The sequence below is a fragment of the Silurus aristotelis genome (assembly GCF_946808225.1).
Source record: "Silurus aristotelis genome assembly, chromosome: 15".
Classification (NCBI taxonomy): domain Eukaryota; kingdom Metazoa; phylum Chordata; class Actinopteri; order Siluriformes; family Siluridae; genus Silurus; species Silurus aristotelis.
In genome coordinates, this window is record NC_139588.1 from 12,541,429 (window position 1) to 12,613,168 (window position 71,740).

The 71,740-nt window shown below is 38.1% G+C and overlaps 5 protein-coding genes and 1 long non-coding RNA gene across 8 annotated transcripts in view; 2 read left to right on the plus strand and 4 right to left on the minus strand.

Annotated features, from left to right (window-relative positions):
- Positions 1-1,225: 1,225 nt before the first annotated feature.
- On the minus strand, positions 1,226-13,018 carry fkbp1b (FKBP prolyl isomerase 1B). The gene is made up of 4 exons (XM_083562178.1): positions 12,863-13,018; positions 8,600-8,647; positions 2,051-2,163; positions 1,226-1,935 (listed from the first exon to the last, which is right to left on the minus strand). The coding sequence occupies exons 1-4, from the start codon at positions 12,897-12,899 to the stop codon at positions 1,807-1,809; spliced, it is 327 nt and encodes a 108-aa protein (XP_083418304.1). The 5' UTR covers positions 12,900-13,018; the 3' UTR covers positions 1,226-1,806.
- Positions 3,077-8,593, minus strand: LOC310737691. The gene is made up of 2 exons (XR_014536869.1): positions 3,845-8,593; positions 3,077-3,307 (listed from the first exon to the last, which is right to left on the minus strand). It is a non-coding gene; the product is annotated as an uncharacterized lncRNA (long non-coding RNA).
- Positions 13,019-15,491: 2,473 nt separating the features above from the next.
- Positions 15,492-20,005, plus strand: wdcp (WD repeat and coiled coil containing). The gene is made up of 3 exons (XM_083562116.1): positions 15,492-17,932; positions 18,673-18,793; positions 19,740-20,005. Exons 1-3 carry the CDS (start codon positions 16,076-16,078, stop codon positions 19,910-19,912), a joined length of 2,151 nt encoding a protein of 716 aa, XP_083418242.1. The 5' UTR covers positions 15,492-16,075; the 3' UTR covers positions 19,913-20,005.
- Positions 20,006-20,844: 839 nt separating this feature from the next.
- mfsd2b (MFSD2 lysolipid transporter B, sphingolipid) lies at positions 20,845-46,743 on the minus strand. Its single transcript, XM_083562127.1, has 15 exons — positions 46,700-46,743; positions 46,259-46,366; positions 40,731-40,856; positions 40,342-40,466; positions 37,208-37,331; positions 33,268-33,346; positions 32,175-32,356; positions 27,090-27,180; positions 26,074-26,195; positions 25,704-25,787; positions 23,516-23,599; positions 23,013-23,122; positions 21,894-22,037; positions 21,572-21,748; positions 20,845-21,422 (listed from the first exon to the last, which is right to left on the minus strand). Exons 2-15 carry the CDS (start codon positions 46,346-46,348, stop codon positions 21,371-21,373), a joined length of 1,590 nt encoding a protein of 529 aa, XP_083418253.1. The 5' UTR covers positions 46,349-46,366; positions 46,700-46,743; the 3' UTR covers positions 20,845-21,370.
- Positions 46,744-48,156: 1,413 nt separating this feature from the next.
- Positions 48,157-51,867, minus strand: ubxn2a (UBX domain protein 2A). Its single transcript, XM_083562165.1, has 7 exons — positions 51,713-51,867; positions 51,014-51,076; positions 50,778-50,905; positions 50,519-50,628; positions 50,238-50,375; positions 49,259-49,420; positions 48,157-49,033 (listed from the first exon to the last, which is right to left on the minus strand). The coding sequence occupies exons 2-7, from the start codon at positions 51,021-51,023 to the stop codon at positions 48,850-48,852; spliced, it is 732 nt and encodes a 243-aa protein (XP_083418291.1). The 5' UTR covers positions 51,024-51,076; positions 51,713-51,867; the 3' UTR covers positions 48,157-48,849.
- Positions 51,868-56,402: 4,535 nt separating this feature from the next.
- atad2b (ATPase family AAA domain containing 2B) overlaps positions 56,403-71,740 on the plus strand; it is a 58,987-nt gene continuing 43,649 nt past the window's right edge. For 2 of the 3 annotated variants that reach the window (XM_083562076.1, XM_083562078.1), the window contains exons 1-19: positions 56,403-56,688; positions 58,467-58,624; positions 59,075-59,106; positions 59,364-59,511; positions 60,641-60,737; positions 60,860-60,998; positions 61,279-61,443; positions 61,537-61,612; positions 61,808-61,909; positions 61,996-62,107; positions 62,531-62,646; positions 62,749-62,923; positions 63,129-63,217; positions 63,302-63,461; positions 63,632-63,722; positions 63,915-64,226; positions 64,943-65,087; positions 66,900-67,086; positions 68,968-69,153. In XM_083562076.1, the coding sequence (XP_083418202.1) occupies positions 56,581-56,688; positions 58,467-58,624; positions 59,075-59,106; positions 59,364-59,511; positions 60,641-60,737; positions 60,860-60,998; positions 61,279-61,443; positions 61,537-61,612; positions 61,808-61,909; positions 61,996-62,107; positions 62,531-62,646; positions 62,749-62,923; positions 63,129-63,217; positions 63,302-63,461; positions 63,632-63,722; positions 63,915-64,226; positions 64,943-65,087; positions 66,900-67,086; positions 68,968-69,153 (2,598 nt within the window). In that variant the 5' untranslated portion in view covers positions 56,403-56,580. The remainder of the gene's footprint in view (positions 56,689-58,466; positions 58,625-59,074; positions 59,107-59,363; positions 59,512-60,640; positions 60,738-60,859; positions 60,999-61,278; positions 61,444-61,536; positions 61,613-61,807; positions 61,910-61,995; positions 62,108-62,530; positions 62,647-62,748; positions 62,924-63,128; positions 63,218-63,301; positions 63,462-63,631; positions 63,723-63,914; positions 64,227-64,942; positions 65,088-66,899; positions 67,087-68,967; positions 69,154-71,740) is intronic. The other variant, XM_083562077.1, reaches the window with a different exon arrangement.

Consider the following 71,740-nt stretch of genomic DNA (forward strand, 5'->3'; position numbering starts at 1 on the left):
TTTAGTAGTAATCTAAAGTTAAATTTGTGCAGTTTTATAAGGGAATTACGTTCTCTGAGCCTCCACAGTCTGCCACAGTTCTGAAGACATTCACTTTCACATTTTTTTGTTGTTTTCGTGTTGTTTTTTTGTATGCACATTCATTAGGTTTTTCATTATTTGCGTTATGTCTCATTTTTGTCTTAAATGTAGTCTCTTACAAACAGTGGGGAAAATAATTATTTGATCCCCTGCTGCTTTTGTAAATTTAAATTCTTCAAAGAAATAAACAGTCTAGAATTTTTTATGGGAGGTTTATTTTACCAGGGAGTGAATAAATATAAAAAAGTAATCCAGAACTAAAAAAATATATAAATTATATATAAATTAATTTGTATTTGATCGAGTGAAATATTTATTTGATCCTGTACCAATCAGCAAGAATTCTGACTCCCACACACCCAGATTAGTTCGAAAAGTGCTCCTAATATCAACTCATTATGTGTATAAAAGACACCAGTTACAGAATCAACCTCTTCCATTCAAACCTCTCCACCACCATGAGCAAGACCAAAGAGCTGTCAAAGGACGTCAGGGACAAGACTGTAGACCTGCACAACATATCTTTTTTCTTTTTTATTCATTCTCTCCCTTTTAAAATAAACCTTCCATAAATATTCTACACCGTTAATTTCTTTGTAAGGGGGTACATTTACAAAATCAGTAGGGGATCAAATGATTATTTCCCCCACTGTAATATGTTGCATAACTGAAATGCAAAGATATTTTTCATTCGGTTACATACATTTTCAGTTAACTGGGAAATTTACACAAACACACACACACACACACACACACACTCTCACACACACTTAACCAGATTATGATTTGGATTGTCAGCACTGTCTTTCAAAGTGAATTCTAGTTTATTTTGTTCCTTATTTTCTAATAAATTTGCTAATTTTAACCCACATGGACATGAACAAACCCACACAGTAACCCAAGCTGTGGATCAAACCTGAGACCCTGAAACTGTTAACCTGCAATGCTACTCACCACAACACCATCACACTACTGCACTTCTGCGTACTGTTTTTGAACAGAATTCGGATATATTTTGGATAATTAAGCAATTGAACATTTATTTTCACTACACAAAATTGATCATTTCTTGGCCCTTATGAACCAAAACGTGGTCTTACCTCTTAATAGGCAATTCAGCAAAACAAAAGTGTGCTACAAAGAATTCCAAATAATAATATATTTATTAAGAGATCAACTGATAAAATTTTTAAAGATGCCAAAGCACTCCATGATACAGTGTTTTTTCCAGATATAGGCAAGTTTTTGTGAACTCCTATGATATTTGCAGCAAATTGTATAAGGGATACATATAAAATATTATTACGTACAGCAACATGATTATTGTTTCATATGCATTTAGCTGGACATAGTTATATCAAAAGTGGCAATGCAGACAGTGGTTGTTAATGCCCTTAATATACAGAAGAGCAGAGCGGTCACTTCTATTGCACCATGCTTCCATTTCAAATACAGTAAGCCAGTGGTTTCCATCCACATATGTACGTTATGCTGATTTAATAATTCTATGTGATGTTCGTTGGAAGCGGAAAAGGACATCGCTTATGCGCAGATCGAGCCTGTAGTGTTTCACGTGTTTGAAATGAGCTAGGTGAAATATGCAGCACAAGTTGGCAACGAAGAAGAGGATAATCCGAGTGTGTAGTTTGAGACCCTAAATATACGGGAAGCGTTTCCATGGTGGGGCAGCGAGTTGGAGTTTCCACCTTCTTTTACGAGGAGGATTCACTCCAGCTTTAGAAGCTCCACGTCGAAGATGAGCGTGGCATTAGGTGGGATGACCCCAGGGTGACCTGTAGCTCCATATGCCATATCTGGAGTGCAGGTGATTTTCGCCCGCTGGCCTAGGCTCATCTAAGAATGAGGTCAGAGGTTAATACAAACCATTGCCCTCGATGCAGATATGATCACTTCATTAACCAGGACAGTACAGCAATGACTAAAAAATAAATAAAATCCTTTACATTACCTGTGCAACGCCTTCCTCCCAGCCCTTGATGACTTCCTGTCGGCCGATTTTGAATTTGAATGGCTTGTTTCTGTCTCGCGAGGAGTCAAACTTTTTTCCGTTCTGCAGCATTCCTACAGACATGCAACATAGTATTGTCTAAAAACAGCTTTACAGAACTAAAGAATTAAAGGGAATAATGTGTGTTTATCCCTGATGAGCAGCCTGGGGTGACTGTGAGGAAAAAAAAACTCCCTTAGATGGTATGAGGAAGAAACCTTGAGAGAAACCAGACTCATGGGTACTGCAGTGTGTGATAAGGAGTAATGTCCTTTCTACAGTCTTATACAGACAGACAACATTGTGGAACCAGGAGCTACTGAGCAACTCATAAAATAGCTCAACATCTGAGATCATCATAGAGCACTGGTACATCTTTAATATACACTATACACTATATGGATAAAGGTTTGTGGACAACTGACCATAAGATTCATATGTGCTTACCTTTAGTGTTAATTTGCTGTTCTAATAACCTCCACTCTTCAACAAGCTCCACTAGATTTTGGAGTGTGTTTGTGGAGATTTGTTTATTCAGCCACAAGGCCGTTATTGAGGTTGAGGTCGGAGCTCTATGGCAGGCCACTCAAGATATCTGTATGAATCTGGCTTTGTGCACACGGACTTTGTCATTCTGGAACAGGTTTGGACCTCCTTGTTCAAGTCAAGTCCATATAATGTATTATTTACATTTATGTAAAAAAAAAATATATATATATATATATATATATATATATATATATATATATATATATATATATATATATATATATATATATATATATGTTTATTTGTATAGTCTGTGAGAAACAGCCCAAAAACAGGTGTCGAACTGTGGATGGCAAATATTTGCTTGAATATAACGTGTGAAACGATATTATTCATCACCACATGATTAACACACAGTCTGGAAAGCCATTCTTTTTCCCAAAATGAGTTTAGTTGTTTAGTCTGTTAGGGGTGAAATAAAGACATTCCACAACAGAATATCGCCCTCCTCGGTTGCTTTTATTTCCCAAGCACTTAATGCATGTAGCAAACTGGCCTGGAATCAAAGGAATGTTCAGATAAAACCTGACTGGCTCCAAGAAACAAAACATTCTTCAGTTGCCTTCCATCTCTTCTGATCCACTTGAACAAAAGGAACGCGGAATGTGAAACACTGGCCTAATTCGGGAGATTATTCTGAGGTTTTATGCTCAGAAGTTATTACTGGATCTACAGGGACAGACCAGAGAGGAAGAAAAGCAGTCACACAGTGCTGTGTGCAGAGATATTTTCTGTTCATTAGAACCAACACTGGGCATTTCTCAGCAGGGGCAGTAGAATATTAGTCTCACATCTTCAGGGTCCATGAATTGTTTTTGGTGCAAAGGAGAAAACCAGAGAACCTGGATGAAACCTGACCTTATCAGTGAACCGGTGATCCTTGAGCAAGTCTAGAGTCGATCACTTATTAATTGCTATAATTAATTCTAATTATTGTAATGGTGCAAGATTGGTGAATTGCATGTGAATAATCAGTAACTTTAAAATATTGACCAACAACACTGGTCATATTCATGGAAGCATGGTCTGTAGTTGGATGTTTTTGTTGTTTAGTTTTTTTTAATAATTGATTTGTTAAATTGTTTTGATAGATGTGCAATAAAAGTACATTTTCATCTGCTTCAATATTTTGTGACAAGATTTAACATGCATACTATCAGTAGGAGAATGCTGAGGATGGACCTGCCAGAAAGGAGAAAAACTGACCAAGGAGGAGGTTTATGGATGTGGTGAAGGAAGACATGCAGGTAGTTGGTTTGAAAGAGGCAGATGTAGAGGACAGGGGGGTATGGAGACGGATGATCCGCTGTGGTGACCCCCTAATGGGAGAAGTCGAAAGAAGAAGAAGATTTAACATGCATACAGCTACATAGTATATGTATTTATTACAGCTATAAACAAATGATAGATCAACAACTGCATTCAAATCGTTTTTGTTCATATTCCAAGCAGCATATTCTTTGATGCGACGATTTATTATTGTTAGAGGTCTAGACTGACCAGAGGAGCACTCTTGGATGTCAATTGTGCATAAAAGTCAAGTCGAATAAACAATTGCGTATTGGTGTAATGAATTTTGAAGAAAAGATGAAAGTGAATGATATTTTAAACATCTTCAAGCAGACTTACTGTATAATTGTGTTTGTCATACTGGCTATTGTTTGATGTATATATAATTGTATAAATTTTCACATGCACATGAGTGTGGGAATATATACAATACATGAGAGAGTAGCAGAATTATAGCCGTACACAATTCACCATTACATTTTCTTTTTATTTTATAGATTTAATAAATGTTACACTGTATTTTGGCAGGCTCTAGCCTGTCAGTGCTGAAGAATGCAGTTTTAGAATTGTACAGGTCAACAGTTTTGGGAGTGCCAAAGGTCAAGATGAACTACTAGAAGACTTTCAGAAATTGCATGAAAGTATTTCTATGCATTCTGAATGTCACCAAACATTAAAACTGCAACTCAAGGACTGTCAAAGCACATCCTAGCATATTAGAACTAATGGCTATTTATTTTTTATTTTATTTTTTTGCATAGGGAATTAATAGTAGACACTTAGGAGTATAAGTCTTCTTTGGGCATAAGGCTTTGGAGTGGCTGAAAATGCTGCTGAGACATAACTGAACTTGTGATGAGCCTTGTACAGTACAAAGTCTACTCTTTCACGCTATACTTAGAAAGATCTAGTGACCCTAGGAAGACCACTTCGCCAAAAGTCCTCCATACAGTGGATGGCAGCATAAGTCAGCATATAATGTGTGTTTTTTATCGGTTTTCTTCTGTGAACAGAAATTACACTACACTGTCTTTCACTTGGGCTGAAACAACAGGATAACGCTGATCCTGAGAGACTACTTGGGAACCATATACAAGTGTAGTAACAAATATTTTCATCGCTAATGTGAATCAATGTGACCCAAAGCTACCTTTTAATCCATCCTATATCTCATTTGTCCACTTTAAAGCTCATAGACAAGGCCGTTTCTCAGTCCAAAACCGTGTGATCTGTCTTCATGCAGAAACTCCAAAACCACTTTAGTGGGTAAGACGTCAATGGGTCCGGGAGTCTGTGTGCACTGTGTGGCACTATTTTTACTCCTGTTTACAGTATCTGTCCACCAGTGCCAGCAGCTGGTCCCCCCAAACCATGTAACCAGATCAGTACATACACAAGCTGACTGTAAAGGCCTCTGAAGACATGTAAGCACCTTTCAACCATTAAATAGCTCTTGATGATTGAGGAGGGAAAAGCATAAGTGAGTGGAATTAATCTAGAACTATGCAGAGAACAATAACCTACTCACATAGATTAAATTACTTTTTTTTATTCCCTCAACTCTCCTGTGATGTATAACAGTAGAGTTAATAGCCAGTATAACCTTATATGAAATGTTTTATATTCTAAACAAATGCTTCTGATATGATTAATGTGTTACTGCTATTGTTAGTATTAAACCAAGCCGTATGAATGGAAACATGAACTTGGAGTACAGTTCGTCAAGGATCTCAAGTTCCAGGTTTTAAGTTATTAATTTGAAAGTTTGAGTGAAATATTTTTTTTTATTATTTCAATCATGAGAATATACTAAGCATGTGCTAAATTTGAGTGATAGGACAATTTAATTCAAATAAATTCATTTTTACTCATGTAGCACTTTTAACAATTGTCTCAAAGCAGCTTTACACAGATCAAGTGGTTATAAAAGAATGTTTCTAATGATGTTTGTCCCTAATAAGCGCAACTGTGGCAAGAAAAAATTACCTCAGATGGTATGAGGAAGAAACCTTGAGAGGAACCAGACTCAATAGGGAATCCATCCTCATCTGGGTGGCACTGAATGTCCATTCATTACAGTTTATCATTGTTAAGGTGTGCAGTGATAGGCAATCAAAGGCAACCTGGGGTCCTGAGCCATAGTGGTAGAATGTTGATATTAATTGCAGTCCAAATAATTGAATTGTCTTTACAGGATATATCACTACCACACACGTTCCAGTACTGCTTAATCCAATTTGAATATATTAGATTCAAATAGATTACCAGGTCTAATACACTTACACATTTTGTTTATACTAGCATATTAAATATGTAAAAACATCTGGATGCCCTGACCTTATCCACCAATCTCTTATGCCCTTCTATGTCTGAGTAAACAGAGAAAAACAGAAACAATAATGTTTGAAAAATAATTTATAAAATCTATCAATTTGTGCATGTTTAACTTAGCTAACTTTATAATTATACAGTTAAAATCAGATAACTGCGATATTTTCATTATACAAATGTTTTATTCAGGAACTAAAGATGCTAGGTAGCCCATAAGCTAGCCCAGCCCTTTTATCGCAAAGACTGCTCCAATCTAAAAGGGACTTGGGACATCAGACTTTTTATATGTGACTCTTTCCCAAACTGTTACCACAAAGAGGCACAAAATTGTTTCGGGTTGTCTTTAGATGTGGCAACATACAATTTTTCCTTCACTTGAACCAGAAAATTTAAATCGGTTCTAGGATGACAATGCACAAAAAGAATATACGGTTTACGGTGTATTTTGAGTGGCCTTCTATAGAGCTCTTACCTCAAATCTACTGAGCATCTTTGGTATGATGTGGAATGCTGACTGCACCTTAGGCCTCCTCACAATTCATCAGTACCTGACTTTACAAACCCTCATAGATTAAACTTTCTTTCGGCTTCTCCCATTAGAGGTCGCCACAGCGGATCATCCGTATTCATGATCCGCATGTTCGATTTGGCACATGTTTTTACGCTGGATGCCCTTCCTAACGCAACCCTCCCCATTTATCCGGGCTTGGGACCGGCACTAAGAGTGCACTGATAAGCAAAAACACTTTTAGGTGTCCACAAACTTTAACCCATATCAATATATTGTGAATAATATGAATGTACATGGCCTAACAAAGTGCTAACAAATTTCCCTTATAATACAACGTGACAAGAGTCATCACAGAAAGCCTGCATAGAGCCCATGCATTCTTAGTGATAGTAATGTTATTAATAGAGCTGACAGAGCCACAAGAGCAAGAGCTGCTGATTTCCTAAGCTTCCAGAATAAAACAGAGTGAGAGGGGGGTAATTGATTTGTTCTGCCTGGCCGGGTTAAAGGAAACGCAGGCGTGCACTGGGGCTGTTCAGGCCAAGGACTACTTTAGGAAGTGGCTAAAAAAACATCCTGTTTTACTTGGCACAAGAGTATCTGGGAAGAAAAGTTAAAGTGCTACCCAGCACTCTATAACTTCAGAGCTTTGATATTTCTTCATATCATATTTGTTAATCATGACATAAGCTCCTAAAATGGAAACCATGGAAATTATCATTGTAGACCATCAGGATTATTATATATGATAAATTGATATTACTAATGATATTACATATATATAATAAATGTTCTGTGCGCTCCAGATCTGTAAGCAGAGTGTGCTATCTAGTAGCTCAGGAAACATAATGGGGACACTTCCTGCAAATGAAATACTAACACTCTCCTTCTGCATTTCATTAATGCACTCAACGGTCCATGACAAGAGAAAGTCATTCAGTGAACCAACAATTATTTGGATTAGAATATGATGTGCACTCAGTTCGCATTTACAGATTCTGTGTCAGGGTTAATATAAATGCTGTGTCAGCTTGAAAGCATTCGATAATTACAGATTATTTTTAGAATTGGCAAATTATTTATAGCAACAAAAAAAAATGCCTGGACAAGATCTCTTTCATTTAAATAAATTGGGCCAAAAGATGATGGTGAGGGAGCACCAGAGAATGAGATTTCAGCCTGGGTATTAGCACTCACCCAATATTGTCATGTCATATGCCCAGGTTTGTTGCCAAATTTCCTTGCTCATCTTTTCCTTGCTAATTTTTGTGATTAAAAATGGGCAATCCTCCTGAGCTGTCAGCTTGCATGTCAATTCTAGTTGACTTTGGACAAGCACTTTAGCTCTCAACTGCTTATAAATATACTTGAACAGCCCCAAGTCCTGCAGTAACATCATACCATTTTCATTACATCAGGAACAATAAACACAATAAACACACAATCCACAGAACACAACACAATAAAATAACAGCAGTTCTGCATAAAATGCCATTCAGGAAATAGAAACTGTCTACTATACTTTATTCTTTCCTGTGGTTCATGAAATGATTAATCATTCAGGATAAATTAATTACTGACCAGAGTGTTTGCTTGGAGCAAAAAAACAATAGGGACTGAGGAAAAGCATGGTCTGGTGCGATAACAATAATTTCAGTTATCAAACAAATGCATTTAGGTACACAAGGGGGTGGGGGGTGGGGGGGGTTCAAACTGAGCCAGAAATTTGTTATCAACATCCTGTTTCCTGTCTGTGTAACCTGGGTGTCTAGAAGTTAAGATTCACAGAAACACACAAATTGCAAAAACAATAGGAAAATGCTCTTTACCTATATAATGCACTACACATGTCTGTCCCTTCTTTGGAAAGGTTCTTCCTGTAGAGAAAAAGGACAAGTAAAAGTGTGAGTAAACAGCACAGCTCATTAATGACACATTAACATTACAGTATTCTGTTTTCAGCAGAAACAAAGGCTGTATCATCAGCATTGAACAGTACAGTACTGATGTGGGAAAGTAAATCTCAGTATGCATGCATGCACATGGGTGTAAAATCAAATGTACAGCGACCTGGTTACCCTGTGGGACTGAGAAGAATTCATACCGCATGACTGCAGGCTTCAAGGAAGAGGAAGGGGTTGGTTTTGTGAGATAAGATTTCAGTTCAAGGCTTGCTGAAGCAGTCGGCTTGAATGTAAATAAGATATTACAAGAGTTTAAACGTGTATATTGTACACTAGTGGCATGTGCGTTTTTAATCTGTTCCCACATTTGTTTTTTATCACAGTGCTACTATCTGCTAATACACTTGATCCCCATTCATCCCCAATGTTGTACTTAGTGGGCCAAGAATAAAAACAAATCTATTGAGACCATAATATATTAGGAACATTATTCACATATGGCCATACCTTAATCATTATAAGAATAACATGTGTGAATACCACTAACAAGGAAAGTCACTGAGATTGAGGGATTTGTAAATATAAGACTAAATTTGTATCATGTAAATAATTCATCAGTAATTAGACTATAAAGAGAAAAAAACATATGGTTATGCTGTATACCAGTTTAGACAAGTAAACTTAAAAACAACCACATGAATAACACAATCATAGAGAAAGAACAAATAACCAGAATTACTTTATTGCATAAATGTTAGATAATGCTATGTAAATAATATGGCCAAAGGAGAGTAGACTTCAGCATCACGTTAATATGTGGCTATTCCCCAGACTGTTGTCACAAAGTTGGAAGCATACAACTGTACACAAAAGCAGTAGAATTACAATTTCCCTTCACTCAAACTGAACAGTTAACAGTGCATGTCGGGGAAAAACGTGCCAAAATGAATTTACTTGTAGACCTTCATAATGGGACTGTGTCAAAGCACAGATCTGAGGAAATGTCTGCAGCTTGATGGTCTAAAAAACCACAATGGCTTTCATATTTTCTAAATAGAAGATGCTTAGAAAATTCTTAAAACTGAGCAGAGGAAAGAGGCTTTATTCAGGTAGGTGTCTAAAATCCTGAAGGTGACTCAGGTAGAGATGAGAGAATCTTCCAGAAGGAAAACCATCTCTGCAGAGTGTAGACTGACGTAAGCCACTCCTCAGGAAAATGCACATGATGGAGAACTTCTACTTTGCCAAATATTCAAAGACCATAAGCAACGAGATTAGTTCATATTTACATTTCAGCTCAGTGACTGTTTCAATCCAAGCTGAGAGTTTGAGAGGTTCTGTAGCGAAGAATGGGAGGAGATTCCCATATTCAGGGTAATATTTACATAATAATACCCAGTTTTTAATTGTCCTGTATACAAGGATTTGATAAAAAAAAAAAAAAAAACAGTGTCTACTAGGGGTTTAATGGCACACGTATTCGTACTGAAATGTTTCGGTACGGGGCTTTTGGTACGGTACACACGTGTACCGAACGCACTCATTTTTACTTGCGGCTTTTTGTTTCGTTTTAAACTTCTAAACATACACAACAATGGCATGGGTATAAAAAGAAATTTGAGTTAGCACAGTGTCATTGTGGCTACTCACTCCGTACTGGAAAAAAGAAGTGTGTTGCGCATGTGTTGCGAGAATTTCTCTCAAAATAAGAAAATCCTGACAATCCCATATATTTCGAGAGAGTGAATGAATGAAGGATTGAAGGAATAAAGACATTTGTTTTGGTATGCTAAAATAAGTCGAACAGTTAAGTAGCTCATATCTTTATTATTACCCAAATAGGGTCTTACATTATTATGAATCAATTTAAATTGTGACAATTTTATCGATTACTCAATTGAATCAATGTAATAAAAAAGTGTATCGTGTTTTATTTAGTCAATTTTATTTTTAATAAAAAATATAATTTGATATATTATTAACAAAGTAGGCATTTTATATAAAAACATTTTTTAAATAATAATAATACACTGGTTCGTTAAAAAAAAACGACCAGCAATTTTATGTTTTGCATATTAAAATTGAACCAAACCGTGACTTAAAAAAACGGGATACGTAAATTTTGTGTACCGTTACACCCCTATTATATACATTAGGAGTTTTGTTGCTTCAGTGTGTTTTGCTATTGAGATTACCACACTTGATGATGGGGTAGAGAGCATTCAGTAGCAATGCTGGTTTAACAACTTATAAGTGATAGACTGGGTTGAGATCTGGTGAGGATAAAAGTCATAGCATACTATTTCAAATGTTTAAGCTCATCACACTCTTCGCTTGGCCTTTGTGCCCTGTCGATTGTCATTGTTAAAGAGGCAACTCTCATTAAGATTAGAATAGAAATACGGTCAATTAAAACTAATCAGCCAGGAGAATTTGACTCGATGTAAAGCTTCTTCGCCAATGTCTCTTAACAGCATAACAGATTCATAGGGGGGTTTTTCCGCTTTGCTTTGTCACCAGTTTGCATGTTAAAAACAAAAAACTGCTATAGTTACTTAAGAATCCATTTTGCAAGCATAAGAGGATACAGCTAATGCCTGGTAATGACAAATTAATGACTTACTCTGAGCAATCCTTTTTTTACAAAAAGAGCAGAAATGTAAAGGTTAGGTTCTACATGTGCATTGTTTCAGCAACATCACATGCGATATTCCCGACATAAACCCAATGATCAAACTTGTGAGCGAGTGGGCAATGTTGGCGCCAGGAGCGGGCCCTGGGGGGCATGTTGAGCCAGTTGAGTCACTGTGCCCCCTTACTTCTCAAAATAATAACGAACTAAATCATTTTTTAAAAATGTTTTACAAATTGATTTTATTATACCATGAATACTGGGTAAAGAATGAAGAGTATAAGTAAATCCAATCAAATAAATGACTAACCTATAATGCAGTGCTAACATAGTCAGCCAATTACATACACGCTGCCACTACGTCAGTAACGTAAATCAGAAGCTAAATGGTCAGTGAAATCGTTATTCTAAAATTTGTCTAAAACATTTACCAAAACACTGGTTTAGTTAAAAAATCTTTAACAATGGATATAAGAAAATGGTTTGTCTTGTTCTTCAAAAATGTAATTCCTCCTCCTCTCGTCGTCTGCAGCTTTTCTAAAGAGAAGATGCCCTTTTGCTTTAGTAGCTACATTTGGTTATATGCTGGTGGTTAATTTGCGTGTGTTTTCGTGAGTCTTGCACTTTAAAGTTATGATAAATTATGCTTTACACGTTTAATATTTTATTGACGTATAATAATTATAATAATAGTAATAGTATATAAACGAGATAGGACCCCCCCGCCCCAGGGAAACATGAGGCCCCCTCGTTCTATATTCTCTAGCGCCGACACTGTGAGTGGGTCAAACTGGTAGACCTTCTTAGTCTGGTTCTGTCATAGTTGTAGAAGTTGGTAGCCAGTTAGACCATGCTGGAGTTTCAGCAGGGATAATACCTCATTTGTACAGCTTCCTGGTTTCTGCTTGCTTCCAAACCACCCTGACTCTCAAATGAACTAAAATACAGGGAATACAGAGGGTCCTCAAGGTTCCACGACCATGCTGTTGAACATGTGCCTCAGTGTCAAGTATCAGCTCAGTATATCCCTGGTGTGTGTGTTCACCAGAGCATGTGGTCCATTTGTACAGGGTGCAGTGTGTGGAGCAATCCAGGCAGTGTGAAAACCATCTGTGCCATTCGGACTCTAAGGATTAGAAGGCAAAAGCTCCTGTCTGGACCAGACCAGCCTGAGCTGGCCTTCTGCATCATGATGTTCCTGCTTGAAATATACACATATCCATCCTATTCCTTACAAACAGCCGAATTCAGCGAGGAACCGAGAAACGGAAGTAGTGAATAGGAGCTCATGTTGATTCTGGTCGTGCTTGAATTCTCCGGAGTATTTAGACCGAGCAAAGGAAATCTCCTGCCCCTATCCCCAGTCCGCCTGGTGCTACAACCCCATTAGCCCCATTTACCCCATTTACCACTCATCCATGGGCTACAGCAGAGACTGCATATAGAGATGCAGTCTGCTCTAGTCAAAGAATGCGGGAAAGCCAATGCTGTTTTCTCGGTGTTAAAACCGTATTTTGCATTATTATATTATTTATTATTATTATGGCGAGACTTACCGTCACCTGGAGATATCGTCTCAACCTCAACACCCATGTCTGTATAATGTGGTTATTTTAGTGGAAAAGAGAAGCAGATATGCTGAGTAGTAGAGACGGTGCTCAGAGCAAGCTGTGTGTGTGTGTGTGTGTGTGTGTGTGTGTTAGAGCTGCACACACTCCGCCCACTGGGGGACAGGGAAAAATACAGTACTCGTAGCACAGCAGGACATACAGGACCCTGAACACGACATAGCACACTGTTTAAACCACGTTTAAACTCATCACATCGATGGACCTTTGTGTTCTGTGGATTGTCATCCCCGAAATTCCACCAATCAGCAATGGAAGAGACTCCCATTAGAATAGTCATACAATGACTTACACAACCATTACAGAGATACACATAGAGGTACAGCATCATACATAGCCATACAGAACCATACAGAGACATATGGATCTAGATAAGACTTATAGAGCAATACAGAGCCATACAGAGCCATGTGGAGCCATATAGATCCATACAGAGCTATACAGTGACTTATGGAACCAGACAGAGGCATACAGAGCAATATAGAGCATAAGAGAGTCATACAGAGACATGTGGAGCCATATAGAGCCATACAGAGCTATACAGTGACTTATGGAACTACACAGAGCAATACAGAGACATGTGGAGCCATATAGAGCCATACAGAGCTATACAGTGACTTATGGAACCAAACAGAGGCATACAGAGCAATATAGAGCATAAGAGAGTAATACAGAGACATGTGGAGCCATATAGAGCAATACAAAGCTATACAGTGACTTATGGAACCACACAGAGCCATACAGAGACATGTGGAGCCATATAGAGCCATACAGAGCTATACAGTGACTTATGGAACTACACAGAGCCATACAGAGACATGTGGAGCCATATAGAGCCATACAGAGCTATACAGTGACTTATGGAACCAGACAGAGGCATACAGAGCAATATAGAGCATAAGAGAGTCATACAGAGACATGTGGAGCCATATAGAGCCATACAGAGCTATACAGTGACTTATGGAACTACACAGAGCAATACAGAGACATGTGGAGCCATATAGAGCCATACAGAGCTATACAGTGACTTATGGAACCAAACAGAGGCATACAGAGCAATATAGAGCATAAGAGAGTAATACAGAGACATGTGGAGCCATATAGAGCAATACAAAGCTATACAGTGACTTATGGAACCACACAGAGCCATACAGAGACATGTGGAGCCATATAGAGCCATACAGAGCTATACAGTGACTTATGGAACTACACAGAGCCATACAGAGACATGTGGAGCCATATAGAGCCATACAGAGCTATACAGTGACTTATGGAACCAGAAAGAGGCATACAGAGCAATGCAGAGCATAAGAGAGTCATACAGAGACATTTGGAGCCATATAGAGCAATACAAAGCTATACAGTGATTAATGGAACCACACAGAGCCATGCAGAGACACGTGGAGCCATATAGAGCCATACAGAGCTATACAATGACTTATAGAACCAGCCAGCGGCATACAGAGCAATATAGAGCATAAGAGAGTCATACAGAGACATGTGGAGCCTTATAGAGCAATACAATGCAATAAAGAGCAATACTGAGACTTATGGAACAGGACAGAAACATACAGAGCAATACAGAGACTTATGGAACCAGACAGAGACATATAGAGCAATACAGAGCCATGCAGAGACACGTGGAGCCATATAGAGCCATACAGAGCTATACAATGACTTATAGAACCAGACAGAGGCAAACAGAGCAATATAAAGCAAAAGAGAGCCATACAGAGACATGTGAAACCATATAGAGCAATAAAATGCAATAAAGAGCAATACTGAGACTTATGGACTCATGCAGAGTAATATATAGCAATGCATAATCATCCAGAGCAAGACAGAGACTTCGCTATAAAAAGAAATATGAAGCAAGACAGAGCCATCCAGAGCAAAACAGAGATATATGGAGCCATGCAGGGATACACAGAGCCATACAAAGAAATATGGAGTCAAACAGAGTCATACAGAATAATACAGGGCAATACAGAAATATTGATATTCTTGGACATTTATTTAGTATTTTCCAGGCTTTGTCTTCAAATCAATAGAAAATCTGAAACATGGTTTGATTGCATTTGGGATTCTGTGTCATATGTACCTGTATATTCAGGTTAAAAACTATTTGTAGGTTACAGTAATGGCCATGTGTGACCTTTATGTGATTTATAACACATTTTTAAATATATTTTGACAGTCTCTATTTGTGGACACTATGCATTAAATGTTAAGTACAAATAAATACATACATTTGTAAATAAACACATTATTTAATTAATACATTAATATCCAACATTAGATCATAGGTAAATCTTCTTCATCATCATCATCATCATCATCAGAAGAAGAAGAAGAAGAAGTGAAAGCTAATTTATTTTATAAACTACAAAACTAAGGGATCGACTGGGGATCATGACATGACATGACATGTTAAACTAGTAACAGAAAAAGAGAAAACGTTTAAATATCATTTCGTGGCCTCTTATTCCGCAAAACATAACAGCGCCAGTGGTTGAAAAAAAACACAAATTCCCATAATACATTGCTCTCACTCGTTTTTTGCTTGTACAGTACCTTAAATATGTCCGAGTGGAAACATAACCCGAACTAAATACTGATGGTATTGGAGTTTGCTTGTGTTTAAACATGTTTTGGTTTGGTTTGGTTTGGTTTAATTAGATTATACAAACAGTGTATTATAAGTTTTGACATAAGTAATATCGGAATTTAAATCGCACAATGTATTTTGCATTTCTATTTGCATAGTTGTTTGCCCACATGGTCGTTAGCAACAGCACCGGAGTCAGTGTGAGTGTGTAATAGATTTTTTTTTTTTTGTATTTTCACGTGTAAACTAATGGCGTTTAAAAAGTAATCCGGTTTACCAAAATAAAAACCAGAAAATGATACACTTAAAACGAGCTAATATTGTTTGAAAGTCGTTTTGTTTGGGGGTTGGGTCAGGACAGATTACCCAGGTCATCTTTGAGTAGGATTAGGGATTTCAGGAGACTGGAGGAAGAGGCTTTGTGGTTTCTGAGTGTGCATCACACACATCCTTGCTGACTTCTCTTCCAGTACTATCTTTATTCTTCTGGTTCAAACTATCAAAATCCAATTAGACTGATAGACCCAAAAGGGATGGAACTAGGAAAAGCCAAACTTCTGAGGACTGGACTCAATACTTTACAGCGAGCCATTCATCCCATTCATGGAATAGCCTGGACAGATGGAAGACAAGTTTGCTTGACATCATTCCACCATGTCTCAGGCGAACCAGAATATGGGGACACTAATGTAATTGGACAGTTTGAACACGTCTTGGGACTTTCCTGGGGTCCTCTGTGTTGTTCAGAGTCTCCCGCTCTGCTCGCCGTGCAGCACAAGAAGCATGTGACGGTGTGGCAGCTTCAGCTGAGTGCCCTTGAGCAGAACAAGCTGCTGTGCACCCAGACGTGTGAAATGAGCGAGCCTTTCCCGCTGCTGCCTCACGGCTGTGTGTGGCACCCCAAACAAGACATCCTGGCAGTTCTGACTAAGCAGGATGCCTCGGTGCTGTTCTCCGTGCGTGTGGATAATCGGCGAGTGAAGGCAGATACCCGCGGCAGTGGTCTGATCCACTGTGCATGCTGGACTAAAGACGGGACCAGACTGGTGGTTGCTGTTGGCAGCGCTCTTCACTCCTATATATGGAATGACATCCAGAAAAGTTTAATGGTCTGCTCATTTTGCCCTGTTTTTGATGTTGGTGGCTACATCTGTGCCATCGAGTCTACAGATGAGGCTCAGGTGGCTGTTACAACAGAACTGCCTCTAGATAAAATCTGTGGGCTTAATGCAGGTTGCACATTTGACTGGCCAAATGAATCAAAACCGTCGTCCTCTCAGCAGTCTTCGGCTGTAATTTTGGAGGAAGACGTTTGCTTGGAATCGAGGAGGAAGTCCTATGACTCGAAACGTTCACTACCTTCAGGGTTCTTTTCATCCTCTGGTTCTACTGACCTTACACACATTCTGGCGAAACATCGAAAGTCAGACCCTAGCCCTTTGATTCACTTTAGGCAACGGGATCATTTGACAGGATCAGGTCAAGACTCGTCACATTTGATTTTAGTCAGGTATGAACGTAAGGTCACGACTACCAGGAAAGTAAACATCCCTGGTATTCTGATTCCTGACATCGTAGCCTTTGACCCACAAGGCAATACAGTCGCAGTGGCATCCAATACCTGTAACATGGTGTTGGTTTACTCCATCATGGCCTCCTCCATGCCCAATGTTCAGCAGATCCACCTGCAGAAGAATGAAAGACCTAAAGGTGTTTGCTTCCTTAGCAGCAAGCGGATCCTAGTTATGCTCGGCCGACAGAGGTCCACCGACCCAGCCTTCCTTCCATCCTCCCACATGGACAAATACGTCCTCAGGCTCATAGCTCAGGAGCTTGTGTTTGACAAGGGCACAACTTCTCCAGTTGTCCAGAAGCCGGAGTCTCCAATTGAGCTTAGGAGTCATTTATTGGCCTCCGTTAAAGATTCTGCAGTAAAGGACCTTGTTCTTCCAGGGGGGTCTGTAATCCTGTCATCAAATATCAGGAATAAGCTAATTGAGGAGGTGTGTACCTCAGAGTCAAGCTCGGCCGACTTCTCCGACAGAGCCACTTCCAGCACCTCCTCCATCACTCTGGAAAACTATGATATGGACCATGTTAATCGCATGACCAGCTTAGCCATAGCCAGCCATGAATCCCCTCGAGCATCTTCTCCTCGATACACTGCATCAGAAAAGCTGCTGTCTGATTCTCCTTTGCCGAAGAACAACTGTCTTGCCAAAGAGAACAACATCGAACAGCTCTCATGCAACATGGAGAGGATGTTTACTCGCTCTGGAGAGGTGCAGCAGTGCCTCTCAGAAATCAAAGACTTTACACAGAATGGGAAAAAGCTCATTAACAGATATCCACCTGCCTCTGAACCAAAATATGTCTATGTTACATGTCAGGTATGATAAATATGCATTTTTTTTTTCTTTCTTTTTTTCTTTTTCTTTTTTTAATGCTTGATATTCGAGATGGATTCTATATACATATATGTGTATGTATGTGTATATATATAGTATATATGTGTGTATGTGTATGTGTATATATGTATGTATATATATATATATATGTATTCCAAATCTCTATCTATCTATCTATCTATCTATCTATCTATCTATCTATCTATCTATCTATCTATCTATCTATCTATCTATCTATCTATCTATCTATCTATCTATCTATCTATTTATCTATCTATCTGTGTGTGTGTGTGTGTGTGTGTGTGTGTGTGTGTGTGTGTGTGTGTGTGTCTGTATGTATATGTGTGTATATATGTATTCCAAATCTTTACTCTTATTTTTTTTTATTTTACATAAAATGAAAAATATTATTGTAGTTATAAGCTTTGTAGTTTGTTTGTGATAATGTCAAAATATTGTCAAAATTTTTATTTTATTTAACATGTTGAACTTTAAGTGAACTTTTCTGAAGTAAACTTTGAGTTACTTTCCATGCGTTCCTAAAAAAAATATCTAATAACAAGTCAATAGAGATAGATAGATAGATAGATAGATAGATAGATAGATAGATAGATAGATAGATAGATAGATAGATAGATAGATAGATAGATAGAGCCTTTTTAGACTCACTTTCTCTGCCCTTGTGAATGTAAATTCTAAGCATTTATTCATCTGTTACTTAGACAAAGTTATCAGACAATGTGTACACGGATGAAAGAAGACTTGTGCTGTTGTGTGAAGGAAGACTCTCTCTCCTAGTCCTGCAGGAACTCTTCAGCCTGACTGTTATTGAGATGATGCATGGTATGTTCATTTAATATCAGCTATCAATACATTTTTCTGTAGCCCTTTAAAATGGACTATTATTATGGAAAGATTAAGATTTGTATAGACTCCCTTCTGGACCATCCAATGCACCCTGGAAAACAAACTAAAAAAATGTCTGACAGTTTTTTATTTACATACACTTTAATAATTAAATAATTAATGTGGAGTTCATTTTGAAGTGCAAGAAACACAGTACTCAGTGCTGTGGGTCGCATTGCTGTCTTACATCTCTGGGGTCGTGGGTCTCCCTGTGAAAGCATGGGTTTTCTCTGGGTGGTGGATTGGTCGCTCTTAAGTGACCCTAGTTATGAGTGTGTGAACGGTGCTCTGAGATGGACTGGTGTCCCATCCAGGTTAAATTCTCCATCTTTAGACCCAGTGTTACCAGGACAGGTTTTACTTTTGTAGAGTAGTAAGTAGTCAGTGTGAGTGAGTTTTTTTCAGGTAGTTAATTGGCTAGGATGAAAATAGATAATGGATTATAGGTATTGATCCGATTTAAGGGTTAAGTCAAATTATACCCTCTCCTGTGAAGTGTAACACACTGGCTGTACATATCACCTGCACGTGTGTACATTTAGCAGACCAATCCAGCATTTGTGCTGATATTTCAGGTTATAATGTAGAATGAATAAATTATTGGGTTATACTGCAGAATGTTTACTTTATATTGCTGCATTTATAGATTATAGTGCAGAATGTTTACTTTATATTGCTGCATTAATAGATTATAGTGCAGAATGTTTACTTTATATTGCTGCATTTATAGATTATAGTGCAGAATGAATACATTCTTGATTATAGTGCTGTTTGTGCATTTTGTGAGGGATTGTGTCCTCTTCTTCACAAACTTGATCCAGATATATACTGTAAATAGATGTTTTTATCGCATATATGACTTGCTGTGACTGTATCTTTCCAGGGCCAATGTGGATTATCCTAGTGGCCGATGTAGACGGATTTGTACCTCTCACCTTCCAGCACCAGGAGGCGCTCACGATACGAAATGCAAAAAGGAAATTTCCCTTTAAGCCTGTCAGCGAGAGTAATGACCCACCTCTTGAAAATCAGCAATTATCAAATACAGAGCAGTGACTTTGCATGGTGCAGGCTTCCCAGTTTAAACTCTCCCTACACTATATGTCATACTCTGTATGAATGGCGTGTGACAAATAAAATGTAAATTCGTGCATCATGTTGAAAAGCCTCATAACGTTTCCAGGTCACTTGCGGCTTTGGTGTACATACTGTTGATGAAAAGCAATCCTTTTTATTCATGATAAAGAAGATACATGAGTGCCTGCTTTAATGAAGCAATATTTATTGTCATGCATCTGCGGACAAAATGGATTGCAAACAAGAAATAAAAAAAATATTGTCATAGCACATCTGTGATGCAATAATTATTTCAATTGTAATGAGTAAGAATTAAGTAGTAACTTTGACTCATCTTTTGAAAGGAGATTATTTTTGCAGACGAGACCGTGTTGTGAAAACAGGTATCTCCCCATGTGACTTCTGAAGTATTTGATTACAGTTGTTTATACTGTAAATGTTTCCTTTTAGTATTGCAGATGGCAATTATATACTTGGAACTATGAGCTCCTTCCAAACAAAGAACTGTGAATTACACATACACTGATCAGGCATAACATTATGCCAGGTGAAGTGAATAACACTGATTATCTCTTCATCATGGTACCTGTTAGTGGGTTTGATGTTTTAGGCAGCAAGTGAACAATTTGTCCTCAAAGTTGATGTGTTAGAAGCAGGAAAAATAGGAAAGCGTAAGGAGTTTGGGGAGGGCCAAATTGTGATGGCTGTGTCAGAGCATCTTCAAAACTGCAGTTCTTGTGGGATGTTCCTGGTCTGTAGTGGTCAGTATCTATCAAAAGTGCTTCAAGGAAATAACAGTGGTGAACCAGGGACAGGGTCATGGGCGGCCGAGGCTCACTGATGAAACAGAAGAGCTTCTGTAGCTCAAATAGCTGAAGACGTTTATGTTGTTAATGCTTGACGGGTCAGGACTGTTTTGGGGGGAAAAAGGGACCACCAATATATTGGGCAGGTGGTCATAATGTTCTGCCTGACAGGTGTAAGGTCAGTTCATTAAATCAGGATATTTATAATTTTCTCTCTCTGAACTTGAGGTATAATGTACAACAAAAGTTAACTATAGTGTTTTTATAAAGTGTTTTATGGTGATGGTGACATTTAAAATCCATAGTAAAAGCCCCAATTATATTGCTTTAAATTAAAATTAATTAAAAAGATTAACAAATTAACACATCCAAATAATTAAATATCAATTTGACATTTTTAACACAATTTTCACACTACACAATTTGAGCTTCCTTAAAAAAAATATATACATTCATTCATATAAATTATGTACTGTACTGTATATATTCAATGCAGATTATTATATCATTTAAAAAAATACCAAAAAGAAAATAGAAGGTTCATGTTAATATATTTAACACAGTGTAATGTACACTAACACATCTCATCCCAGGGCCGAGCTAGAATTTCAATCAGTGATGTGTAAAGGGCCTATGCACTTATCAAGTCGTCTCTGAGGCAGCTGCAATTTATAGTCTGGTTCCTGAAGAAGACAGTGAGTGAAGTTAGGTGTAAAAGGATATCTGAGAGAGATATTCGATGACATCACAGGAAAAGGCTAATATGTCTGTTATATAAAATACAATAAAAAGCACAAATCTCTAAATCTTGTAAGCATGTGTGTGAACTCACCTGAGATCCTCCAGGGCCAGTTTGTTTCGCTGTCTCACGTCTTCACTGATGGGGTACAGAAGAAGGATGACAAGGCCTGTGATGATAAACGCCACAGGGGCCATGCCAATCAGTAGTTTCAGAGTGTAAACTACTGCATTTGGCTGCCTACATGCTCCTGTGTCATAGCCTGCAAATCTACAGCATAGACAAGACAAAATGTAGCAATGAAATAAATAAGAGAAAGACATTAGAACTAAAACCTTTCCCTAGTGGATATTTATAATAAACCTATTGCTGATGATACAAAAATAAATTATATATGTGCCTTGACAAAACTCACTCTAAACAGAGAGTGGACACTCCCAGAGAGATCCCTGCTGCAAACTTGATGAAGAAAACGTAGAAGGAATAAAAGATCGCCTCGTGACCCTTCGAGTTGCGGTTCGCCAGTCTGAAGTCATCCACTACGTCTGGCAACATTGACCTGGATACAAATCCTGGGCCATTATATCACATATAAGACATGCTAGTCATTAATAAAGATCATTCCGTTTTATGAGGGATCTTTTTCACTTACGTTAAACATGTATTGGTGGAAGGAGGCAAAAGAAGAAAGCATAAACCCAAAATAAATATGTTCCAAATATAAGACCAGTGATTAAGGTTATTGCAAAGTAATTAGATATAGATGCTGGAATAGTGGTAACAAGAATGGATTTGGTCGATCAGAAATATGAGTACTTTCTCTTTGATGCGTCTCATTTTACAGCTGTAAGTATTTCCCATCCATCGACATGATATAATATGGCCATGGAAGGTCAAGTGAACAAAGTATGAGCAATCCTTACAGCAACTGGATTAAACATATTTCACATACTGCTAACTCGCACTATAACGTTAAGGTACAGTATAATACTGAAAACCAATTCTCCTGTTCCTCCTAGCAGAACAGTACATCACTAAGATAAACTACAGCTAAACAACTGTCAAACAAAAATCTGTCTATCTTCACTATATGACCATAAGATTCATATGTGTATTTTGGACATCCTATTCACATTTAGTCCCCATTGTGATGTAGTTCATCCAAAAGATGTTCACTGGCGATGAGGTCAGAGCTCTATAGCAGGCCACTCAAACAATGTAAATTATATCCTAATTGAGCTGGCTTTGTGCACTTTGTGTGTCATGTTGGAACAGATTTGGGTCTCCTTGTTCAAGTCAGACAAATCCAAAGAAGTGCTATACAATTGTTTGCTTCCAACTATGTGGTAACAGTTGGGGGAAGAACCACATATGGCTGGAAAGGTCATGTGTACCAATATTTTGGTCCATCTAGTGCATCCACCTACCAACATACCTACTAGACCAACAGGAAATAAACAGAGCAAATGTCTGACACAATGTTAGTTTTGTCCCACTAACCAGACAGCAGGTGTGAGAGGGTAAAAAAACTCACCAGGGTAAAAGTAGTGAGGCAGCTACACTTAGTCCAGAAGATACAGCCACCACATAAGCCACCATCAGGTTTGGAATGAATGCCAGCATCACAGTGAAGGGTATTATCCACTGCACACAGTCACATTAAAACTCCCTCACAATACAATATACACAGGGGTAGAAATACCTGGTCAATAGTTCTTTGTAACTATTATTTTATTTATTATTATATTTGAATTAGTTGTATATAAGTTATCGATTCATACAGGATAAATAATATGGTTCTGTTTAAAAATCAGTTTCTTTTAAAAAATTACTCTCTCTCTCTCTCTCTCTCTCTCTCTCTCTCTCTCTCTCTCTCTCTCTCTCTCTCTCTCTCTATATATATATATATATATATATATATATATATATATATATATATATATATATATATATATATATATATATATAGTGTACTTGTGAAAATCAAAAGACTTGAATGGTATATAGAAGGTGAATAGTGTATAAGAGTAAAAGTACCGTAATTCCACAGAACGCTGCTGTCTTTTTGCCAAACCTTTGAAGGAACCACTGCCAGAATGGGATACTCAAAGCTGCAGACACCTGCATAGTGGTTTAAAGGCATTTATTAAACAAACAAACAAACAAAAAAAACTCTCTCTCTCTCTCTCTCTCTCTCTCTCTCTCTCTCTATATATATATATATATATATATATATATATATATATATATATATATATATATATATATATACAGTGAGGAAAATAAGTATTTGAACACCCTGCTATTTTGCAAGTTCTCCCACTTAGAAATCATGGAGGAGTCTGAAATTTTCATCGTAGGTGCATGTCCACTGTGAGAGACATAATCTAAAAAAAAAAATCCAGAAATCACAATATATGATTTTTAAACTATTTATTTGTATGATACAGCTGCAAATAAGTATTTGAACACCTGTCTATCAGCTAGAATTCTGACCCTCAAAGACCTGTTAGTCTGCCTTTAAAATGTCCACCTCCACTACATTTATTATCCTAAATTAGATGCACCTGTTTGAGGTCCTTAGCTGCATAAAGACACCTGTCCACCCCATACAATCAGTAAGAATCCAACTACTAACATGGCCAAGACCAAAGAGCTGTCCAAAGACACTAGAGACAAAATTGTACACCTCCACAAGGCTGGAAAGGGCTACGGGGAAATTGCCAAGCAGCTTGGTGAAAAAAGGTCCACTGTTGAAGCAATCATTAAAAAATGGAAGAAGCTAAACATGACTGTCAATCTCCCTCGGACTGGGGCTTCATGCAAGATCTCACCTCGTGGGGTCTCAATGATCCTAAGGAAGATGAGAAATCAGCCCAGAACTACACAGGAGGAGCTGGTCAACGGCCTGAAAAGAGCTGGGACCACCGTTTCCAAGGTTACTGTTGGTAATACACTAAGACGTCATGGTTTGAAATCATGCATGGCACGGAAGGTTCCCCTGCTTAAACCAGCACATGTACAGGCACGTCTTAAGTTTGCCAATGACCATTTGGATGATCCAGAGGAGTCATGGGAGAAAGTCATGTGGTCAGATGAGACCAAAATAGAACTTTTGGGTCATAATTCCACTAAACATGTTTGAAGGAAGAAAAATGATGAGTACCATCCCAAGAACACCATCCCTACTGTGAAGCATGGGGGTGGTAGCATTATGCTTTGGGGGTGTATTTCTGCACATGGGACAGGGCGAATGCACTGTATTATGGAAAGAAGGACAGGGGCCATGTATTGCGAGATTTTGGGGAACAACCTCCTTTCCTCAGTTAGAGCATTGAAGATGGGTCGAGGCTGGGTCTTCCAACATGACAATGACCTGAAGCACACAGCCAGGATAACCAAGGAGTGGCTCTGTAAGAAGCATATCAAGGTTCTGGCGTGGCCTAGCCAGTCTCCAGACCTAAACCCAATAGAGAATCTTTGGAGGGAGCTTAAAGTCCGTGTTTCCCAGTGTCAGGCCAGAAACCTGACTGATCTAGAGTATATCTGTGTGGAGGAGTGGGCCAAAATCCCTCCTGCAGTGTGTGCAAACCTGGTAAAAAACTACAGGAAATGTTTGACCTCTGTAATTGCAAACAAAGGCTACTGTACCAAATATTAACATTGACTTTCTCAGGTGTTCAAATACTTATTCGCAGCTGTATCATACAAATAAATAGTTAAAAAATCATATATTGTGATTTCTGGATTTTTTTTTTAGATTATGTCTCTCACAGTGGACATGCACCTACGATGACAATTTTAGACCCCTCCATGATTTCTAAGTGGGAGAACTTGCAAAATAGTAGGGTGTTCAAATACTTATTTTCCTCACTGTATATATATATATATATATATATATATATATATATATATATATATATATATATATATATATATATATATATATATATATATATATTAGTTAATTTTAACAGCACAAATTTTATTTAATGTGCGATTAATTTATATACAATTATTATTTATTTTTTATATACAAAAATCTAAATAAATAATTATAATAGAGGCAAAATTAAAACCTGCAATGCAGCACACATTGATTCAAGCCCACGTTAATAAAATTAGTGCCGTTTAAATGAATGTGCGTTAATGCGTTTATAACGCGTTTATTTTGACAGCCCTAATATATACACTGTACGTGACTCTGCGTGCAATGTACACTCACCAGAATCGTTAGCACTATATTTTGAAAGTGATCCCGAAGATCTACTGCATATGTGCAGAACAGCACAAAGTTGCTCTGGATCAGCTACAAAATGATAGTCAACAACAAAAATAAAGAGTTATGGGGTTTTGTTGTCCCCAAATTATTGGAAACATGCTGTAGTAGTTGCTGTGTGATTAAGCTAATCTGCTGGAACATTTAACATGAGAAGAATGCGTGGAAAAATTTATGTTATTGGCTCTTATTTATGTTTCATAGAAAATATCTCTTTCTCTCTCTCTCTCTCTCTCTCTCTCTCTCTCTCTCTCTCTCTCTCTCTCTCTCTCTCTTTCTCCATTGATCAAATAAATATTGAATGCAAGCTCTTTACCTGGATGGCCACAGATATGAAGAGGAAAGCTGCTGTGAGGGAGAGATATGGCCCGTGTCTCATCACCAACACAAAGCCTTTATGGAAAGGAATTGGTTTCTCTGACTTCAGTGCATACGGATCTAAAACAATATTTAATAAAGTAAATATTTTTTTATTAAAGGCATACAAATGTGACCATCAATCATACACTGTATGAAAAACAAAATGTTTGAACACCCAAATGTCACATTCATATGTGCTTCTTACAAATCATAATCCAGATTTAGTCTACTTTGCTCCATTCTTCTGAGAAAGCTTTCCATTACGTTTTGGAGCATAATCCATGTCTTTATGGAGCTGACTTTGTGCACAAGGTCATTGCTATTTTGGCACAGGATTGGGCCTGTTTGTCTCAGTGAAGGGAAATTGTAATGCTATACCGTTGTGTGTTTTCAACTTTGTGGAAAAAACACATATGGATATAATCAGGTGTCCACATTTAGCCATATAGTGTGTAAATTCCATCCAAATGTACATATTACAGTAATAGTGAATTGGAATTTCTTTTTTTCAAGTGTTTATTCATTTTTATATCATTCGTTTTTTCTAACTCCCATTTACAGGGACTTATAATTGCATATGCTCCAAATAAACTAATGTTAATAATAAACTTCAAAATAAGGTTAAAATGTTGCTTCGACTTGAAAAAAAAATTTCATACCTGCACCAACATAAATAATAAGGCACTAACTTGCTTTGCAGATGATTTATAAAACTAAATCTAACTTTACATGGTTAAAACATACAGCATGGCATTCTTCTGATTAGCTGGAGGAATGAGACTCTATAATTAAATAATGTGTGGGATGCAATCAGTTCACCCTGCATTGATTAATTTCCAATAACAGCATACCACATAGTTATTTATTCCTCAAAGACTTCTTACACTCGACTCTTATACACTCTGACTCTTATACCTCATAAAATGTTGAGGTGAGTAAATGAATGTAATGCTACAGTTATGCCACACTCACCATCTCCTTCTTTGACTCCCAGAAACATCACAACTGTACAGATAAGAAAGAGTGCCCCGATCACACCTGCAGCAATCATGTACACTTCTTTCTGCATAAACAAAGAAATACAAGCACTTCAGTGTTTTTTTTATCACCTTCACTAATCACTTACAGTTACAGTGGATCAGGAGCCATTAAGAACAAGCAAAACTCTAGACCTAGTTGACATTATTGTGCAATACAATAATGTGACACTGTGGCACATTGTTAAATTAGAAATAAAAATTTGGAACATTAGAATTAGAAATTAGAACAATAGAAATTTTCCCACTGTGCGACACATAAAGGTATATCTTATCTTAGACATAAGGACATTATAGCAACAAAATTTGTTTAAATATCTTTAAATATTGAAGGTTTTTCCAAAATGATTCAAATGTGTAGTGTAAAGATTGTAAAATCTTCTTCTTCTTTTTCTTTCGGCTGCTCCCATTAGGGGTCGCCACAGCGGATCATCCGTCTCCATACCACCCTGTCCTCTATATCTGCCTCTTTTACACCAACTACCTGCATGTCTTCCCTCACCACATCCATGAACCTCCTCCTTGGCCTTCCTCTTTTCCTCCTACCTGGTGGCTCCATCTTCAGCATTTTTATACCAATATAATTCATGTCCCTTCTCTGCACATGTCCAAACCATCTCAATCTCGCCTCCCTCACCTTGTCACCACAACATCCTACATGTGCTGTCCCTCTAATAAACTCATTTCTAATCTTGTCCATCCTCGTCACTCCCAACGAAAACCTCAACATCTTCAGCTCTGCTACCTCCAGCTCCACCTCCTGTCTTTTACTCAATGCCACTGTCTCTAATCCATACAACATTGCAGGTCTCACCACAGTCCTATAAACTTTCCCTTTCATTCTTGCAGATACTCTTCTATCACAAATCACTCCTGTCACTCTTCTCCACCCACTCCACCCTGCCTGCACTCTTTTCTTTACTTCCCTAACACACTCTCCATTACTTTGCACTGTTGACCCCAGGAACCTGAACTCCTCCACCTTCTTCACCTCTTCACCCTGCAACCGCATCACTCCACTGCCCTCCCTCTCATTCACACACATGTACTCTGTCTTACTCCTACTGACTTTCATTCCCCTTCTCTCCAGCGCATATCTCCACCTCTCCAGGCTCTTCTCAACCTGCTCTCTACTCTCACCACAAATCACAATATCATCTGCAAACATCATAGTCCAGGGAGACTCCTGTCTGACCTCGTCCGTCAACCTGTCCATCACCACTGCAAACAGGAAAGGGCTCAGGGCCGATCCTTGATGTAGTCCAACCTTCACCCTGAACCAGTCTGTCGTACCTACTGCACACTTTACTGCCGTCACACTGTCCTCATACATGTCCTGCACCACCCTCAAATACTTCTCTGACACACCTGACTTCCTCATACAATACCACAACTCCTCTCTCGGCACCCTGTCGTACGCTTTCTCTAAATCCACAAATACACAATGCAGCTCCTTCTGTCCTTCTCTATACTTCTCCATCAACATCCTCAAAGCAAATAAGGCATCTGTGGTGCTCTTCCTCGGCATGAAACCATACTGTTGCTCACAGATGGTCACCTCTTCTCTCAGCCTGGCTTCCACTACTCTTTCCCATAACTTCATGGTGTGACTGATCAACTTAATTCCCCTGTAGTTACTGCAGGTTTGCACATCTCCCTTATGCTTAAAGATCGGTACCAGCACACTCCTTCTCCATTCCTCAGGCATCCTCTCCCCTTCCAGAATCCTGTTAAACAATCTGGTTAAAAACTCCACTGCCATCTCTCCTAAACATCTCCACGCTTCTACCGGTATGTCATCTGGTCCAACCGACTTTCCATTCTTCATCCTCTTAATCGCTGCTCTCACTTCCTCCTTACTAATCCTATCTACATCCTGCTTCACCAACTCCACATCCTCCAACCTTCTCTCTCTCTGATTTTCCTCATTCATCAGCTGCTCAAAATACTCCCTCCATCTTCTCAACACACTCTCCTCACTAGTCAACACATTTCCCTCTCCATCCTTTATTGCTCTAACTTGCAGTACATCCTTCCCAGCTCGGTCCCTCTGCTTGGCCAATCGGTATAAATCCTTTTCTCCTTCCTTAGTGTCCAACCTCTTATACAGTTCCTCATATGCCTTTTCCTTGGCTTTCGCCACATCCCTTTTAACCTGCTGCCGCATCTCCTTGTACTCCTGCCTACTTTTCTCATCACTCTGTCGATCCCACTTCTGTTTTGCCAATCTCTTTCCCCTAATGCTCTCCTGCACTTCCTCATTCCACCACCACGTCTCCTTGTCTTGCTTTCTATTTCCAGATGTCACACCAAGTACTTTTCTAGCTGCCTCCCTCATCACTCCTGCAGTAGTTGCCCAATCATCCGGCACCTCTTCACCACCACCAAGCCCCTGTCTGACCTCTTCCCTGAACCTCACACTACACTCTTCCTCCTTCAGTTTCCACCATCTTATTCTTCTTTCAAACCTTACTTTCCTCCTCTTCTTCTTCGCCTCCAAAACCATCCTACAGACCACCATTCGATGCTGTCTAGCTACACTGTCCCCCGCCAACACCTTACAGTCTCCAATCTCCTTCAGGTTGCATCTCCTACACAGAAGATAATCCACCTGTGTGCACCTTCCTCCACTCTTATATGTCACCCTATGATCCTCCTTCTTCTTAAAATACGTGTTCACCACTGCCATTTCCATCCTTTTAGCAAAATCTACCACCATCTGCCCTTCTACATTCCTCTCCTTAAAACCATACCTACCCATCACCTCCTCATCACCTCTGTTCCCTTCACCTACATGCCCATTAAAGTCTGCCCCAATCACCAATCGTTCTTTCCTAGGTACACCATCTACCACTTCATCTAATTCACTCCAGAATCTTTCCTTCTCCTCCATCTCACAGCCAACTTGTGGAGCATAGGCACTGATGACATTTATCATCATCCCTTCAACTTCCACCTTCACGATCATCACCCTATCAGAAACTCTCTTCACCTCCACTACACTCTTACTGTACTCTTCCTTCAGAATCACCCCTACACCATTTCTCTTCCCATCCACACCATGATAAAACAGTTTAAACCCACCTCCAATGTTCCTGGCCTTACTCCCTTTCCACTTGGTCTCCTGAACACACAACACATCTACCTTTCTCCTCTCCATCATATCAGCTATCTCTCTCCCTTTACCCGTTATAGTACCAACATTTAAAGTACCAACCCGAACCTCTACTCTCCTACACTGCTCCTTTTCCTGCCGTCTCTGTAGACGCCTTCCTCCTCTCCTTCTCCTCCTTCGGCCAACAGTAGCCCAATTTCCACCGGTACCCTGTCGGCTAACGATACCTGTGGCGGTCGTTGTTAACCCGGGCCTCGACCGATCCGGTATGAAATTCTCATTTGTGATCCGCATATTTGATTTGGCACATGTTTTACGCTGGATGCCCTTCCTAACGCAACCCTCCCCATTTACCCGGGCTTGGGACCGGCACTAAGAGTACACTGGCTTGTGCCCCCCTAATGGCTGGGTTGTGTAAAGATTGTAAAATATTATTTAAAAATCTTATAAAGGTGGCACATTTATGTAATTATTCTTAAAAAAAATAATTGCCAGAGCAATATCATCAGTTTTACTGCTCTCACACGCATTCTTCAGGAGAACATTACACAAGACACTACAAATGTCTTGAAATTTAAAATAGGTACAAAGAGGAAGAAAATGATGTTAAATGCAGCAGTTGTTGAAAGTCTGGCATGTGTTTTGCTTGTATTAAGCTCAAAAATGTCTAATGCTAACTCACTTTTCATCCCAAAAAACACATTAAAGTCAACCTAATCCTTTTTTCAAGAGTAATCATTGTTTAGAGATAAGCGACAAGTGCTTTTTATCAGGTTAAAAATTCTGCGTATGGAGACTATATATACTAACATGGCAGCAGCCTGTATGGCCTGGTGAAAAATGCAACAACACCCAAAAAGAAATCTTCTTCACCTTTAAACAGGAACTGTTTTGCCCTAAACAAATCTTTGACTTGCTTCCTCTTTTTCCAGGCAAAGTGCTTCATTACAATCCAGATCAAACAGTGGCCAGATTTGGAGGGGTTTGGCGGACGCACCCAAACAGCACACCACCCTCAGCCTGAGGAATGTGCAGAAACATTGTGCTACATTGGCATTGTGGAAGCAGCGCTAACCACTATGGAAGCATTTTCCCAAAAGCCACTTCACCCAGACCTGCTCTGAATAGCTGTGGTGGTAGCTGAATAGCATGATAGCATGATGATGCATGGTGGGTTTTCTATCCCTGAAACCATGAGCGGTTTTTTGGCCTACTCTTCCTTTCAGTGTGACTGATTCTAGAAGTGGGTGACATTCAGCTCTAAGTAGACATCAGCCACTATATTCTTTATGTGTGTTTGCACTTGGGTCTCTGGTGAGCCTGTGGCAAGCCTCTAGTAATGTGTGGGTACATGATTAGACAGTCAGCAGAAGACTGAACAACTTGCATATTAATAAACATCATCTTCAATTTTTGTGATGAAATTGTAAATTTACATGTTTTGATCACAATCAACATGTTCTATTTTCTATTTTCTTGTTAACAGCAGTGCTGTTTGACTGACAGCTGATTGTGGTGAGCGTGGGATTTAGCATTTGATTTTGCACTACCAAAAGAGTCCGTACAGTAGGCCTTTAATTCATGACTGTTCAACATTTTAGAAGAATGTAACACACAGTATGAGTTGCAGAATCACTAAACTGATTACAATTATTTCAAATTCAGCATTTAATGTGTTTTAAAGAGTACTGTTTATTTTAGTGGTTAAAAAAAACATAAATTATTTCAAAAATCTATCATAGGGTTCCATCTATTCTTCAATGCATCTATCTTTCCATCCATCCTACATCTATCCAAAATCTACATAAATAAAGGCAAAATATTCTGTTAAAAAAATACAATATAATGCCCAAATGTGTATTTAATGTTGATGTATCTGTGATACATACTGATACTGATACATACTGAATGTGACAGGAAGTCCTGTGACAGTGCCAAGCTTTGAATGATCTCCGTTCCACTACCATTTCCCAGGTGACCGGCTGACGTGTTGTTATGAGGGCAGTGTTTAAGATTATGAGCACTTGCTACAATCTGGCCCTGAATAGCTGCACCAACTAGTGTCCCAAACACCTCCAAGGTCATACCTACAGCAGGAACACATAGGGGATTATTCAGTTCTTTTTCAGTAGTCTTTTCTTAGTCTAGTAGTATATTGACATTTAAACAATTTTAAAAAGAGTGATAGGTATTTTTAAAAGGGTGTAATTATTTTCATCTATTGAGGCTACTTTCATATTTTTTCTAGCATTTTTCTTTGGCTAGCTGTATACAATGTAAACACAATATACAATAATATCATGATATGAAACAAACAAAAGAAAAGAATCATGCACATACTGTAATTACACCAGTTGTTAGTGGTTTTTTCTTTTTTCTTGTGTTTGCATTTATGAATTTATTTACAGGATGAGAAAGGTTTTGAAAAAAGGCTACAATATAGCAAACAACATAAAGTAATATCTTCAGTATAATAAATAAATCAACAAATGCATGTACAACTTGGGGTTAAATAAAAATGTGACAGTTTTGACAGCTATGTGTGTACATTCATGAGCAACACAAGAATTATGAGGATGGATTTGGACTGAAATGAACCTAAACAGTCTGCTACATTGACTTAGAACTACTCTCAGCAAGAACAGCTCTGCATTTAAGCAACTACTAGTGAACAGTTCACTTAACAGCACACCTCAACGATTCTAAAACTATAATTCGGTGTAACCCAGATGAGGATGGGTTCCCTTTTAAATCTGGTTCCTCTAGGTTTCTGCCAAATACCATCTGAGGGAGATTTTCTTTGCCACTGTCACCTCTGGCTTATCATTAAGGGTAGACATTTATGCATTAAATTTATAGGCACTAACATATGTACATTTAAATTTAGTAACATATTTATCTCTGTAAAGCTCCTTTGGGACAATGTCCATTGTTAAAAGCACTATACAAATAAAACTGAACTGAACTGAATTCATGTTTTGCTGAAAAGTAAACTTACGGTATGCTGTAGCTGAGTCTCGTTCCTGCTGGTCTGTGCTCAGAAACATGGTCAGTGCTGAGTAAGGCACATGGAAACACTACAAAGGCAAAGAAATTAACAGAGAGGAATCATCAGTGCTGAGCCAGAGTTGTACAGAACAGGCAGTGACTTATGTGAGCATGGAGTCACTATGGAGATACACTAAGGAAAGATATATGCTGAACTCGATGTAGTTAGATATAGATATTAGTAGGGAAACATAAATATATAAATGAGTAAATGAGCATAAAGTTTACTAGTGCAAAGAGCACAATTTTCTCTAGTAATTCATCAAGTTAATAACCTCAGCCATCATTAAATCTGTCCTGTGTACATCTATAACTGTCTGGTTTGGTTCAGCTACCAAATCAGACATCAAGAGGCCACAGCGGACAGTCAGGACTGCTGAAAGGATTATTGGTGCCCCACTGCCCAATCTCCAAGATCTTTACTCATCCTGAGTGGAGAAAAGGGCTACGAAAATCACTTTGGACCCCACACACCCAGCCCACTCTCTTTTTAAAAGGCGCTACAGAGCACCGTCCACCAGAACAGCCACGCACAAAAACAGTTTTTTCCCCACAGGCTATACTCAGCAATAACTATTAAAATATTCATAACTACACATTCTCCATCATAACCATCTCATTTATACATAGAATCCAAATGTCTATTTGTAAACTAAACACTTGTAAATAACATCTGTACATTTATTTAACAACACTCTGTATATATTGCATTATTTAACTGTCTGGTTTACTACTACTGTTACATTCTGTCTGTACTTCTGCACTGGAAGCTCCTGACGTCAAGTCAAATTCCTTGTGTGTGTAAGCATCATTGGTAATAAAGCTATTTCTGATTCTGATTCTGATAATAGCCATATCTACAGATGTGTGTGGATTCTTAAAACCTAGCTCATGCAATACATTTTTTTCTTTTGTATGTGCCATACCGCCAACACGCTTAGTTGGAACTATTTCCCAAAATAAATGAATTGTCCATGATTATTCCACCATGACCATGATTATGGACTTGCACGTCATGTTTGTATTTTTGCAAGATCTCTTTTCAAATAAAAAACCTGACCTATTCATATATATTACCTATTCATAACAACAATTATATTGATAAGAACACATAAATTGTTGAATACAGAATATTCTTTATATTTGGTTGCAGCGTTAGTGAAAAAGTGATGCATATGGATATTATGTCTAATAATGCACTAAAACAAATGAAAGTGTAGCAACTGAATATTATATAAAAATCTAAATGAATAAATAAATATAAAAGAGCCGACATTAAAACCTTTTATGCAGGACATTCAAATGTCCTTTCTTTACTCTGATATAAAAAAAATGTATAAACTCCACCAAAAAAATTAAATTTTCATCTACAATATACATTTGTTTTACTAATGCACCAAGTCTCAAATGCATCCGGCAATTAAAACCATCCGTGTGGAAACATTGCAAAAGTTTAGTTAAATAACTTGTTGCCAGCTGAAACACAATTTTCCGTGCAGTATATATATAAACTACACTGCCTTTCCAAAAACCTAAATTTAACTAAGCAAATAGGTAAGAGCCTCCCATTGGATAATTACTGCATTGATGATTATGTATCTGTTTCAGAAGGGGTAAAATTATTGGCATGCCTCTAGCAAAGAAAACATCTGAGGAGGTTGTTGAACATACTGAAATTGGGTTAAGAACTGTCCAACGCATTAGTAACAACTGGAAGGATGGTGAGTAACCATCATTTTCGAGGAAGAAATGTGGCTGGAAACAAATCTTGAATGATCGTGATCGGCGATCACTTAAACCTTTGGGGAAATCAAATCATAGAAAACAACAGTAGAACGCACGGCTATGTTTAATAGTGAAAGCACAATGCGAAGGGAACTCAAGGGAATGGGACTAAAGAGCTGTGAAGCCTTAAGAAAACCACTTATCAGTGAGGCTTATCGGAAAAAAAAGGCTTCAATTTCCTAGGGAGCATAAAGATTAGACTCTGCAGCAATTGAAGAAGGTCATGTGGTCTGATGAGTCCAGATTTACCCTGTTCCAGAGTGATGGGCGCATCAGGGTAAGAAGTGAGACGGATGAACCCATCATGCCTAGTGCCTACTGTACAAGCCTGGGGGCAGTGCTATGATCTGGGGTTGGTGCAGTTGGCCAGGTCTCGGTTCAGCAATGTTATGTGCCCAAAGAACGAGATCAGCTGACTACCTGAATATACTGAATGACCAGGTTATTCCATTAATGGATTTTTTCTTTCCTGATGGCACGGGTATATTCCAAGATGACAATGCCAGGATTCATCAGGCTCAAATTGTGAAATAGTGGTTCAGGGAGCATGAAACATAATTTTTTAGATATGGATTGGGCACCACAGAGTCCAGACCTTAACCCCATTGAGAATCTTTGTGATGTTCTGGAGAAAACTTTGCGGAGCGGTCCGACTCTCCCATCATCAATACAAGATCTTGGTGAAAAACGGGAATAAATGTTGTGACATTGCAGAAGCTTATCGAAACAATGCCACAGTGAATAAATATATATATATATATATACACACACAAATAAAGTAGCTAGTAAAGTTTATTACTAGATATAATAGATATATAGCTTCGAAATCCTTTACTTTGTAATTTACATTTAAGAAATCATTTATTGCTGTGGTGTACCAGTGGACCAAGCATGCGCTAAAATAAACCTCTCTGGAGAGCTTGCCCAGCCCAGTTTTTGTTCTATTACAGTAACTAGTGCCATTTGGCTAGGAAACCATGAAAGGTTTTACATCTAGAATGTTACTTTTGACAATTTTGCAGATATTGTTTGATTTAAAAGCTAATAGTCTGAATAAAAATAATGGATTAATTAAATGTGGGTGTTACACTGACTGGGTTCACTGCATGTGATAGTGAATGCAGCTGCTGGTTCTCAGCCTTGCACTTAAAGACAATGGAAAGCACTAAAAGAGGAAACCAACGTTTACCCTCTCTGGTGGTTTCTAGTTGCCCCTAACATGTACTTATAAAGGAGTTCAAATGACATGTCATTTCAGTGCGGGTTTGTATGCACGGAGCGCCAACCTTATTCCACTACATGCTGGTGTATTCGACTGAATTTTTTAAAAATAAACAAATAAATCATAGAAATAAAAACTACAGATATAAAAAAGGTTGACTTACAGAGTAGAGCACCAACGTTATAAAACTTCTAGTTTCATTAAGGGCAGATCTGTGATTTCCTGTTCTAGTTTTATTTCACAATTTTAAAAGAAAATGTCACACAATTACCCCCATATCATCAATGCACTTGGACACACCAAGATAAAAATTGCGTCTAAAGTTGATTTTATTTAATTTTTTCCACAAGATCTAACCGCGGAACAGTATTTAAATCGTGAAATTATATTATTATTGTTATTGCTTGAATGTTCACCAAATGATCTTACGATTTCCTAAAATAAGTGGCTGAGAGTGATCAAAGCCAGGTCAATACTGTTCTTTGCATCTATAATTGTTTACAAGATCAGTACAAGGCCTTCTCATTCATAATCATACGACCCTGGTTTTGCACTAAAAAACTCTGAGGTAAATATTACAAACTTCCCCTTAATAACTGTAATGTCCAGCATGACAGACAATATACAACTCATCTATAATTTTGTGCTTTACATTTTAAAGACTCATTGTTCAAATCAATAAGATAATTTCTGTCTGAAATGTTCTGCTATTCTGAATTGCTAACAATGTACAAGCCAGGAAAGAGGAGGCAAATAGGAGACAAACAAAATATTACAATTGTGTTTAACATTAATAACTGTGACAATATTCATTGTACACTTCTTTGAGCTAAAGGACTAACTACAATGTAATTCTTAATAATAACAGGTGAGCATAACTTACTGTGATGAGAGTTTGGTAGAGACAGTAGAAACCCAGATACCAGATGTACCTTTGATTGGTGAAAGGAGGAACAAACCACAAGTAGAAGTAGGACACTACAGTAAATGGTGTGCAGCCCACCATCCTGAGGAAAAAAATAATGAAAACAATAAAAGTTATTTTTGACTTAAAAAAAACAATAAGAAATTATGAAAAAAAATTCATTTTGGAGTTCTTTGAAACAAAGCACTGTAATCCTCAAAAGCCACACTTTACCCTTGTGGCTGGCACTTTGTTATTGTGGATGTCTTGTACAGCAGTGGCATTTCAACAAGCAAAGTGTTTATTGTAAATGCTGATCTGTTTATGTGTTTAAAGAGATTTTAGTTTTTTTGTGGTTTTTTTTAGGATGCTTCTGTACACTAAAGTAAGCCACAGCATCTTTGCCACATTTTCTGCATTTGCTCAGAACAGTCATCGTTTGAGTCCAAATAAATGATTCTGCATTTCTGTTCTTACATATTTTACTGTTTAGAATGTAAAAGCACCGTATTGTCCAGAATATAAGATGAATATAAGACTTTCAGTGTTCCTTTTAGAAAGATGTTTTTTGAAGACCAATGTCATTTATAAAGAAAATGCTTTAATTTGAAAATGCCTTCCATATGGCATACCATATATAGCCTGCAGTCCATCTGAATTGAATAACAATTATCCTAGGCTGTCCATCTCATTGTAAAAAAGCATGCCCATACCCATGTGTGGAGTATCCAATCACAGAGCAGACTTAACGCGGGCTACGTACTGACACAATTGCTGGTCAATTTCATTTTAGGACCACTGCAAGCTTTTCTTTGACTACCAGTATTAATATTTCTAAGACTGTCTTTTTGTACTCGCCATCTCCTGACATTACATTCTGGCATGCCGTATTTCTCGGCTGCATTTATCACTATGATTAAAAAATTTGCATTATAAGCTTGCTTCAGATGCTGGTTGACTTTGCCGACTTTTAAACTGGAGAGTCACTCGTGCACCATCACCAGTCACCATCATGCAGTCCTGGTATTGTAAATGACTTTCAGGTTGCTCCAGGGGAACTCATTTACCTGTATTTGGCGCCACTTATTTTTGCGGGTGTACAGTATTATTAACATGTAATAGTCTAGAACGCGAATATAAGATGACATTGTTCAATGAGATGCATTCCCATTAGAAAATATCGTCTTATATTCGTGACAATACGGTAATGTAAGTAAGTATATTGTAAAGGTTTAAAAGTTAGCAACTTAAGATTGTTTGTGTTTTTTATATATACACATCACATGGAAAGCCTTTCACATAAATTGATTGAAATAATCCCTAGTAATAAAACATTCAACATTTCGTAGAGCTCTATGCACAATGTTTAGAGATACAGGAACAAAAGAAATTTTGCAAATGTGCACAAAGAATGGCCAATTCTAGCACAGTCCAGACCCCTGATTTGCAGAATGAGCTAGCACTCTTGCTCACCCTGTGATTGTTTTTTCCCACAAAAGACCAACAGAATAGAATTAGAGAGAGTGTGTGGATGAATGGATGGTTCTAAATGTAGCACAAGAGGTTAACTTGATGGTTTAACCTAGAAATGTCCACTGTAAATAAAATGGCATAACTACAGGATCATTCAACGTCAAACATGAGCACACACACACCCCGTACTCCAGCATCTACACATAGGTAAATTGAAACACAGCTAGAATGGGTTTCTAGAAATCAGTGTGCCTGCTACACTGTCTGATCACACTGGGTTTCTTTCTTAATGGGATGTGTGTTTGCACATGTTCTCATCTTTAATGAAAGACCTGCTTCGTAATTAAAAACCTTAGCGGACATGGTTGTAAAAAAAATGTAAGAACGTCATGAAATATGAGATGAAATGACAGACATGTAATAAAAGAGCTGTCTAGACATTTTAAGATTTATCTGCTTTCATGATGGATTGATCAAGATTGTGAGATTTGAATGAAAGGGTGTCAGTATCATTTTATTTTGATGTTTGATGAGATTAAGGATATTCATTTAAATTTTCCTGAGACTACAGCTATCAGTCAATTCTAATTGATCCCTCGTGATCCTGCAATAATTTCTATTTTACTCACACACAGGCCAAAAGTTACTACATTTTCCCAAAAATAATAAATAATGTTCTAAACCACCAGGACCCATTAGTTAAAACAGACACTGAAGACAAAGACTGAATAGACACTCCTATGTTAATCACCATGGGCTTTTTCTTTGTCCCATGAGCTTCATATGTCTATCCATTCCCATCCTCTTAGACTAAATACAGTCTACTTTAAAAAAAATTTGTTAGCTCCCTTGGGATTCCAGTCCCAGTGCAGACCACCTGGGACTTACATGTGCACTTTTTTGATTATTCTGTGCCTTACAGCAGAGTCCTTACAGAATCTCGAGTGTTATCTAAATACTGGATTATAACATCCAGGGTGTTATCTTCCAAGGGGCTCTGCACATTTGGGCAAGGCTGTCACATTCCAGCATGATGCAATGACTTCCTTTCAGACATTTTGATGCCATATCTTAAAGATATGGCATTGATATGAGGACTTTCTTCCAGGAATAGCAATTAGGATTAAGGGAAAAGTGTCAAATAATCAGCTAGCCAGGGTAGTAGCTAGGGGTCGTAGAATTCCACTAGATTTTGTTAAGTACTTATTAAACATTTGTTGTGCCCCATCTTTGCTGTTCTATCAACCTTTACAAGACTTTCCATTAGGAATAGGGCTATGGAGATTTGTGATCATTAAGCCAAAGAGAATTAGTGAGACTAGTCATGATGGCGTTCCACCCCATCCCAAAAGCGTTTAGTGGGTTCAGTGTGCAAGCCACTGGAGTTGTACCATTCCAACCCTGGCAAACCATGTATTTATGGTTCTTTATTTTGTGCACAGGGATAAAGTCATACAGGAATATCTTTGGGCCCTTTAATGCCAGTAACTGGAAATCTTAACTGTACAACAAACAATGACATTCTAGACAATTGTGTGCTTCCAAATTTGTTGCAACACTTTAGGCCAAATAGGGCATACAAACACACTCTGCTGCAATGATGATCCTATCTGAATGAAGAAAACTAATCTTCTACTTACCATGGCATGAGTCGGCCGATTTTTGTCCATCTGCTTTTAGTGATGAAAAATCCCACGACAGGATCAGTAATAGCACCCCAAGCTTTCCCAATGAATAACACCAGGGAGGCCTGATAAGGGTTTATCTGTGGAAAGCAGTGACACTGCTATTACCATTGCACACATAAATGCCACTTATTTCTAAGTCATGAGGCAACTGCAACATTAGAAGGGTCTGAACTTATCAAAGTACTGCTTTACGCCAAAAATAGTTGCAGTAGCTGAGGCTGGATATTTTTAGATGTTACATAATAGAAGCTTTAATCAAATCTGCTGCATTAGTGATAAGATCATTTGTCAGAGTCACTTCTTTGGGTGGAATTACATCAATGTATTCATGGACACGCTACCTGTGCAACGTCCAGCAGAAATATTTGCAAAAAAAAGGCAGTTGCACTTCCTGCAACTTGATTAGGTGCCCCTCCGATAGCGAAGCACAGTTTACTACACACAGAGAGCTTCTGCTCCAGATGAGTCTGTAAACAAAAAACAGCACAAGCCTTTAAATTGCTCATTCGTAATAATGCAAAGTGGATTAATGGATTAATGAATTTTATTGGTTGGTCAGAATTATACAGGATCATTTTAACGAACCTAGCCACAATCTAAAGCGTCATTGCACAGATATTTAATGAAGTATCTACATTGGTGGGAAAAAAGCTGAACATTCAGAATTAAAAGATGGTCCTGTAGCGCTAGAATGTCTCTCAATTGTTTGTAATGTCTTTCCACACCTCATAATATTATCCATATGTGGGAATAAAAGAACAAAACCCCAAATGTTTTATATTCTCTAGTTTGAAATCCGAGTTGGCAGAGTGAGATTATTAAAGTGTTTTTTTGAATTAGGATTTACAGTGACTGAATATCTGGTGGAAGGTCAGAGACCTCACCAAAATCTCTGAAGCTCATTACCAAAGCTTTTGGGTGATACGTATAACATGTGGTTCTCTAATGTGGTCACTGCACACTCAATCCCACTGCTCTCGTTTTTTCAGCTCGGGTGGAGTACGGTAGTAACCTTTTCATCAGCCAAAATCCTTCAGGATAACAAGTGTTGTAAATATCTGTCAATCAAAGAGTGTTATTTCCCTCAGTTCAAGTGCCTGGGCTTTGACTGTGTGTGTTTCTGTGTGTGACAGCGGGTGTAAACGATTTTCACTGGCACCCACTCACTCACATCGTGTCGTTGAACGTTTTCAGATGGAAGAAAAGGTGTTTTTATAAGTGTACGTGTGCGCATGTGACTATTGGATTTGATCCCTTGTAACACATTATAGTGCAATCGGTTTGTGTTAACCACAACTGGTATAACCGAACATTTATTACTGTCTCCTTCTGATCCTGGAGACAGTCAGACAAGCATGGGAGAGCTGAAAATATTCCAGCAACCAAGGACATCCTGAACCCTCTATTTCTACGTTTCACGCAGCTACATCTGCACAAAATCGGAGCCGTTTTTTTGGCTGTCGCCATGCGCCCTTTTCTCTCCCCAGGGCTGTGCCTATAACAGGCAACAACAAAACAACCACAGAGGTCTAAGCCTATAGGCCTTCAAAAGATACTATAATTAACTGGCTGATTTTTTCACTTTTCCGCTCTGGTTTTCTCCATCTTGAAAAAAGCGCATGATTTCAAGAAGCACAATTACCAGGAAGTTGCTATGTAATTATTCAAAAGTAAGGCAAGTCTGACATGGAGCATAAAAATGTAAGAAAAAGTGACTTGATTTATTTCACTCTCTTATACATCATTTAATAAATATTTGACTAACACTTTGCTAAGCAAACTAATTTCTAGAAACAAAAATTCAGTTTCATTAATAAAGTGATGTCTTCTAAAGCATGGGGCTTTCATAAATACATCTTAGTCCCAGACATAAACAGGAATTCATTCCGTGTCTTGGTACAAAATATCTGATTTCCTCCTAGATTGTACACATGACAATCATGAGTACAGGAACAGAGGGTCGGCAAGATGCCAAAGCCTTTTCTCAAACACCATTGGTCAGAAGATGTTCATTAATTTCCTAGCATGGCTCTGACAACAGTGCTGACTGCAATCAAATTACACAATTCTCTTCATGTGTTTATTGTAGTATATTAGTATATGCTGGTTGTTATATCTCGAGGGAAAAAAATCATATAACTGTTGATATTGTGTATCGTTCTATAAGGAGATGTATTTTGAACTTTTATAGACAAAGTGTCAAAGCTTTTTAACAGTCAGTAAGTTAAGTGTATAAGGAGATTTTAGTTTTTTTTGTGGTATTTTTTTAAGATGCTTCTGTACACTAAAGTAAGCCACAGCATCATCGCCACATTTTCTGCATTTGCTCAGAACATTCATCACTTGAGCCAAAATAAATTATATTGCATTTCTTTTCTTATATATTTGACTGTTTAAAATGGAAAAGCACCGTATTGTCCAGAATATAAGATGAATATAAGACTTTCAGTGTTCATTTTGGAAAGTACGTTTTCATCAAGTCTTCAGGACAGAGGATTCTGGATTCTCTGTAAAATAATCAGCTTTTGGTTTTACTTCCAGTTTCTCTAAAAGAAAGAAAAAAGACTGCTGAATTTGTATAATATTGTTTTAGCCTGACATAACATAAGTGATTACAGTAACTAAAATACACTATATTGCCAAAAGTATTCGGTCGTCTGCCTTCACATGCAAATGAACTTGAGTAACATCCGATTCTAAATCCATAGAGTTTAATATGATGTTTGCCCACCCTTTACGGCTAGTACAGCTTCAACTTGTCTGGGAAGGCTTTCCACAAGGGTAGAAGTGCTCTAATTCATCCCAACGGTGTTCTGTCGGGGTTGAGGTCAGGACTCTGTGCAGGCCAGTCAAGTTTATCCACACCAAACTCATTCATCTATGTCTTTATGGTCCTTGCTTTGTGCACTGGTGCGAAGTCATGTTGGAACAGGAACGGGTCGTCCCCAAACTGTTCCCACAAAGTTGGGAGCATGAAATTCTCCAAAATGTCTTGAAGCATTAAGAGTTCCTTTCACTAGAACTAAGGGGCCGAGTCCAACTCCTGAAAAACAACCCCACATCATAATCCCAAACCAAACTTTACAGTCAGGCAAGTACCGTTCTCCTGGCAACCGCCAAACCCAGACTCGTCCATCTGATTGCCAGACAGTGAAGCGTGATTCGTCACTCCAGAGAACACGTCTCCACTGCTCCAGAGTCCAGTGGCGGCGTGCTTTACACCACTGCATCCGATGCTTTGATTGTACTTGGTGATGTAAGGCTTGGATGCAGCTGCTCAACCATGAAAACCCATTCCATGATGCTCTCTGTTCTTCAGCTAATCTGAAGGCCACGTGAAGTTCGGAGATCCGTAGCTTTTGACTCTGCAGAAAGTTGGGGACCTCTGTGCACTATGTGTCTCAACACTATGCAGCTGTGATTTTACACCGCCGAACACTTCGTGGCTGAGTTGCTCTTGTTCCCAATCGTTTCCACTTTGTTATAATTCCACAAACAGTTGACTGTGGAATATTTTGTAGCGAGGAAATTTCACGACTTATTTCACAGGTGGCATCCTGTCACGGGACCATGCTGGAATTCACTGAGCCCCTGAAAGAGACCCATTCTTTCACAAATGTTTGTAGAAGCGGTCTGCATGCCCAGGTGCTTCATTTTATACACCTGTTACCATGGAAGTGATTGTAACACTTCCATGGTAGTTCAATGATTTGGATGAGTGAGTGAATACTTTTGGCAATATAGTGTATATTCCACAACATTAAATGTAACTATAAAAAGTAAAAAATCTGACATCTCAATCTTAAATAAACAAAAACAAAAAAGTAATCATTGTCAAATCGCAGTGTTATTTAAGGAATAATTTGTGATGTACTTTCGGGCGGTGGATGATTATTTCTCGTCATAATATAGCACAACTATTGCAGGTTCCTTATGTAATTCCTCTATCATCAAGATGAACTATTAATAGTACTACTGATTTTTCTGGCTTGCCAGTTGCTCAATATTAGTAGCTGCTAGTCACGTAACTGGTTGCACCACAGGCTTCATGGCTTCATGGAAACAACATCTGTTGTATTCATAGGGCTGCTGTCATAACAATTCAGACCTCCTATTATAATCAAGCAGCGTAACACTGTATGTGCTTTATTGTGGATTTAATCTGGAAACTAAAAACCAGCTCTACGAAAGCAATTCAATTTCACAAAATCCATTTTTTTACCCTTTGCTCTGCATTGTCCTATTGAGTTCTAAGCAGATTTGTGTTCTGACACATGAACTGGGATGATATAATACAAGAGTGAAGGATTTATAACTACTGGGGTTTTTCATCAGTGCAAAAGCAGAATGAATTTACAATGAATTATCTCTACACACACCTCATGGCACACTAAATCTGTGCACAAAATTGTTTTTGTTTTTATTTTTAATAGGTGTGTATGGATATTTAATGCTAATAGACGACTATAGTGCTCATGCAAAAAAGCAAAACTACACAGATTCATTCAGAAGCACTGTTATGACAGATTAAACATTTAAAATGCAAAAACACTGCTATATTTATTTAAGCGTTTAAAAAGAATTTATGCACGTTTTAATCAAATATTGAGTCTTGATACTTCAAAACACCTAAAGACCATGAAAGTCTGATTTAATTTTTGCAGACTTCAATAATGCAATTTGGTAATGCACCATTTACAACCCTGTTCACCTGTTCAAACATGGCCTTTTACACCATTCCCAGAGATTTACACTCTCAGCATTATTCAATTTCTCACTTGTATCCTCTATCATGGCTGCATGATTTCATGGTCTATATTTTACCATGTGGGGTCTATGTGTCTCACGAGACAAAGGGCTGTGAGAACATTTGCATTAGTGCTTTTCCCCCATATATTAATCTTGTTCTCCCTTTCTTACACACACACACACACACACACACACACACACACACACACACACACACACACACACACACACACACACACACACACACATATATATGTGCACAGAGTTTTGCTGTGCCTGCCCAGTAAATTGGTCACCCAAAGCGACAGTAGCATGTTTGCCTGCTATTTCACTTGGCAGCTCATGCAGCATCATACGGTTTAGCGGTTCAACTCCACATCTGTCGCTGGGAGATCCTGCTGGCGCAATTTAGTTGTGCATTGCTATTACTTTTAAAATAACATAACCGGTTTGTTTGGATGTAAATTACTATGTTGTATTTTTGGATATCACTGCATTTACTTGCCATTTGAGCAGTTTCCAAGATAGAAACATTTTTGTCCTGGCTAAGAGAATAGTTTATAATCTGATAAACTTTACAGTCTGCAGATTTCTGATTTGGTCAAATAGATTTCTGAATACAATTAGAATTTGCTAGATATTATGGGCCTTGCAATCTCAAAACTTGTACCACAATTAAAGAGAGAATAAAGAAGGGATAATGTGACTCTGTATTACAGTATGTGAACGAGATAACTCATTTTTGACCAGACAGAATACATATTGCGCATTCATTCTGTGTGATGTTTTTAACTTCCATGCAGTAAATCAGTACATGACTGGAATCATTGTGGCGATTAACATGTCAAACATGCACTTTGCACATGGCTGAGATTGCTGCCTTAAATGGTACCTTGTATTGTATTTAGAGGTGTTGTTTTAGGTGAAATAGAACATACTTAATCATTTATTTTTTATTTTCCTATGTATCAACAAAAGATCTCTAGACAGCCTGGGGACATCCTTTGCTGAAAATGCACCAATAAGCTCTGCTTTCCATTCATTGAAATATATCAGTAATTAAAGTAACAAAAAAGTAACAGCTTATCTGTAAAGCATTTTAGCAAGAGCAATATCTTACCTGAGCAGAGACCTTGATGAAAACAGGCTTGGGATTTTTCATCATTGCCTTGTCACCTGAGCTGGCTGGTGTCTTCCTCCCTTTAGTCATGGCTATGAGATTGACAGGCTAAGAGACAACAATGTGCTGTTGGCTGTATTCACATCCCTGGGGCCAGAGATCCCATAAATGTACTTAGTCTTACCGGGCATTAATGCATATACAGTAACAGCTCTCACAAAACCTCAGATTTTTACATTTTCTTAACTAACTCAGCATGACTCTTTCACACATTCACAGAGATCTACAAATCCAAGCCTCACAAACTGTCTGTTAAGTGTGATTAAATGTTAAGTTCAATCCACAAAACCAAGATGATTATAATTAAATTATCATTCGTTCTATAATCAACTATCTAACTCAGTTTATGATGAATAGAAGATTTGCCCATTAAAGTCTCACCTGACTGATGGAGTGACTTCATTCCACAGAGAGATGAGGAGACTGAATGAGAGTTTCAGGAAGCTAGAACAACTGATGAAAGCGCTGAGAGAAAAGCACGCCTCCCAGTGGACACCCACTTATATACACACTTACTGTGTACTATGCGTTCATCTCTATTCAGTTTGATCATTTCCAGCTTTGTTACTTTAAGACTCAAACTAATTTTCTCAGTGTTTTCATTTGAAACAAGGTCACTATGCTTCATGTTATCACATAGAGTGTGATTTATCTTTTTATCTTTTTCTCCTCTGGTAAGATTTGTGAATCAACTCACTATTGTACGTCTGGATAAGGGTGTCCCCTCTATAACCTACCATTTCCCTCTCCCAAATCTTTACAATATAAACTTACAGCAGGTTCATAGATACACCATATTGTTTGTACACATTGTCTGCTGGCTACAGACGTGTTTTTTTGTTTTGTTTTTTATTTCACCTGCAAAACTTGTTTCAAAACATGCTAGAGTTCGGTTTAAAACACAACTTTGTCAACCCTGATCTTTGCTTACTGACGTTCTCATATGGACAGGAAGCTCTGCTTTGGCTGGGTCTAAGATTACCACACATCCTCTTAGATACACATTTACCTCAAAGATGTCAAATGTGTAAATGTATTGTTTTGCATAACAAATCCATTAAAATATTGAATAAACGAATACAAATTCTGAAGTCATTTATATTTATGTAGACCAATACTACCTGGTAAAGCATAAAGCAAGAAAGCTAGTTCACTGTTAAAACTGGGGGATCATTGCTGAAAAGCACTGATTGCTTACACATGGAGTATACACTAGCTGGATGGATTGCACAAAGTGCTGCTGATATTTTCATTCCTGACTAGTAGAGTGTATGAATTATTTATTGCATTGTCTGCCTGCACATGGTCCAGCAAAAGGTGGAAGTTTTTCATGCTAAATTTCAGGTCACTGTTTTTTTCTCATGTTGTTTGCACTAAAACTAACAGTGTCCAAGTTAGTTTTGTGTTTTTTGCATTATCTTGTGGTAATATGTGTTGATATTTGTAGCACCTTGGTCCTGGAGGAACATTGTTTCATTTCACTGTGTACTGTACATTATATAGCTGAAATAACAGCCTTCCAGACTTGTTTTTTTTTCAAATATTTACACTAACCTGATGGTTGAAAGGCTGATAAATATACTTGAAACAACAGGCTAAAATTAAGCAGTTTCTTGACCTGAAAATTAGTATGTTAACCTCTTAAAGGAAAATGTGCTGCATCAATGGTGTAAGTTATTATTATTGCTATATTAACCATCTTCAAGTGCTCAGTCATAGAGAATCTTTAAATAGTTAAGAGCAATTGGTCAATATATCATGAGAAAAACATTCAAAACCCATTTGTGCTCAACAGAAATTGACTTAACACATCACACAACAGGAAACAGGTACGCCTCAATTGTTTAATGGATTTATTGCAAGCAAAGCTCCAGTACAAAAGACTTTTTCACTCAGTTTAAAGTGCATGTACATACAGTATCCACTTGCAAATCAATTCTGCCTTGAATTTCATAACAGCGAACCAGCAAAATGTTTTAACACACAAAAATAGTATTCTTATCATAAGCCTCAGTCAAGTCTGTGCTAAACACAGAGAAGTGCATTTAGAACTCGCTTTGTAAAGCAATCACAGCACAGTCTCAGATATTTATTGAACATCGATATTGAGGACGTGGCATGTGTGTACTGCATTGCATCAGATTTGATCAAGGCATCCGACAAGGGAAGAACAAAGAATGACGGTCAGTTATTTGACCCGTACCTATATAAACTCCATAAAATGTATTGTGTTTATAGGATGTGCAGCATTCACATGTGACTATTAGACTACCAGTTCATGGTTATTGCATTCTGATTGAAGATCACAAAGTGACGGAGATGAAATTTCGTCCACAGAGGGTTTCCATTCTTTTATTCCTCGTAGAGGAGTTCAAAATAAAGTTGGATTAATGCAACGAGGTCTGCAGTTGTAAAGACTTTGAAGCAGCTTTTTTTTTTCTCGTAAGGATTAGGTACTGCAAGCTTTTGTGTTTTAAAAAGGTTCATAAAACTTTTCTCTATACTTCAAAGTGACCAGTTAAGGTATTTAATCAGAAGTGACCAAACGGTGCTTGTGTACAAAGAGGCCGCTGGACAATAACAGCATTCGTCAGGTCGGCCTCCTCCAGGCTCAGATTTCCCTGTGTGAGCTCCCGAAAAGGCAGCGATGTGGTCAGGATGAACGGTGAGCTTGTAGTCTGGGCTTTCTCTACAAAGCCTTGGACATCGCTGACTCTGCAAAAATATCGATACATTATTTATTGATGCCCAACATTATAACAAAGGATAAGATCAATCATTGATTAAATTCTTCAGAGATATAATGTATGTAAAGGTGATGCTTACATTACATAAATATTTTTATGTAATAAAATAATATAATGTAAAAGCTTTTTAGTGTAGAATTTCTACACATTTGAATCTGAAATACACTGTCCAGGCTGCGCATGCTTCACTTACCGATGGGAAAGGTTGAACCTCTGCACCAGTCGCCGGCCATCTGCTAGCCATATCTGGAGGCAAGTGATGGGCAGTTCTTCATCCAGCTCCACTGGAGGGACTGGAGGGCCAGAGCAATCTTCGTGGATTGACCGAGACCTGACCACAACTCTAGGTGCCACGCTAGCCAAAGGGGAAATGTATAGCATTAACTACTACAAATATTGAGTTGTCTATATATTGTTTAGTATATTGGGCATACAGCATAAGGGAAGACAACTGAAAGCTTCCATTTTAAGGCAAGAGTAGCAGAGTAGTATGAGAAAGCCACCTAGTGGATTTCAAGTGTACCAACAATGATTTGAGTATCAAATTTATATGTAATTTAGTTAAACTCCTAAAATTTAATTTGAATAATTTTATATACTTTAATCAAGCTCAGAACAAATAATAGCTCTGCAATACACAGAGTGAGAAAACAGAAGTTATGGTAACAAAACATTTGTCAAGCTTAATATTAATGCATTTGTATACCAATGTGCCATTTGTTATTTACATATAATGACTCTATAAACCTGTTAGTTACATATAAGGATACTATAAATATCTATAAACGACAATCCACTAATAGGAAGCTTGATGTTTCGAATCACAGAACTGTGGAAAGCGGTAGCTCAACAGTTAAGGGACTGGGTAACTGATCAGAAGGTCAGGGGTTCAAGCCCAAACACCAAAACAATGTCACTGCTGGGCCCTTGAGTGTGGCATTTAACCCTCTTTGTTCCAGGGGCACAGTATCATATCTGACCCCAGCTTCCTAATATGCTGGGATATACGAGAAAAGAATTTGATTGTGCTGTAAAGTACAAGTGACAGATAAATGCATCTATTGTGTCAAAAATTTTATTTTTTTCTGCAAGATGTTTGTATGGACATACAGTATTGTCAAGTTTAAATAATAGATAGATAGGATAAAAATATTTGAAAAGCTTTCTATTACCTGCCTAGCCTGTATCCTTTACCACTGAAAGGCAGGAAGGTCTTCTTCCTTGGGACATATATTTCATCCTTCATGTCCTCCACACTGACCTCCAGCTCCTCCTCATCTGCGCTTCCCTCCAGTTCCAAAGGTAACTCCCTGCAAACAGATGCTCTTACTGAGAACACAGAGAATGAGGCTTTAACAAGTCTGTGCCGTCTTTGGAACGTGCTGGAATGTGCTTGGAGGCATCTGTGTGCATGTCATTATAATAAAATCAAGCTCTGATAACAATGCCTTACCCTCGTTTAAGAGCTTCGAGGAACTCCTGATTCTCCTCTGAGGAGTAGCTGCGCAAATCCTCATCATTCACAGTAAAACCATCTTTCCACAGTCTAACAACAATCTCTACCTGCATTAACAAAAGCAGCCGAGCAAAGCAATCTTAAAATGCAGACAGGCCAGGTCTGCACAAGGCGGTCACTGGATTCACCGCAACAAACGCGTTCATACAGAATGCGACATTGTTATAAAATGTTGAGAAATTAGAAATCACTGAACCTTGTCACATGTCGGAGCACTGCTGATCTTCTCCACCTCATCTAGAAGGTCCTCCACAGAGAAACTCGACCTTATGGGGGTCTCTTCTTCATCTCCGTGATCATGTTGCGCACCATCAAACCTGAGAGCTCATTACATAATAACGGTAATGAGGGTACAACGATAAAGAACATCTTAGACAAAAAATGTAAACACGTGCAATTTCAAAATATGGAAGTCATACTTATGAGGCTCACCATGGGCCATCTCTTATGCCTTCTCACAAATCAGTGTCTTTCATAACGTCTTCTCTGTTCCATCTTAGAAGATACAGGAAGATCAAATAAACAAATGGAGCTGGGTCCAACACACAGTTTGTAAATGTTTCATGTCCTATCAAGTTGCACTTTAAGTCATAGTGAGTGACGCAGGCTGCAGATAGGCCTGGTTTTGGGCCTTGTTTTGACAACAAAATATCTCTGCTTGTATCAGGTTACTGAGCAGAGGTTCATCTTACAAGCCAGTATACAGGACTCCAGGACTCCAGCACTCCATCCCCATATATTAGCCATATACTCTCTTTTCGAAAGGCATAACAATCAAGGCGTAGTGACGTCAAAATTCATCAGGATCAAATCATAACCATTCATTGCAAGACTTAAAAGTACACAATTAATCAGTAAAAGATGAGCGTGCACGCGCTTTAAAAAAAAGACAAAACAGGCGTAAATGTTCCAATGCCCTTCAACACAGCTGAAAATACACGCAAATAAATCTAAATAGGCCACAATTACTTAAAAGACATTGAGACAAAATTACGTAGAAATCTCGAGCGCGCGCAGAGAGAGAGCTCGTAAAACACGCGCGTGCTGCAGTAATCCAGACACTAACGTCTATACACGACGAGAACCCTGTCAAATCCTAAACTTGCCTACAAAGCATTGGTGTATTGTTACCCGTTTGCTGTTCCATCAGATACACAGAGAAATCCTGATCTTGCCAGCTTCCACTCAGCTACACACGCACACGGACAGATGCAGCAGCCATTCCTCTGACGTCACACCGCGCTTCTGTTTGACGTAACTAAAAAAAATAATCTACGTCTCACTCTTTCTTAACACAGCATGTTATACTAATATATTGTATGCAGAAGTAAGTGTAGTGAATTTTTTCAGTAAAGGAATATATATATATATATATATATATATATATATATATATATATATATATATATATATATATATATATATATATATATATATATATATATATAATTAGAAGGGAATATTTCAGGATATTGCCCTGGAATGCCATCAGTGGTGTATTCCCACCTCACACCATGTCATCCACCTCAACACTGACCAAGATAAAGCACTTACCGTTGACGAATGAATGAATTAGTCACAAAGTATTTGTCTCTTAAGTTATTTTATATATCTATATCTATTCATCTGTAAATCATTTTTTTACATTCATTGTGTTACTCATTGATTGTTATGTGGGAGATGCCACCTGAAAGAGATTGGAGACTTTTAAGTGTTGGCAGGAGACAGTGTAGCTAGACAGCATCGGATGGTGGTCAGTAGGATGGCTTTGGAGGTGAAGAAGGAGGAGAGTGAGAACTGAAAAAAGAACAAGATGGTGAAAACTAAATGGGGGAAACTTGTGTGTGAGATTCAGGAAAGAGGTCAGACAGGGGCTCGGCTTTGGTGAAGAGGTGCTGGATGATTGGGCAACTACTGCAGAAGTGATAAGGGAGACTGCTAGGAAGGTACTTGGTGAGACATCTGGAAAAATAAAGGAAGACCAAAGAGATAAAGAAAAGTAGGCAGGAGTACAAGGAGATGTGGCAGCAGGTGAAGAGGGGTGTGGCGAAGGCCAGGGATAAGGCATATGAGGAGCTGTATAAGAGGTTGGACACTAAGGAAGGAGAAAAGGATTTGTACCGATTGGCCAGGCAGAGGGACCGAGCTGTAAAGGATGTGCTGCAAGTTAGAGCAATAAAGGATGGAGATGGAAATGTGTTGACTAGTGAGGAGAGTGTGTTGAGAAGGTGGAGGGAGTATTTTGAGCAGCTGATAATTGAGGAAAATGAGAGAGAGAAGGTTGGATGGTGTGGAGATGGTGAAGCAGGAAGTGGATAGGATTAGTAAGGAGGAAGTGAGAAGGATTAAGAGGATGAAGAGTGGAAATTGGATAGAAGCATAGAGATGTTTAGGAGAGATGTCAGTGGAGTTTTTATTTGTGCAACAAGATTTTGGAAGGTGAGAGGATGCCTGAGGAATGGAGAAGGAGTGTGCTGGTACAGATCTTTAAGAATAAGGGAGATGTGCAGACCTGCAGTAACTTCAGGGGAATAAAGTTGATCATGAAGTTATGGAAAAGAGTAGTGGAGAGATAAAGGTATGTGCTTGAGAGAAGGGAAATGAAAGTCAGTAAGAAAAATACAGAGTACATGTGTGTGAATGAGAGGGAGGGCAGTGGAGTGGTGCAGTTGCAGGGAGAAGAGGTGAAGAAGGTAGAGGAGTTTAGGTACCTGGGGTCAACAGTGCAAAGTAATAGAGAGTGTGTGCAGGCAAGGGTGGAGTGGGTGGAGAAGAGTGATAACAGAAGTGATTTGTGATACAGGGGTATGTGCAAGAGTGAAAGGGAAAGTTTAGAGAATGGTGGTGAGACCTGCTATGTTGTATGGCATTGAGTAAAAGAACCAAGTTTATTAGAGGGACAGCGCATGTAGGACGTTTTGGGGAAAAAGTGAGGGAGGCGAGATTGAGATTGTTTGGACATGTGCAGAGGAGGTACATGGGTTTTATCGGTAGGAGAATACTGAGGATGAAGCTGCCAGGAAGAAGAAAAAGAGAAAGGCCAAGAAGAAGGTTTATGGATGTGGTGAAGGAAGACATGCAGGTAGTTGGTTTGAAAGAGGCAGATGTAGAGGACAGGGGAGAATGGAGACGGATGATCCGCTGTGGCGACCCCTAAAAGAAGAAGTAGAAATAGCTAAATGTACAACATGTGGACACCTGAACATTACACACAATGTTATGTTTTCCCAAGATCATAGTACAAAAAAACGAAAGCACACGGTTATAAAAAAAAAAAAAAAAAAAAAAAAAAGGCTTTGTATGTTGTGGCTTAAAGATGTCCCTTTACTAGAGCCTAACCCAAACCTTTTCTAGCATGAGAAATGGTCCATGAATACAACTTTAGGGTGAATTTTAATACAGATTGCACTCTGGGTCTACTTACCCAACATCAGTGCCATCCCTCACAGTGGAAAGCCTATCCAGAGGAGTGGAGGTTTTTATAACCACAGCACAGTTATATGGTTATATGGTTACTATATTTAGCTGTCCACATACTTCTCTCAATTTACTATACTTGCAAGAACATCATTAATTTGCTTCATTTGGATATTAGTTGGATTAAGTAAAACATACTTTACTCATTTGATTAAATTTCAGTAAAAGTTGATCTTTTCCCAGGAACATGAATGTGAAGCAGGAACAACCCATGGATGGCACACCAGTCCAGCACCATGGACACTAATTAAGGCAATTATGTGTAATCAGTCCACCTACTGGAATGTGCTTTGGGAAGTCAAAGAAAAAATGAAGAACCCAAAATCACATAAACAGAAGAAGAACATCTTATAGTCTCTCACTCAGAAACCCAAGCTAAGGATCAGCTGTGGTCCCTGAAGCTGTGTTATTTATTTATTTATTTTTCTAATTACTCAGATTATAGTGTCATAACTATTTGCAAGTTTTATGATAATGTTGATGATGATGATGATTAATATTTTATTATTTTTTATTGTAGTTTCAACACCAGAAAAAGAAAAAAGTTAAATTAGTTCATAAATCTAGGCTAAGAAATAAAAAAAATAAATAAATAAAAAATCCCAAGGTCACAATGTAAACTGGATATCAATTCTGCACTTTTGCACTAAAAAGTAATAAATCTTATTTAGCAAAATTGGTTCAACTGCCAGACGGGAACTGCCAAAGCCAGCGGCTCGGGAGTGGCATAATTTTCTTGATGATTGCAGATCAAGCAACTTCCGTTATTTACAGAGCCGCCCAATTGGGCAACTTCTGTAATCTGACCTACCTCAGTTTTTTGGCAGATCCAGTGAGGTACATTGCTAGAACTAGTACACATTTTCTGTAAGTTGTTTTACATTATATACAGATACAAATTAGTTTGAACTGTTAAATATGTACTTGACACCAAAAATAAACATTATAAAACTTCCCACATCTATTGTTTTCAGGCCATTTAATCAAAGGTTGAAACCTGGTTCCTTGAATCATCACTGTATGATGTATAGTGTATGAACACAAGTGTCGATGCAGAAGGGTATCCGGGGACTAGGGTTTCGTCACCTCCTACTATAAATGCAGAAGCTCTAAGAGCCCCTTTATTATGGCTTACCCCTCTTTTCTCTCTTGTGGAAGGTACTAGAAGATCCATGTCACCACCAACATCATATCTCCAAACAACCACCTATACTTATCAAAACCTTTTCCAACATTCATTCAAGGATAACGCTACTGTTTGTATATGCAGTTAGAGACATTTTCTACTCCAGATCATTTTTTCTGCTGCTGGAGACTTTTCCCCATCGTACTGAGTCGGGGAGGGTTTTCCTATTATACAGTTATATTGCAGAGTGATGAATTGCAGGACTGGAAGAGATGAAAAGGAGAAATTGCATTTGTGAAGTTTAATGTGAAATTCATAACATTCTCTGAAATAACATTTAACATTTAATGAAATGGTGTGTACAGTTGCCACTCTCACAAACTACATGTGCTTGCTTGGACCCTAAGTTTGGGTTACTGATTGTAGGGAGTTCAAAACCAGATCTGTATGGATTTCCTCCAGTGTTCTCTCACCTCCCAAAATACCACAGAATATGTGGACATCTGCACATGATTTGCACAATATTACAGCCTTGTCTTCATTGTCCTCCTGGATTCCCAGTGACCTCTGAAAATCCTTGAGTGGCTTTTATTTTTAAAGTCTTAATGCAACACAAACTTCAGCACAGTTATCAGAAACCTGTGTGCATAGCTGAGGCTGTCAGTGTAGCATCAGGTTTAGGTATCATCTTAATTAAAGCCTGACCTCTGTTACAAAAGATAAAGATAAAAGGATGGATGGATGGATGGATGGATGGATGGATGGATGGATGGATGGATAGATAGATAGATAGATAGATAGATAGATAGATAGATAGATAGATAGATAGATAGATAGATAGATAGAAACAGACATTAAACAATTAACATTGTCCCGAAGCAGCTTTACAGAAAAATAGGTTATAAAATATGAATTTACTTGTTAGTGCTTATACGCTTATCTTTTATAATTTAATCCCTAATGGTGGCCAGTGGTGATTGTGGTGAGGAAAAACTGGATGTGTTGGTAAGAGGAAGAAACCTTGAGATAAACCAGATTTATAAGTTAGCATTGCTCATCTGGGTTCACTAATTATGTTTATCTATTTATCTATATATCTATATATTTGTATATTCAGTTTGTAAAAAATTATGCAATTAGGTGATGCAGATCGGATCTATTGTATAATTAAAATATTAAATAAGTATTAAATGGTAGCTGTGAGCCCTAGTTCAGCTGGAGGACGTGGCCGAGGCGGAAGTGGCGTGCCGGCTGCTTTATCGGTGCCGCCAGCAGAGGGAGCGAATGAGCGGGAGAAATGGCGCCTCGGCTCTTTAGCTGAGAGACGGTCAATAACAGAGGGAACTGACAGCGCCGAGAGGAAACAATACGGCAAAAGAAGGAAAAGAAAGAAAACATGGTGAACACGAGAAAAGGCGCGCAGCTCCAGCCATGCAGTCCTGTCATCTCTGGGCGGACGAGGTCGGCTCTTAGGAACAACCCAAACTTGGAGGAACACAACCATGTAAGAGCCGGCTCGCTTTTCCCCTCACTGCCCGGTGCTTCAGCAGGCTATGCTAAGCTAAGCTATAGTATGCTAAGCTAAGCTACCCAGTTTGGCCTGAAGATTGATGTCCCTCATTGATAGCCAGCTAGCTCACCTCTTTTGTTCACGGCTGACATCCTTTTGTTAAAAAAAATAAACGTTTAATTTACGCAACCGACATGCATTATTCTTGCTGGACATTTTGATTATAAGGAAAAAAATAAACATGAATATACCCGCTCGCTAGCTGACTAGTTTTATTGGCCCCTAAGTTTTCCCTTTGTGTTGCTGAGAGGAACTATCGCAGGCTAAGCCGCGTTAGCAAGTTGAGCTTTTGTCACGAACCGAGGCACCTGACAGCACTCACACACTCGCGCACACCGAAAACACACGACTTCACCGTGCAGTGTGTGTTCGGTGCAGTTCCGAGCTTCTTATAACAACACGCATACAATTTCACAGAACAAATGGTGGAAGGAGAGAAGCAGAGTGGAGGCAGAGCCCTGCTGCCTCAGTGAACTCCAGCAAGTTGAGCGCTGTGACTGGGAATAGTGCTGTTGTGTGTTTGTGTTTGTGAGGGTTGTGAACTTTGAGAGTGTAGCCTCCTGGTGTGTTTCTCCCTCGAGTGTAGGTGTGTTCCACAATATAGAAGATTACACCAGTGTGTGTGTGTGTGTGTGTGTGTGTGTGTGTGTGTGTGAATGCTTGATTGTTGTATATGAACTCTGGTTATAGCTTAAATCACTAGTCTTTCTGTGTGTTTGTGTGTGCACCAATTTCTCCATTTGCCCCTCTCTGTCTTTGTCCTTTTTGTCTTAGAGTCGAGTCTCTCTCTCTGCCTTTCACCATCTGTCTACCTTGGTCTGTGTTTCTGTCTGTCGCTCTCTCGCTATGTCTGTCCGTCTCTGTCAGCTTTCTCTGTCTATTATCACACTGTCACCCACATATCCTCTCTCTTACTGTCTCCTATTTCCTCACCCCTGTCGCTCTTTTTTGCGATATTAGAGATTATTTTGGCGTCTTGGGATGATCGGTGATGTGACCAAGTCTAGTCAAGTAGACATTCAAACCATGTACAGTGTAAAACACAGTGAAATGAAATGATGTTCACACAGGACCAAGGTGCTACATAAGACAACAGACAGCCATTTCATACAATACATGCTATTTGTGTTTGTGAAAACAGTAGTGCTCCTCCAGCCAAAACTGTGCAAAGAAAACATTAGTTTATTAAAAAAAGAACATCTAATCAGCTATTGGATAAGCAGCAGCAGCAGCTTTGGGGATTGCCTTGCACTTTTCGCCAGGACCTGACAATTGGCCCTTGTGAAATGTTGTCCAGTGTTACTGTGGTAAAACGAGTCCTTCCCATGCAGTAAAAATCCAGTGTGTCCTCCTTCATTTCTAATCTCTCAAGCCATCATGGTTCACCTAGTTGAGGCTGGAAAATCTACTTCTTTCTGATTTATTTTTTTCTTTGTATTTTGGCTGAATTTTTTAAATTCAGATTGTTCAGTGATATTTCAGTATGAAAATGTATTGTGATGTGACTGAAGTTATGACAATATGGATATGAAACTACTTCACAGATTACAGGAAAGTTCACATAATTGATTACGTCTGGTTGATTTCATAAGTCTGCTGATGCCACTGCCTTGCACAAAAGATCCTTCAGCCAGATTCAGCCATTGGTTGAAATTGTTTGTACAATTGTCTTTATAAAGATATGATAATTTGTCTTTTTTTTTGCCTTTTAGAAGGACTCCAATAGTAATCTCAGCTCTGGCAGCCCACGCTTGTCCCCGCCATCTAAGCGAAAACGCAGGCACACGACTCCTAGCTCCAGTGACACTTCCCCAAGTCCCCAGAGCAAAGCTCAGAGAGTTACATGGAGCACATCCAAACACTGCACCAGGTGAGCTCACCTCAGCCTATAGGTCATTGGTATATTAATAAACTGGAATGATTAGTTTTACAAGCATGAGACTAATAGATCAAAAATCTGACGTTTTATAACCATTTATTTTTAACTTGCTTCAGGGGCCTGTCTTTTTTTATTATATAGGCTTTGGTTTTAATAGCTGCAGCTTTATGGTAGATCACCAATACTCTTTGATCTAATCATGCAGTGTGCTTTATTCACCTGTTTTGTTTTGTAAACGAATAAGTCAGTGTGGTATACAAGTGTTTTAATTATTATAAACACGTCATGTTTTTGCAGTTATGCTCACAGTAATTGTGGTAGCCCAACAACTTAAACACAAATCTGTAAATTAAGTCAAAGTAAAAGCAGCTGATTTATCAAATTATTGTATTATTTCAATATTTAATTTGCTTGAATATGTTTTGTTTAATATGGTTTCAGGTTATCCACTGGTGCTTTGCAAAATGGACATGGTAAGACAATTTACTTTTCGTAAGATCCCTGAAACAGATATGTTTTGTATTTGTCATGTTTTCAAAAGAACCCTGTACAGAGCTGCATTTTATATTGTGAAGCTTTTGCTTTATCTTTGAGCGCTGCTTGTGTTAATGAAGCGAACAAATCCACACACACACACACAGGATTCAGTTACTCGGTGCCATGTATTGTTTCTCGTTACCGTTTTCCTTGTGCGGCGCTTAATCTATGCAGTTTTGTTAAATGTTTGTAGGCCGAAGATCCCTGCGGGTAGATGACAGCACAGATGGGGATGACGCTCGCTTGAATGGCCACGTTGAGCTGAAGAGGAGCTGTCGCTCTAGGAAGAGCCGCTTTCAGCACCTCAACCAGAGCCTGCTGTTTGACCAACTGGTCAACAGGTAATGTTAGTCGAGAGACTAGTTAACTATTGTCGAGAGACTAGTTAACTATGTAGAGCAGGTCGTAATACATATTTTCATTTAGTGTTTTTTCGATAGAGATTTCAATTAATTGTATTTTATGTGATATTAAATATTTAATCATCGAAATCATTATTTATAATAAGCACAAAGCTGGTTCCAAATTATGAAGGGAATAGCAACATGATTATATGTTGGAGGTGACCGTAAGTGATGAGTAAATCTTCATGATAGTGTTTAAAGTGATACAGTTGTTTTCTCATTCAATTAATGCAATGACTAATATATAATTAAATTTTTAATCAGTTTGGACATGTAACCACATTATGTACTATGAAACTAAATGTGGCTATGTATTTATGGTTGAGTTAACATACTGCTTGTTTGGAAAGACAGATGGCTAGACTCTATTGGAGACCTTCTAGAGTTGGAAATGATGCATGAGGTTTTTATACTGTAATCGGAAAACCTAGTTTATTGGTACCGAATAGTGTATTACTTTGAGTAGGACTTAATTATGAAATCTATTCAGCACAATGAATTGCACTATACACCGGTCAGGCATAATATTTATAACAATATGACTGGTGAGTGATTAACCCTTATCATCTCTTCATCATGGTACCTGTTTGTGGGTGGGATATATTAGGCAGCAAGTGAACATTTTGTCCTCAAATTTAATGTGTTAAAAGCAGGAAAAATGGGAAAGCATAAGGATTTGAGTGAGTTTAACAAGGGCCAAATTGTGATGCTATTGTGGGATGTTGCTAGTCTGCAGTTGTCAGTACCTTTCTAAAGTGCTCTAAGGAAGGAACAGTGGTGACCTGGCGACAGGGTCATTGTTGCACGTGGGGAGTGAAAGCTGGTCCTTGTGGTCCAATCCAACAGACAAGCTTCTGTAGCTCAAATTTCTGAAGTTAATGCTCAACAGGTCAGGACTGTTTTAGCAGCAAAAGGGGACAACACAATATTAGGCAGGTGGTCATAATGTTTTGCCTGATCTGTGTATGCTTTTTGCCTGTTGATCTACTTGAATGAAATAAATTTAGCATTCTGTTTGAGTGTTTTTGATTGACCATCAATACTGCTGAATTTTCCCTGATGATAGCACGGCAGAGGCGGTGCTTCAGGAGATGGACAACATCAGCAATATACGACAGAGTCGGGAAGTGGAGCGACTCCGAATGTGGACAGACACAGAACTGGTGAGTTTCCCTATAGTGGTTTGTTAATTTATAGTCGTATAGGAAAAATTACTGTATTATTTTGTAATATTTCAGTCAATTTCAGTCAGTCCTGAGTTTATTATTTCTACCTTGATTTCTAGGAAAACATGGACATGTATTCACGTGTGAAAAGGCGGAAAACTATGAGAAGGAACACATTTGCAATGCAGACACACCACAAAGTCATCAGTAAATCTGAAGCTCCGAAAGAAGTGGGAAGGGAGGAAGAAGAATCCAGTGGTATGCTAGTGTTTCACTTTGTTTTTTAACTTAACATTTATTGCCTTTTATTTTTATTTTATTGTTTATAATTAACCAATGAAACATCAATGTATCACTTATTAAGTAGGAAGTCTCATTTGATAGATGCATTTTGTCAATAGCATCAGTGATTATTTCTTGATACAATACTGTGTGCGCTCATTCATTAGAACACTTACACTCTTGATTCATGTATGAAGACTGCGGTGAATCGGTTTAAATATCAGTATTGTCTTTCATAAGCATCTGATTTTTGTAGAATCTCACGAGGAGGGAGATGATGATGATGACGACGACGACGAAGAAGGGGAAGACGATGAAGATGATGAAGGAGATGAAGCAGAGGAAGCAGGAGAAGAGAACGACAGACCTTACAACCTCAGGCAGCGTAAAACTGTGCAGCGTTACGAGGCACCACCCATTGGTATTCATCATTATTTCCTCCTGAAATGTACTTTGGAGAATCACATTATATTGTAATACAATTTTTTTTTTCTAATCACATGATCATTTGCAGTGCCAGTGAACAGAAAACAAAGCAAGAACACGGTGTTTGACACGCACAGATCCCCTGCAAGAAGAAGCCATATTAGGTGTGTGATCTCAGTTGTCAACTTTCAGTGAGGTTACCTTCACTCTGTTCCACCTACTGTAGCAACTGGTGGGATTCAGTGTGTAAATGGCTTCAGTGTGAATGAGAAGTAGATAATCTTATCCGACTCTTTTTATCTTTTCCATATGGCCATTTTTAATCAGGGTTCTCTATTTTGTTTTCTGTTCTTCTTTAGAATAAAGAAGCATGCCATTCACAGTAGTGACACCACATCATCGTCGGACGAGGAGCGCTTTGAGCGGAGAAAAAGTAAAAGCATGACACGTGCTCGGAACAGGTGACCTTAAATCTTTTAATGACTTATTTTTTTTTATCCCTCCCCCCATTATAGTCTCTAACAGAATGATTTTTATTTTGTGGCAGATGTTTGCCTATGAATTTGCGAGCTGATGACCTGGCCAACGGTGTGCTTCGTGATCGGGTGAAAGTTGGTGCTAGTTTAGCTGATGTGGATCCCATGAATTTGGATACCTCTGTAAGTATTTGACATGCATTTTAATTAGGGGTTAAATATTACGCTGGTAATAATTTTTGTTACCTTTTATGTTGTGTTTATGTTTGTTTTATATTTCTAACGTTGTTTGAAGGAGAAAAAAATACGTAGAAAAACATGTATTTTTATTGCTTCAAGTTTAAAACAGATGCCCAGGGTCAGTAATGTTAAGTTTTATTACAAAGCAAAACATAGCCATAAAAAAAAAGTTACAATTTAGTTTTATCCAGGATTTTATTGTTACCTAATAATTTGCTAAAACTATTAGGTTTTAATAATAAAAACTTAAGATTTGTACATTTGTCAGACATTAGACTGTGTGTATAAACATTAGGAAATGGATGATTTAATGCTACTCTCTACTGTAGTCTGGTATTAATTGTGTTTTTGGTCATCCCAATATAGGTAAAGTTTGACAGTGTAGGAGGACTTGCTTCTCACATTAAGTCTCTCAAGGAGATGGTGGTTTTTCCTCTTCTCTACCCTGAAGTGTTTGAGAAGTTTAAGATCCAGCCTCCAAGGTAAGAGGCAGAGATTGCACCTTTTGCGTATAGCATTAAAACAGACTAATGTTTTGACTCTGCACTACGCATTCACAAACACGCTTTTCTGTGCTGCTTTAGGGGTTGCTTATTCTACGGGCCTCCAGGAACAGGAAAGACTTTAGTGGCTCGGGCGTTGGCTAACGAGTGCAGTCAGGGAGACAAGAAGGTTTCCTTCTTTATGCGAAAGGGAGCTGACTGCCTCAGCAAATGGGTTGGAGAGTCAGAACGACAGCTCCGCCTTCTCTTTGACCAGGTTAACCTGTTTAGCAAGTCTTAATTAAATTGAATGTTTGTGCTATATATATATATATATATATATATATATATATATATATATATAATATATGTGTGTGTGTGTGTGTGTGTGTAATATACACACAGCAAAATAGTGGGTTTTTCTATATTGGGTTGTTGTGTTGCTTATATTGGTTTAATAATATTCTATGTACCACTTGTAGGCATACCTCATGAGACCATCAATCATCTTTTTTGATGAGATTGATGGACTTGCACCTGTTCGTTCTAGCAGACAGGATCAGATTCACAGGTAATCATTTTTTTTTTTTATGTCATAAAGCTTGTCAGGCTTGGTTTGTGGATTTAATATTTAGTTTCTGTGCAATTATTGTAGCTCCATAGTTTCTACATTGCTGGCTTTAATGGATGGTTTGGACAGTCGAGGGGAGATAGTGGTCATTGGTGCTACAAACAGACTTGACTCTATCGACCCTGCACTCAGGAGGCCTGGTCGCTTCGACCGGGAATTTCTGTTCAACCTGCCAGATAAACAGGTGAGTAAATTCTTTGTCTGACTGCTGATATACAGCCTGATCTCAGAGACTGTGTCTTGTCTAACAAAATAGGTGGCAAACCTTTTGTTCTAAAGACTTGATAAAATGACTGGTTATAATGTTTTGGAATGATTTTTGCTTCTACACTAACTGTGTAATTTTATCTGTAGGCTCGAAAGCACATTTTAGAAATTCACACCAGGGATTGGAATCCAAAGCTGTCAGATTCCTTTATGGAAGAGTTGGCAGAAAAATGTGTCGGTAAAGTACACACCAGTTTGCAATAAACTTTACAGTAGCTACAGCATGTGTGTTTATTTTTCTGGCACCAACTTGATCACTTTTTTAAATATATATGTGTACAAAAGGGGCTATTAGTATTGATAACCCTAATTTATATAAGCATATTAAATGCTGTTGAGTGAATTAGAGTGTGATTGCTCATCTCACCAGGTTACTGTGGTGCCGACATCAAAGCACTTTGCACGGAGGCTTCACTGGCTGCATTGCGGCGGCGCTATCCTCAAATATACAGCAGCAGCCAGCGCTTCAAACTGGATGTGGGCTCTATCGTGCTGGGGCCGCAGGACTTTGGCCATGCTCTTCGCTCTATTGTTCCAGCTGCTCAGAGAGCTCTCGCACCACCAGGCCGGGCTTTGTCCTGCTCACTGCGGCCTCTGCTGGAAAGATCACTGGCCCACACACTCACCTGCCTGCTTCGAGTCTTCCCCCATGCAGAGCTCCCTCACAGGGAACAAAAACACGGTACAGTGTTTGCATCTTTTTCCCTAATTAATCAATTATCATTATTGTTTAATACAAGAATTTCTTTTAGATCTTCTGTTCAGATTTTGTGATAAGTACCGATTGGGTCAGGTTCAGGAATTTGTCTATAGGTAAATATCAATTAACAAACAGGTGTGGTATTGGCATTCTAATAAATTATGGAGCTTATTTGGCCATTGCATTTTCAGATTTAACGTGGTCAGTGGTTCATCGGTCTATTGCTGTCCGGTGAAAATGAATTTCCTCCAACTTCAAAATCCCACATTATTCAGCTTCAGTAGATTAGACAGGGAGTAATTTAATTTCAACACAATATTTCTGAGGGGAACACACATCCTTCTTTTGTTAATGACTTTCAATTTGGAGGACTGCTTTTTCTCCATCCATAATAACTCATAAACTGAAATACAGCTCTAATAAGTCAGCTTTCCTCTAAGCCTATTATTTATATAGATAAATGTGAATGTATAGGAGGAACTTCTAAACAAGCTGCATGAAACTAATGAACTCTGCATACATCTTTTTATAAAAATAAAAAAAAACACATTTTATTTTCCAATTAGGTGAAAGTTTTACAGTTTCTCTCAGCAGATTTTTTTTTTCTTCTAGACTTTTAATGACTAAATTGATCTCTAAACTTTCCAACTGTTCTAGCATCTGCTGTATTCGAGTATTTTGTGAATTTTTTTGCACAGACTCTGACAATCAGCTGCTGGATGAGGACTCTTATAGCGAGGGTGAAGATGGAGCTGGTGCTCAGTCCATTTATGATGTACATCCAGTATCCCCAAAGAAAACACACTCCTCCATAGAACACAAACCCTTCCTTCATTTTACAATGTAAGATATGCCCTTTAATGCAAGTGAAACATCTTTATATATGACTACTGCTTTATGATGAGAGCTTTGTCTTGCACCTTGAATGGATATCTACACTCTATAGACATATTTTTGTGGACACCTGACCATAAGATGATTGTGTGCATTTTGAATACCCCCCTTCCACATTTAGTCTCCATTCTGTCAAAATAGCATCCACTTTTCTGGGAAGATGTTACACTAGATTTTGTAGTACGGTTGTGGAGATTTGTGCTCATCCAGCCACAAGGCTGTTTAGTAAAATCAGCTACTGATTTAAAGTTAGGAGGCCTGTGGTGCAGTCAAAGTCTTAATTCATCTCAAAGGTGTTCAGTAGGGTTGAGCTTCTGAGGGAGTTTAGGTAGATCTTCCACTCCATCCCTGGCAAACCATATCATTTATGGAGCTGGCTTTGAGCACAGGGGCCTTGTCATGCTGGAGCAGGTTTAGGTTTTCTAGTTCAAGTGAAGGGAACATTGAATGCTAATACTTTCTAAAAACATTCTATACAGTTGTGATCACCTTTGAGGTAACAGTTTGGAGAAGAATTACATATGGATGGAAAATTAAGTATATAGTATAGAGTCTCGTTAGTGTCTAATATGCAAAAATATTAGATATATTTATAAATGAATTAAATGACTGCTTAGGAATAATGCTTCTCATTTTTTTAAAGACTTGCTGTGTTTACATATTTAAAGAATTATACCATAGAAGATAAGAATTGTTACCATATAGATATTTAAATTTTTTTTGTTGAATATGATTTTCTTAAAAAGCCTTTTTATTTATAATCACACTATTCTTAGGCGAGCATTATATTATAGATTAACAAAGAGACTAGTGATTTGTACTTCTGTCTGATGGCCTGCACTGCAGTAATAGTTTAATACAGTCATTTTGTTTTACAAGGCAGAGAGCAGATGTTTTTTTATTGTCATTTATATTAATTTGCTTTACAACCAGCTTTTCTTTCTGTTGCATCCAGTTATATAGGCAATATTTCAGTCATTAACCAGCATACACTGCAAATTTGTGTTTTAATAAGATTTTCTCAACGCACATAAACAGACTAATATAAATTTATTAAAGCTGAAAGAGTCCATAATATTTAATTTGCCACTTCAACCTATACAAAAATGCAGGGTTTTCTGTCAGCAACCTGTTTATATGATGCTGAAATATGCTTAAGCACACTTTTTTTTTTTTGCGGGTGGTTAAAGTACTTTTACTTGCTCTTTTCTGCATTCCTTTTGTAAAACACATATTTCATAATATTTTTTACATTGGAAAATGCTGCTTTATTGTGCTAATTAGAAAGAGTAATCAGAAAAACCACACTATAGCTCTGTAGGGATGTGCCGTCTAACTCATTTGTTTTATTTTGAGCAGCTATAAGATTATTAAAATTACATTTGGATAACTTTGGAGTCTGTAAGTGTAAATTCTGCTTGAAATGTTGGAGTGGTAATCTGAGTTTTAGTCAGTCACTGTAGATATATTTATTCATTGTTGTTCAGGGGTGCCACTCATGCAGCTTTTCAGCTCTGTGAAAGAAAAAGCCCGATATGGCGCTTCTTTTTCAGCACCATGTTTTCGCACCTATTTTTTGAAGTGGGGCAAATTACTACTGGAATGTAATAGGAGATGGAATAATTTCATAGCAGGGTGTATTGTCCACTGGTGTGTACAGATTAAACAATGATCTTTAGAAATACTTTGACAAATAATAATTGTTTAGCTCTGTCATGAAATAAAGTTTGTGTGTGATATATTTTTGTTTGTCTGAATCAGGTCTGCCTATCAGCAGCCAACCTCATACCGACCACGGCTTTTGCTAACAGGGCCTCAGGGTTCGGGTCAGAGCACACACCTGGCCCCTGCTCTGCTCCATCACCTCAACAAGTTCACTGTGCACCGCCTTGACCTTCCCACTCTTTACTCTGTCAGTGCCAAGACCCCAGAGGAGTCATGCGCTCAGGTCAACACACACACACACACACACACACACACACACACACACACACACACACACACACACACACACACTACGACACAATTTGTTTTTTAAGCAAATAGGTTAGGAGTCCCTGAAGAGTAATTCTTCTTGATGAACATTGCTTTAGGATTGCCATGGCAAAGCCTTTATCAATAATATTTCTGAATATAGTTTTCTCTGTTCAGCTCTCTCAATCTCTCTGTCATACAGATGAGGTGCGACTCATTCACCTAGTTCAAAGTTTTTCTTATATGCAAATGAAAATCCATGAAAACTTGTTTTACTGCCATAAAACTGGATTTGTGCACTCTGTCAATTAGCAGTAGATGGAATCTTTTAGAGGGTCCCAGTAGCATTGTGTGACAAATAGGAGTCTGGAGATAAGACTGGATCTTTATTTATTGAGCACTCAGAGTAGATCAATACAGCCTTATAGTCACTCCTGAGTCTGTATAGAGAGGGCGAGGGTGGGCGATAAGTTTGTTGTGCTGAGTAAATATTTTCCATTTAGAACATGCACACAAACACTGAAAACCTTTCTTTAAAGACTGAATAGAGTTATACACAGCAAAAAAAAGAAGAAGAGAATGGTGTTATAAAAAACTGTTATTTCTAAATCCAGCCTATTATTTATCTTAAAAGAAATGTAAATGATCGTATTCTGCTTGATTGCCAGTCATGTATAGTTCATTTATCAGCATCTGATCTGTGTGCGCGCGCGCGCGCGCGTGTGTGTGTATATATACAAACAAATGTTTAATATCAGTTTTGAAACCTATTATTTATGCTTCTTCTTCTTATACGATTTTGATTTTATAAGGCAGAAATGATTGTGATCTGGTTTCAGTTTAGTAGACTGCAATCAATATAAACAATCTTCTTTAGAATTTGAAAGCCTGCGCTTATTTTGTGAATAATGATGATATCGTTTATCTATTTTGGAAAATCATACTTGGAGGCAAATCACATTGCTAGCTTATTTACACATCATTTATCTGTTCTATTGTCATAATGATTGTTTTGTAATAGTTCCAATCGACAGTCAGTTTGATTCAATGCTTAGATTCGTTTGTCATTTAAAAAGTTCCTATTCAATATAACTATACTCTTGTATTTAGTCGAGAGCAGCATCTTTCATGGTTTGTTTTTTCCAATCTGATTGCATTATTCATTGCTTCAACTCCATCAATCATCATATATCAATGTTTTGCATAACTATTTAGTTGCAAAATTATTGACACTGCATATAGTTGCTGTGATCGAATACAACGCAGACAGTTCACTATTTGTAGTGTCGAACTTCTTTATATTACCGTATAAAAAGATCACCGTGAGGTGTGAATTGCCTTGTTTGGTGGAACTGATATAAGGAAGAAAAAACGGCATTGAGGAAAAGAATGTTTCTAAATCTGTGTTTACTGATTCAGAGACATCAATGCTAGGATGGACCTGTCACATTTTTTTTTAACAAGCAGCTCCATTGTGCTGCACAGTCCCATGGTTTGGTTGCCCAAAACCCTAATTACCAGTAACTAGGAAAATAACTGTTGAAATAGTGTATGAATAGAGAGGTGCACTAATGCAGATTAAGGGAAATAAAGAAGCACAGCTTTCTAATGTCAACAAAAGTCATATTTTGCAAGAGCTGTTTTGACTTTGAGCTGCGATGTTTTGTCTTCGTGTGCAACGTGCCGTTTTTAATCAGCATAGCTTTGTCCTAAAAATATGTACATTTCTGGTATTGTAATATGCTCGGTTTATTGCACAAGAAAAGGCAATAATATTGCAACCCTGTGAAAATGTGCATTCTCGGCTGTACTTTTTGTTACTAAAAGATATGTATGTATGTGCTTTTAAATCTAGGTGTTGCGGGAAGCACAGCGGAGTGTGCCAAGTATAATCTATATGCCACACGTCAGTGATTGGTGGGAGGCCATAAGTGAGACAGTGAAAAGTACTTTCCTTACACTCCTGCACGATGTTCCCTCCTTCACCCCACTCCTCGTCCTTGCCACAGCAGAGATCAGTTACCAGCAGCTCCCTGAAGAGGTGAGGACACCTCCTTTACTTTTCTTCTCTTCGCTATATTGGCAGTTTGATTTACTCGTATGTAAGAAGTATTGTTTTTTTTAATCGATAACCTTGAAGTTTTTGATAGTATAAACGTAGTTTGGAGATAGTTTTGGACACATTTTTGATCCCTGGTATTGATGTTTCTAAATGGTCATGTATAGTTTTATACACATTAATGTACATATTATATGCTTTAATGCAGGCTAACTTTATCTAAACAAATTATTAGGACATTGCAGGTTTATTGTGCCTTTTATGCATTATGATTGGATGTAATGTAAATGGTACAGTCAATTGATTTTTCTCTTGGCAATTTTCTGTGGTTTCTGTTAATGTGCACAGTTTCTCTTCTCTTCTTTTCTTTTTTTTAAAAATTCCATCCAATTACAGATTTTTTTTAATGTCATTTCTGACACCAAATTTTTGTTAGTTGATTACAATCCAAAACAAATGTACCCTTTTTTTAGGAGCAGCTCCTAAAGCCTGTAATCTATAATCATAACATAATCATATCTATAAATATCACTCATGATCAGGTGAAGTATATTCATTGCAATAATCGTAAAAAAAAGTTTTTGATCAGCATGTCTTACTAAATACACACGCACATTTTTTTTTTTTTAAGATTTAAGAGAATTTGGGATAATAAATGACCATGTCTTTTATAGACGACAATTTTTTATTTTATATTTATGTGGATAATCTTAATGACTATTGAGATTATTTATAGTTGTTTAGGCTGCATGTATATGGAGTTAATGTTCAACTTAAAATGTGGCTGTCAAAGAACCCCTGAATGAGTTTGATGAAGTATTGTTGCAGAATGCTCCATCACTGTCAGTCCCTTCATTACGCTGCACGACTCCGACTGCTGGAGCGCTCTTAACAGAGCAGTAAAAATATAATGGCAAAGCTACTGTGCTGAGACTATTAATACTGCGGCCAAGTTTAGTACTCTCCTCAGTGATGGAAACAAAAACATGAAGTAAAATATAAAAAAATGGTGCTGCTTTAAATCTCTGTAGAAGTTCAATGCATGGTGAAGCAGCCTTTTCAGATATTTGATGAATGCTCTCTGAGGTATTTTGAAACAAACGTTGAACTCTGCTACTGAAACAAAGCATTTGAAATGTTTACATATTATTTTCTTTTGATTAAACAGAAAACCAGGCATTTGCAGATCAGAATAGGTTGATCGAGGGCTGTTAAACAAATGAATACATAATTTAATTAGATTTTTCTGGCAATTTACAGCCAAAAAAACTATACAAAAGAATACCTTGTACCCAACTTCTACAGCAGAGGGGGACCTTGTACAACTCAAAGCAGATATATTATTCTGCAAAAGTACTGTAGATCTTTTCTATGCTTTAGTCAATACATGAATTAGTTAAGGTTTGTTTAGTTTAATCAGTATAGGTATTTGTACAGCATGAAAACGGAAGGCTAATTTTTGATATTAGGCTTTGCTTTGTAATGTAGTTTGCTTGATCAAATTAACACACTGGGATCGTTGCTGGTCCAGATTATTGATCAAAACATCTTTCTATTGAGAAATAAAAATAAATATAAAAAGACTTTAATATCTGTAACAGAGTTTATAAAGCTGGACAGCTTATTTAATTTATATCAAACTGGTCCTCTCAGTTATAGCAGTCTTGACATGTACCTCCCTGACATCTTTCTCTTTTACACTACATTTCTTTGATTTGGTGATTCCCCCCCCCCCCTCCCCTTTGCTTTATCTCTTTTGACTTTTTTTTTTTGTATTTCTAATTTTGTAATTCATTATTTCTATTCATACACAAGAACAATGGGCAGTGTCATTAATTCACTGGTTTGTAGGAAGCACCATAGTGAATCTTCTTAACAGCAAAATAAGTAGATCACTCCAATGGGGGGAGCTGGATGTGGCAGAAAAGTGTTTTATATATATTTTGCCTCCAAGCCTTAAAGATCCCCAGAAGCCTGTACTGTGAACCTATGCTACCTAATAGTGTGTTGCTGCGGGTTGTGATTGGCTGGTGCTGATGCTCTTGATCAAAGCCTGTTAAAGGAAGCAGAGCCCACCAGGAGGGCACAGTAATGCTACCAGAGAACAGACTGCTAATTTTATTGACAGAAGCTGCTTGTGCTCCCTCTATAAGGCATATTCATTAAAGCCTGCTTAACTCCCCAAAGGAGGCAATGTTTTTGGAAGATAGTAGATTACCTTGTAGTCTCTGTGCAACATAAGACTCGGTCAATGCCTTTATTATCTCCAATGATTTAATCAGACTACCACTTTGTCACCCTCAGACGAAAAACTGTTTCTTTTTTTTCCCTTCCCCCCCCCCCCATTCTTAATTTGCCATTTTTCTGTAAGCCTACATTAGCGTAAACAGATACGACAGCATTTTATAATATAATTTTTTTTATTGCATTTTATTTGTATAGTGTTTATTCAGTGGGTTATAGTACATATAAATCAACGATAAACAAGCTAAAGGTGCCATTGACTAGAAAAACCCCTGCAAATAAATGAACTATAAACCTTGAGAGTAACTGAATTCTACAGGGGGCA

What these genes read in the sequence shown, in the direction of transcription:
- mfsd2b (XM_083562127.1), bottom strand. Translation starts at nt 46,348, where the DNA reads ATGACTAAAGGGAGGAAGACACCAGCCAGCTCAGGTGACAAGGCAATG. An exon ending in ATATAGTGCTAACGATTCTG is followed by an intron (nt 23,600 to 25,703) that starts GTGAGTGTACAT and finishes ACCACTATGCAG; the next exon opens with GTGTCTGCAGCTTTGAGTAT. An exon ending in GTGTCCACTCTCTGTTTAGA is followed by an intron (nt 21,749 to 21,893) that starts GTGAGTTTTGTC and finishes TCTATGCTGTAG; the next exon opens with ATTTGCAGGCTATGACACAG.
- fkbp1b (XM_083562178.1), bottom strand. Translation starts at nt 12,899, where the DNA reads ATGGGTGTTGAGGTTGAGACGATATCTCCAGGTGACG. An exon ending in GACGATATCTCCAGGTGACG is followed by an intron (nt 8,648 to 12,862) that starts GTAAGTCTCGCC and finishes TTTTCTCTACAG; the next exon opens with GAAGAACCTTTCCAAAGAAG. An exon ending in GGGAGGAAGGCGTTGCACAG is followed by an intron (nt 1,936 to 2,050) that starts GTAATGTAAAGG and finishes CCTCATTCTTAG; the next exon opens with ATGAGCCTAGGCCAGCGGGC.
- ubxn2a (XM_083562165.1), bottom strand. An exon ending in GTGCTCCGACATGTGACAAG is followed by an intron (nt 50,629 to 50,777) that starts GTTCAGTGATTT and finishes TTGTTAATGCAG; the next exon opens with GTAGAGATTGTTGTTAGACT. An exon ending in AGGTTCAACCTTTCCCATCG is followed by an intron (nt 49,034 to 49,258) that starts GTAAGTGAAGCA and finishes ATATTTTTGCAG; the next exon opens with AGTCAGCGATGTCCAAGGCT.
- wdcp (XM_083562116.1), top strand. Translation starts at nt 16,076, where the DNA reads ATGGAACTAGGAAAAGCCAAACTTCTGAGGACTGGACTCAATACTTTA. An exon ending in ATGTCTATGTTACATGTCAG is followed by an intron (nt 17,933 to 18,672) that starts GTATGATAAATA and finishes TCTGTTACTTAG; the next exon opens with ACAAAGTTATCAGACAATGT. An exon ending in TGTTATTGAGATGATGCATG is followed by an intron (nt 18,794 to 19,739) that starts GTATGTTCATTT and finishes GTATCTTTCCAG; the next exon opens with GGCCAATGTGGATTATCCTA.